Source organism: Hibiscus syriacus, unplaced genomic scaffold, assembly GCF_006381635.1.
Source record: "Hibiscus syriacus cultivar Baekdansim isolate YM2019G1 unplaced genomic scaffold, ASM638163v2 tig00001436_pilon, whole genome shotgun sequence".
Classification (NCBI taxonomy): Eukaryota; Viridiplantae; Streptophyta; class Magnoliopsida; order Malvales; family Malvaceae; genus Hibiscus; species Hibiscus syriacus.
The window spans coordinates 1-71463 of NW_024061873.1; the positions used below are offsets into that span (position 1 = coordinate 1).

The window sequence follows — 71463 nt, forward strand, 5'->3', positions numbered from 1 at the left end:
TGGTGGTTGGAAACATTTATACATTTTTCATAGAGCTAAACAAACAGATTTGGATGCATATAGTAAAGAGGGTCAATTTAAATAGAAGGGATTATTACTGCTAAATTGGTTGTGTTATATTTTGTTTTCGTGCAAGTCCTTACTTTCCAGAATTAGTGACAAAACGAGTGCATTCTGCATTTTTTTATTATTTGGTCACGGCTGGAGACATGGGCATGACGCGGTCTGACGTGACAGTTTCTAGAAGGTCAGTCAGCGACGGTTTCTAGAAGACTTTCTCCGCACGCCTTCTGGAAGATTGACGAACAGAGTTGCATTAGGAGACTAGTTTAAGTTTGAATTTAAATTTAAAACAATTATCTTTTAAGATTATTTTATTTATTTTCTTTGTTTATCTCTTAGGCTTTGAGAGGCTATAAATATCCACTTGGGGTAAACTTAAACTCATCACTCAAATTAAATTCTTCTTTTCTCTCTAGTTTTATTAAAGTTTTCTCTTTTTACTTTTCAAGTTTTTCCTTTTTTCTTTTATTTTCAAGCTTTGTTTTCAAAATGCTAAGTAACACTTTTGTCATGTTTAGCTAAACTTTTCAAAAGCCGAGAGATGTTGCGATGACTCAATTCTAACGGGATAATTGAAACGGTCCCTTAATATCTTCGAAATATCTCTCTCAATCTCTGCGCTTATTCTTTTTCAAAATCAAAACAATTTTCAAAATCAAAGATTAACTTTGGTCAAGAGGTTGTTGCGATTAAATGTGTGAGAGGAAGATTCGGCTTATAGAAAGCAATTCGACTTCCTGGGAACACACTTGGCGAGATAGTTTCGCCAAGAAGGATTTGAGATCGGAATTGACGGTTATAGAAGCAACAATCCGAGTCGGACGCCACGAACTTAAACGGTAATTGATTTACGACAATTGATGTCGTTAGAATCAATTCCCGAAGTCGGAATCAAAGATTGCCTTGGGTATTCGGTATACAAGATAGAGTCACAGAGATAGTCCTTGTAGATAAAGTAACCGACGTGAATCTCGAAGGGAAAATCTAATTCGATGATCTAAAGGAAATTGAGTCAAAGCGAAGCTTGAGGCTACTTTTACCGAATTTATTCACAATCTTCATCTTCTTATTTTTACTTTAATTACTTTTATTTATTTAATCGCTTTTATTATTTTAATATTTTTTTACCAAAATTCCCCCCATTTCTGCTGTTTCAGGCCTGGCATAAATAAATCAGACAGAAATTTATAATTTTCTAAGTTACTGTGAAATCGACCCTTACTTCTCTTTACTACGTATTTCCTTTATTTATTAATTGAGAATAAGGAATTTATTTGACATCAAAACGACGGGTGTCACTCCCCTATTCATGGCAATCTGAATTACTATATCCAACTCATATTTTAAGTATTCCTATATTCTCAAAACTAATCCAATACTTTTTTTTGTAAAAGAAAAGATCAAATGGACAGATTTGAAGTTGTAATATTAGTGAGATTCTTGAAGTAGCACAAAATAATAGGCACAAAAAACATTTTGAAGATTATGATCACAAGTGAGAAGACTGGTCCAAAGTTTGGACCATATATATCCATACAAAGCAGCACAAAATCACGGAAGATCACGTCCAACCCTAAATTTACTTACAGTTTCAGACACCAGAATGTTTACAGTTGCACTGCTTCTGCTTCTCCGGAGTACCATCTTTAAGTTTAGTTGCACTTGGTTTTACTTTTGGCGATTCTGGTTTTCTGAAGCAAGCAAGAACTATGAAAATAATGAAGTTTTAGTACATGTAACTAACTTTCATTAAAACAACGACATATAAAAAAATAAACAAAATTTACCAGAGTTTGATTCAAATGATAACTGAAACTAAAGAGCGAATTTTGAAGCATGTGATAATAAGATGTGAGGGAAGACCGTATCCAAGACTTATCATTACACTCTCAAAAAAGGAAAAGAAATATAGAAAAGGGAGTTAATTTTATTAAAATAATTATATTAATCCACAAAAAATAACAGACTAAAAGAAGAAGAAAATCACAAATTTTGATTGCAAAAACTTACAGAACTCTCGACGATGCTGTAGTAAGAGGATGAGGTTGCACAGCGGCCGCAGGAGAGGTCGCCACCCTCTGCGGTAGCTTTATCTGTTGTTATAGTTGCTGCTGCTGTTGCTGAGTAACTGTAGCAGCCGCCACATTCGAAGGTGTAGCGACACCCATACCTTGCGTCGATTGCGGGTGTTCCGGTAAAACTAAACCACCAGAAAACCCCCGCCGAAACCGGCCGTGAAATCCAGCTGCCTTGCAAGCTTCTTCGCCGGAAAACCTGCCGTATTGCATTGTAACTTTTTTGGCGGGAACCCACCTCCTTCTCTTTCCCCCATCTAATTCCAACTCCTTCGAATTTAAAAAAAAATCATAATCATATTCGAATCTTTTTTCCAATCACCCCTACACAGCGAAAGCTGAAAATCAACCGAAAAATCTCACAAATTGCCTTAATTAAACTCGAATTCAACCTCTTTCAGATCCAAATCCTAATCCACAATCTCCAAGACCTAAAATTCCAAAAGTGAACACCAAAATTTCTCCAAGCTCGATATTTCCTCCACGAAGTTCCAGAAACAAAGATTTTGATTCCGATCGTCGCATAGAGAGAGAGTCAAAGAGAAAAGCTAGAGTTTTTCTCTAAGCATCTTATATTGAAAAAAAAAAAAGAGAGAAATTTAAAAAACTGAAATTTGTTGTTGTTTCTTCTTCATCATCTTCTTCTTCCTCGGTTCTCTCCTCCCTCTCTTGCTAAGTTTTGAAATTTCAATTTTTTTCATTTGTGTGTGTTTTTATTGAATGGTGAGATTCGAACCGGATTTTGTATCCGACGGTTCACGTTGAAATAATTAATCTGACGGTTGAAATCTATAGGAGTAAGTGTTGTCAGCTGGTGAGCGTTGGATCTGATTAAACACAAAGTGTTTGGTGAAAATAATTGAAAGGTCCCTATACTATTGAAACTGATTTAAATTAGTTTTTTTAATTATATAGAGTAATTTAATCCGTGACATAAAAAATTCAAATTAGGTCAAACTTTTACATTATTAATATTTTTAAAACATTTATGATGCTGCAAATGAAATCTTTTGTTTTTATATGATTAATTTAACCAAATATTTTTTACGTTTCATTCTATTACTGTATATATAACTGCTCAAATATAAGATCTTTAAAAAGAATAACATTCTATTTAACTATTGAATTTTTTTAATTTTTTTGTGTATATTTATTTATATTAGAATTATATTAATTTAACAATTAATTTCTTTAACGAGTGATAATTGGAATAAAAAAAACGGTAAAGACTTCAACAAGATAATTCAATTCCTACAAGTTAATTTTTCAGCAAAATACACACGCAAAAACAGAGTTGAGCGATAAAACACTAATAGATACATGAGGGAATGAACAATTCCCTCCATCATTCTTCCAGTCAGTTTCGTCTCTCCACCACCATGTCACCGATTCGCAACCCTTGTCGACAACCACTGTCTCCGAATTTAACTATCACACCCTCCGCAGATCAAACTCCTGCAAACAGACATGTGCCCTCGTATTGTTCAAAATATTTGTGTCCGACACATATTCGACCATGTGTATAAAAATATAACCCTTAACATGAATGGAGCATGCCTTTCTTGGACATGAACATATCTTTAAGCAACCAAAATTGGAAAAAGAACGCACTACACTTACGCAAGGTAACAGCCGGATCTTTGGCGGCGTTTCTGTCTTGTCGCCTCTTTCTTCCTCGGAGGCTGAAGAACAGCCTTGATTGCGGTATCGAAAACGGCTTTCACATTCTGATCCAATGCATCAACAAAGATCGAGTCGTATATCTGTTAAAACATGAAGGATGTGCATTTACAAGCTATAACCATAGATGACACTGAATTCACCTGCTGAGTTTTCGAGCTGCATTCGATATAAGCCGCCGCACCGATTTGTTTCCTCAGTTCTTCACCCTGTGTAAACCATTTATGTCCATATAAATTATTTTAAATTACGGTTACGGTTGTGTTTTCGGTTACTATCGTATGATATACAGGAACCAATGTAAAGCTGATGTGAAAAAGCATACCTGAGCAGATGTTATAATATCATATCCCATTTGATCAGCAATATATGCTCGATCTCCCCGAAGATCTGATTTATATAGGAAAAAAGGCATTATTCAAGAATACTCGAAGGAACATTAAACGAATGTGATCACGAATAGCGGCCTACCTAGCTTCGTTCCGACAAGAACAATCGGAACATTTGGTGCAAAACGACGTAGTTCAGGCATCCACTGTGAACAGATTAAAATGGAGTTTTAGAGAATTGTATTAACGTTTTGTTCCTAGGAAAATGCAAAGACAACAACCTTCTTGAGAACATTTTCATAGCTTGCTCTGCTGATTAAAGAGAAAGCTAAGACAAATATGTCTGCACCTCGGTAACTCAGTGGCCTTAACCGGCTATAATCTTCTTGACCTTTTCATGGAAAATGGAGAAATCAAATCAGAAATGAAAAGAAAAAACAGATTTTTCCCTTCAACCAAACACAGAAAACAACTCAAAACAAACCTGCAGTATCCCATAAACCCAGATTAACAATGCTCCCATCTACAGCCACATTGGCACTGAAATTATCAAACACCGTCGGTATATAATCCTGAGACACAAAGGGAAAAAAGAAACCAAGATAGTAAAATAGCCCAAGAAAATGAAATGACTTCAAGGAAAAACCAAAAAAAGGAAGTTGTTCTTACAGTGGGGAACTTGTTGCTGGTGTAACAAATGAGCATACATGTTTTTCCAACAGCTCCATCTCCAACAGTGACACATTTAATGAACCTCGAAGCACTCATCTTCTCAAAATGCCCTGAAAAGTTGAAGGAGAAAGTGTGCTTTAGATGATGGGATAGCTTCTGTTGTTGTAGTTTCCAGAGGGAGCACTTTATTTATCCATCCATCCATCCCTCTCAATTTATTTCAAAAATCCAAACAGAAAATGCTTTTGAAATGCAGAAAAATGGGGGCCCAACTGTTTCTCTCAAACGGGCACCTATAGGGGATATGACTCTTAATTGTTCGCTTTCTAGCTTATATGTTCTTATCTATGCTCCAAATAAAAAAGACAAAACAACAGTTGTGGGAGAATGGTTTCTTTAATACATCCCGATTTTTAAACAGTTTTTCGAAATGAATGCGACCGTTGGATTCACTCAATTTTTTATAACACCGACCTAGGTTTACGTCCTCTTGTCTTTTTATCATGTATAAAAGGACAAGATCTCACCGTTAAATTACCTTGATCCCTGTTGACAAATATAATGTGGTGTTGTTTTACAACACATTGATAATGATTGTAACAAGTAATGGCGTGTGTAAAAAGTATTTTTTTACCTTTCTTGGTCGTCAAGTTCTCAACTTTTTACTGAAAAACAGTGGACCGTTTTATTGGGGGCTGTGAATTTTGTGTTGTTGCATTTATGTATGAAGGTAAGGTTTGTTGGACACCATTAATGGCTTAGCAAATTCTCCTCTGCATTGAAGAGATTCTGTCCTTTTCACCTACCTCTGAATTATGGTAAGAAATTGAATGTTCATTTGAAAAAAAAAATGGATTTATGATGAATTGAAAGAATTTTTTTAATAACCTATACAATAGTCCTATGAATTTCATTATATTTTGAATAAGATATTTTAATCGGTCAAACTTCTTCAACTAAACAAATTAATGAAAGCATATACATAGTAAACAAATTGAAGATTCCAACTTTTTCTTTTGGGTTAGTACACAAATGTCCCCTTAGTATATGATGTTACTTTGTTGAGTTCATTGACTATTAAAAGTTAAGAAATGTTCCATTGACTATAGGACATTACTTTGTTGAGTCTTTGTCCATAAAAAGTTACAAAATTATCACCCGACTATTCGTATGTACAAAACTCTTCATTCTTTGTTAAAAAATTGACGGCATTCTAAACTGGACATTAACATGCTCAGATTATCATCAATTTTTTTAACAAAATAAATGGATTTAGAACATATGAATAGTCGATTGACAATTTTGTAACTTTTCATAATCGAGGGACTCAACAAAATAACACCTTATAGTTGAGGGACCATTTTCTAATTTTTAATAATCAGAGGGTTCAAAAAATATTATCCTATAGTCGAGGGACCATTTGTGTATTTTTACCCTTTCCTTTTTCACAAAATATTCGTGCCCGACATTTTTTAGATATGAGCATGAAAAATAATTATTCGTATCTAACTATTATATCGAGTCTGTTAAAAAAACTATTATATCGAGTCCAAATTGCATGGTAAAAAACACCAACTTCTATTATGAATTCAATTATAACTAGTAGCCACTATTATAAATATCAAAAGATGGTATAAGATGGATAGGAATTCCAAGGCCAAGATGAGACAACTATATGCACAAAACAACTCTAAAAGAGCTTCATGAATGTCATCAACACTATATTCACCTACAACTACGGATCCAACATTTGCAGCCTTCCTTTCAGGTCCTCCATCGATAGAGCGAACCTCCCGGGACGATTACCAAGCCCGTTCTTGCTTAGGTCAACCTCAAGACCACGGAGATGGGTATATGTTGCTCAACCATCTGCTAGAAACTTTGCAGGAAAGTTTCAGCCCATGCCTTCATCACAGGGGTCTCATCCACAGCAAATTCAAAACAATACTAAAACTCAAATTACAGGACCTCGCAAATGCTACAATGCTAGAGCTAAATCTCTTCTCTAAACGGACCCAGTATGCTCCATTAACGGGTCTAGATGTTATATGATTACCATGGTCATATGAGTAACAAATAAAGAAAATAATGATATGAATATAATTGGAAGAAAAGTCGGACCAGAAGAAGAAAATTGTTTCAGGAAATAGAACTCCAATAAATTATTTTGGTGCAGCAAGGTGAAAATGAATCCCTTGTGCCAAATTTTGTCACCAAAACATTTCAATGTTGCAACAGAATAAAAAAAGGTTCGAATTGTCACAGTTTGGCATATTATTTAAAGTTTGGTTTATTTTAGAATTCAAAACAATGAAATCTAAGCTTTAACTAACAAGGACCAAAAATGCAAAAAAAAAACCCCGAATAAATAACTAAAAGAGCTTTTTCAAAGTGTACACTGAACTATTGCAGAAGTATCGCATCGCATGACATATTATTTATAAATTCATCAATCAAGATTATATTTATACCTTGGTTTCTCCATTGCTGCATTGAGCTTTTAACCTTTAGGGTAGTCTCATCCATCGGTACCTATATGGTAGCAGGGTTAGGCGATTTATCATCTATACCAGCACTGTGATTTTGCGAAAGCTGGTAAATCAGGACTGAAAACACGAAAATAGAAAAACATCATAAGACCATGTTTCATCAGGTCTTGTCTTGAAGATAAAACTACCATGGTATAGAATCATATAAGTTGTTCCAAACGAAGCATAATACCAGTTTAAGCAGTTCCGCAAGAACCCCTTAGTTTAAGGGTTGTTAGGATTGGGAAAACAATTTGGCCATGGTCAACCAACAAGGCATTGTGCTAGCAGCCTGTAAAAAATACTATAACAGGACCAGATAGTTTGGTTCTGAAGGCATACAACTTTCTTATATCTTGTTAGGTGTTTAGCATCAGCTGTAAAAACAGACCTAAAAGAGGGGGGGGGGATTGCAACATGTATCACATAGAAGACCAAGAAAATGACTGCTTGCAAAAATTATTAGTCAATAAACACATGCAGGATAATCAAATCAATATCAAGTCATTAAAGCCAATATAGAGAGGGGATTTCATACATATGATGAGTAACAATTCACATTATGTGTGACCAATAACGTCATAAGACGTACCTGAAGCAAAATGGTAAAGTGAAAATTTACTACCTGGAAATATATCTCCATTGGTAATTTTCAACCACAGCTTTTTGATTTTCTGATAACGCATGTGAGATTGCATATAATGTCTCCAACAAATTGATGCTAGAGAAATCTGCAATACCCTAAAGTAGTTCCTAGGAACATTATTAAGACTTTTGAGAAAGATTTGATTCCTTCATAGTATATCTATCAATAAGGTAAACTTCTGAACATAAACCTGTACATCTTCTTCTACCAAACAGTAACCAGTGAGGAAAATTAGCAAATTAGCTTCCGGAAAAAAAGGCTAATGACCGAACCTAGTAAATTACATAAATCCGGTCCAAGAATGGAAGGACATGGAAAAGCTCAATGTACAGGTAAGAAACAAAAAATAGCTCATCAAATGAACAAGGAACAAAATGTTTGTTTTTGCAGACTTGATCATATTGATAACAACAAGGAGGAAGATCATAAATATTTGAGTGTAAAGAATTGCAATTTCTCAATTTCTTAGATGTCTCATTATCGTAATACATAAAACCTGAAAACTTCAAGAGATTATCCCTTTTCATGTGAGATTAAATAGAAATCTTGAAATTAATATGAAGTCCATAAAGAAAAGCTCGTTCTTCTCTAAGACTAGAAAAGGCAATAGCTCCAAAAAAATTAGGAGTAGCAAAATTAAGCTTGTGAAGAATTTCATAAAAGAATAAAATATGATTAAAATAGATACTGCAACCTATATGCCTAACAAAAAATTGAACTTCCCCAAAACAAAGGACTTCCAACAAAATTCAGAAACTCCTACCTTTCAGAGAAAGTGGTAATTAGAAGTACCAGTTAGACCGAAGCACAAGTGCCAGGGTTCTGGAATTTCCATCTACTAAATAAGCAACACCTGGCTTTAAGCTAAATTTCTTACCCAGGTTAAGTTTCACATAGGATTCAATCTGATAGTGGTCCCAATTTCTGGGACCTTCAACAATGCCCCCAACACTCACACCCCAACCAAATACATCTTCTGAAGAATCAGACAAATTAACAGCCCATTGTAAAACTCTTGGATTTGCTAGTTTCATCTCAATCCAACCTCCAAGTCTTTGGTATTCATCAAGTTCTGACTCCAGCTTCAGGGCAATAGATCCATGCGGGGTGTTTGTTGTCAAAGGTGGAATAGGTGCCTCGATTACTGTATCAGAATCTTCAACATGTCTAGACAATCCAAGTGGAATCGCATGGGCTCCAAGGCGGAAATTACGACTTACCAATTTAGGCCCTCGGCGAAGGCCTAAAAGTGAGAGTTTCAATCTAATCGGAAGTTGACAAACGACTTGTCCAAAAGTACTGAAGCAATGCTCATCATTTCCCATTCTACATACCGATTGAGCCAGCGAAGCAATGATATTCGACCTTCTGACTTCCACCCCAATAGCACCTCCACTATGCTGATGCAACAGAGGTGGCCCAATTGATAAATCAGTGAGGCCTTTTTCATCCTAGACAACAAACAAAATCCATTTCAGAACAACAACTAAAAGCTCATATATCAATTATGGAATCCAACCAAGAGTGAAAAGTAAAATTCAAACAGACCAGTGGAATCTACTGAAGATTACATTAAAAAAAATATATGGTTTGCACAGTTCAACCAAAACAATTCTCAACATTATAACTTATAAGCATAAACAAAAACTAACAGTGAGCTCCTATAAGAAATCTCAATGGTATTCGGATTAGTTACCTGAAGGGAGAATTCCGAGGCAATATCCAAATCTCTAAACTGAGCTCCAAATGGAATTACCACAGCAGAAAACCAATCACCGTTATTTCCTTTATAAAACAACTTAGATAGCGTAAGTGAGGTTCCATATACATCTCCAATGTTATCTTCGATCATTTTCTGATTAGACATAAATTCAACCCCAAAGGTATCTTTTTCACCAACGGTCGTTTCAAATCGAAACTTGGAATTGACCCTAGTTCTGATTCCCGTCCGACCAACCCCGCCCCAATGTCCTTCGTCAGCATTTGACATTAACAATACGGCCGCCATGAAATCAACTTCCCCTCTCAAAAGGGTATTTGATCCTTGTAATGGATTCGCTTTCGATGCTTTGTAAAACGAAAGTAAACGTTCGACTCTGTCTTGTCGTTCTCGGAGCTTCATCAGGTCTGAAAATGATTCTCGCTGCAACCTTTTCAGGATTTCAATCTTTAAAAGAAAAACTAGAATCAATAAGAAGAAGAAGAAGAAGAGGTACCCAGAAAAGAACAGAGAAAAGGAGTATGCATTACCGGATTGCGGCGAGATGAGTAATCACGGCCTTTAATGAAGTCGTTGACGAGCTCCTTCATTTTCTCCACCCCAGAAACTATGGGATTCATTTTCTCGAAGCCTTTCTGTTGTTTTCGAGTGTTCTGGATGAAGGAACCGGTGGAAAGGGGATTTTGATTCCGTTATTTCAAAAGCGGGACCGGCCGGATTTGTTTGTGGGCTTTATTGGTTCCGTTATTTTAAAGTGGGTTTTGGATGAAGGAACCGGTTTTAAAAAGTTATTATTAATAATCTTAAATACTATGATTTTAAAATATTAATAAAATAAAATAATAATGAATACCAATTTAAAAGTAAAAGCGAATTGAAAATAAAATAATTAATCGATATATACAAAAAATATAACTTTTAATAAATTTTGGTTTCGATGTCTAAATTAATTATGGACTATGAATATTTTTACACCTCATGATAAGTTAATTATATTAATTAAAATTAATTTCAATTTTAGGTTCGAATTCTATGTATATCAAAAGTACGAGTGTTTAATATCAAATCATTAAAAGTTTTTTAATAGATATTACCTTATATTCACCTCATGTCTTCGTGTTAATAAAAAAAATATACTAATCAAAGAAGTCTTAAACTATTTTTCCTTGTGTATAAATTAATTACGAGAACAGTCTGACATTAATTATTATGGAATGAGTAATCCTTATAAAACAATTTTTAATAATTGTATGATTGAAAAAGATCTGACTCAAATCAATAGACTCAACTGGATGAATCATTTTGTTTATATTGTTTGTTTGTTTTTTTCTAATAAAAACGATGGATTATGATATAAAATATTAATTGACAATATATAAAATTATAAATTTACGTTACACCTCATATAAATAAAAAATATGTAGAGTTTCGAGCTTAAATCATCTAGTCACTTAATTTAACACACAAAATATCTACAAAATAGTTCAAAAGAAAGAAACATTGGTATAGCATCAAAAGCAATCAGCCTTTCATATTTGTTTTCTGCAGAGTGACTGCTCATGATGCTATATCTTTTTCTCCCATGAAAATCTCTCGTCTCTTTGCTCCCTACATTTCTTGAATTTGTTTAGCCTTTCTGGACAGTTCCAAAAGTCTTCGACCGAAACCCACCGCCGAACACCGGAGCCCAATAATCGGCGCCATTGTCGCTGTCGACATGAAGTGTGCATGACACAGGAACCAAACATAGACCTCTACTCCTCAGGTCCTTTGGTTCTTCATGACATTCCTATATAAATGAGAGAAAAATGAAATTTGCTATTTCCATTTTTTATTATAATGCAAGTGTGTTTTTTATAAAAGAAAATGGAAAGTATTAAGAATTTTTTTAAAATTATATAGTATTAATTTTAGTTGTCAAGAATTACGTGCTGATAAGGACCACCTTTCCACTTCATGGAGTTTTCATTCAACACCTGCACAATTTAAAAGAGCATTAGCATTTTAATTCTTTTGTCAAACTAAAGCATTTTAATTAATTAATTAATTAAAAGAGTTTATTTTAATTAAGAGTGTAGCTAAGCCATAAATCTAACAACATTGTTCTTTTGAAACCGTCTTTAATGGTTTTTTAGGGGATAAAAGTTATTGGTGGGATGGGTTGAACTTTTTATTGTCAGGCACAATTATCATTTTTTTATACGATAAAATAACACAATAAAGCTTATTACCTCTCCACTTTAACCTAATAACAAAATCATCATCATAATCATTAAGCAATTAATACCGATATAAATATATATATATTTTCATGCAGACATGCAGAGCAATTAATACCAACATATATATATATATATATATTCTCATGCAGACAAGCAGAGAAAAAAATGGAGGAATCTGAGAATCTAAGTAACACGTATATGTTCTTACAGGCTGTTGTTGCCTTATGTTTCCTTGCCCATTGCCCATGTACGGCAAGCTGAGAGCCTACAAAAAGAAGAAAAGAAAAACGAAACATCGTGAGAAAAAACAGTGTGGCGTTAATGTTGTTTATGAGTTTCGTGGTTGCCTGCAAAAGAGAAAAAGAAACAAATTTACCTCAATTTGACTATGAAGGAATCTGATGTACCCAACAGCTTCTAACAAGACAGAGGCTGTGTTAGTCTGCAAAAGACATGAAAATATATCACACCACAAACCTCCAAACTCTTTTTAATGTTTCTTTAATATGAAATACACCCTAAATGATCAAATCACTAGTTTGGTTGTAAACTGTTATTTTTCAAATATATATAATTGAAATATTATTACAAATATCTTACGTGTCCTACCAAAATTTTGGTATACTCAAACTGACTCCAGCATTCTACCCCTTCACTCGTCATTTGACTAGAGTTAGGTTTAAGGCTTGTAATCGAACTTGATTTTTAAGGTAAAATTCACACTTGATACGATTCGACCCGATATATATATATATATAATTTTATTTTGGCTTAAGGACTACTATTGTTCCTGTAGTAAACTCAATCTATTAATTTCGTTCCTATCATTTTTTATCAATTTCGCTCTCGAAGTTATTTAGGGTGTTTATCACCCTCGAAGTCTGTTTTGAATAACAGTATGTTAGTCTTTTGTGTTTATCAACACTAGTAATTTTCAAATCAACCAATATTACAAATGTTGTTTGATGATAACGTGACATGTATTAAAAAATAAATAATAAAATATTTATGAAAACAACATTCAGAAAAAATCCCCAAAAAATGACATAGTTCGTTAATCTCACTGAAATAAATAATAATTTTTTGGGAACTTGTTATAATCATTGTGTTTAATAAAATAATTTCAACTTAATCAACAGACGCAAAAGCCCCACAGTTCTGTTAGTCTAAATGGTCAGCAGACTTCAAGGGCTAAAATGAATACCTTAAACAACTTCGAGGGCTAAATTAATGAAAAAAATGATAGAGGTGAAATTAATAATTTGATTTTACTACATGGGCTAAATAAGATCTCAATTGAAAAATATACAGAGAGATAAGTATTATTGTAATTTTCTCTAAATATATAAGGGGTAATTATATTTTTATGGGTAGGTCATATTTTCAACTTAAAATCGAACAAGATTCGATCCGACCTTATCATGCAAAATATTTGTCTCGACTCGAACCTAAATTTTCATAAAGAGAACTCAATACTTGTTAGATTCGAGTCTCATCCTCATCCCTACCGGTCACTTCTTTTAAATTGTTTATTTTTCTCTAAAAAAATATTATATTACTTTTATAGTATAATACTCTTTAATAATAACTTGTTATTGTTTTATATTAAAATGTAGTTATTTAATTATTTTTGACATCCGATTGACTCGTTTAATTAGATGATATCACATAAATTAAATTAATAGATTCTTTAAATATAAAAATAATTTTCTTAAATATTTCAAATCAAGATTAAAAATAACAGAATATACAACTTTTAATAATTAAATTATTACTATACTAATTATATATTATTCATGTGATTCAATTTTAACGATAAAGTATGATGTTTGCAATATATTTAAACTGAACGACCAAAAATAATAGAATATACAACTTTTAATAATTAAATTATTACTATACTAATTATATATTATTCATGTGATTCAATTTTAACGATAAAGTATGATGTTTGCAATATATTAAACTGAACGGCTAAAATATAATTTCTCAAACTTCATTGAATAACCCTAATTAAAAATACCTTCCCAAATGGAGAAACGAGCTGGTGAAGCGCTGTGATTCTGTCCCCTAATTTCTCCTTCCTCGCCTGTTAATACATATATAAAGTTGATTAATGATTTGATTTTCCCGTATAGAGAGAGAAAGAGATAAAGCAAGGCCAAAGGAATCATCATCTCCGAAGAAATAGACAAGCGAACAAGGACAAAATTTGTACCAGCCGACCAATGAGAGTGTGTGCTTGTTTTCTGGTTCAAGGGTATCTTGTATGAGTGTGCGTGCAATTTATGTTTATGTGAAGAATATGACAGAGATGGAAAAGAAAGAGAAATTTTACTGGGTTTTGTTTTCTGTACATTACCTTGAAGGTAGATTGACTTGCAGAAGGTTGAACCCTAGCTTTCTTCATCGCCCCACCGGCTGCACTGCTATTGCACTGATAACATCGACGAATACGAAAGACCATGAATTTTATATGGCTTGAAACAGATCTGGAAACTCTCTTTTTTTTCTTTTTTCTTTTTTGTTTCTTTGTTCCACTTACCTCAGAAGATCGCTCTGGGAGTGTTTGCCTTGCATCAGCTTGATTGCCGGAAAATTCCAACATATTATTACTGCTGAAACTCGTTACACATGACTTGGGGGATGATGATGATGAAGCAGCAGCCATTATTGGATGAGACCAAGCAGCTGGTTCATTTGCCTTATTCTGCTGCTGCTGCTGCTGATGATGATGATGATGAAAATCTTCATTTGCATGTCCGAACACATAGCTGCTTGCACTTGCTGGGTTTTCTTGCTTCACATAGTGCATCGCTTGTAATTGTTCTTCACCCATTAATTCACCTCTAGAAATAAACCACAAGTAACACAAAATAAGACGATGGAAAAACATGCATCATCTATGTATAATATCACACACACACACTCACAAAGTAGTGGATCAAAGTGAGAGAGAGTTTACAAGAGTAGTTGGCTCCATGACTGAGGAAGCTCGTGGTTATCATGCCAAGAAGGGATATGAAGTGAAGAAGAAGTGGGTCTGAATTGAGGGAAGAAAGTAGTCGGAAAGGGTGGTTGTTGTAGACGAAGCGGCTGCGGCGGCAGCGGTGGGCGCATGGTGTTGATGTTCCACCAGTTAGAGTTTCCGTTCGTCATCATCTGCTGCACTGGTGAGCTCTGCAACACTCCTCGGTTCATGGCGTTTCACTCCCCAATGAAACAACTAATGACGACAATAACGACGGTGGAGGAGGAGTTATCACTTAAAAGCTCTCTCTTTGTCTCTTTGTTCTTCGTTTTTTCTTACTCTTTTAATCGAAAACCCTGAAAGAAGTGTTTGAAGATGAAATTTAAGATGTCTTGCAGACTTTGGTTTAAGTAGAGGGGAAGAGAGAAGAAACCCAAAAGCTCTGTTCCTTCTGAAAATTTCTGAATCAATGGAGGTTTTGAGAACCTTTGGTTTCCTTTCTCTCTTTTATGTTTCTTGCTTTTTTTCCCTGCTTGTGCTTTAACTCAAAGTGACATAGAAAAAGAAAAAAAAAACCTGAAACGATTCTCAATTATTAATTATTAAAATATAAAGAAAAATTATGTGACACATTATGCATAAATCTTTTTTTATAAAATAAATATAAAATATAACTAAAAGTAATTATAATTTATAAAATATTAACAAAATAATATTCTCGGACAATTGGCAGAAACATACTGAGAGAGTATGTAAAAATATTCAATCAATCACTCACTATAAAATAATTAGTAAAATATTTCTTTTTTAAGTAAATTTAGTAAGATAAGACATCATATTTTTAAATAAGGTCATAAATTTAAATTTTGTAATTGTGAATAGAACAAATTTTATTAGGAGTTGCCTTAACTCTATAGTACTAGATCTAAATTAATCGTCAATAAATGAGATATAATAATTAATTAAAAAAATCCAACTAAAATAGTAAAATACAGATCGCAATGTACATTCTCACACCAGCCTACTTTATTTTATTAATTCCTTTTCTTTTTGTCTTCTTTCATAGTATGATCTAGAGAAAAATAATTCACACTTTGCTTTTTATACCTCAAACAAAAATATATATTATATTTATGCTTTATATAAAAAAATAATGAGTGGTTATTTCTGCATTAGCTTTTCCTTTTCTAGTCTCCATGTGTGGAAAGTAAGTTCGCTATATATATAGAGAACAAGTTTCAAAGGGTAAAGGCAAGCATAATATTATGTAATACAAATATAAAATAACATGAATTTTAGACAAAATTATAAATATTTATATATATATATATATATATATATAGTTTCAATATTACTAAATCACGATAAAGTAAATATATAATTAATTGTTAATTTAATGTCGGCTGATATTTTTAGATGAGATCTTCTAGTTTAAACTTCTTAAAAGAGTTTAAGTTTAAATAACAACGTGTTTGAGTTTATGGTGGAAATTTTATGATTTATTTTATTTAAAAGGTAGTAAAATCATTATTTATATATTTAAAGATTATTATAAAAATATCGTATGAAGTCTTCCTATACTATAGAGTGAGATCGAATGAGGGATGAGTGATAAAATAATTTGATCGACCAAAAATTTGATCCAATATATATTCATGTTAAATCTCGTCTTTTACAAATATCTTATTCTATGTTGATCATTTTCCAATTACAAATTTTTAACATAAATTACTTATAAATGTTTATCAAAATATTTTTTTAAATAAGTTACTCATGTCGTCAATTTTGAAATTATAATTTGTTAAATTAAAAATAATATAGATATATGATTTTACGTGTGAAAGTATTTGTTTATTTTCTGTTTTTGGATCACTCATTCATGAGTTGGAAATTTATTCAATTATAGTGATATATGACAATCATGGTGATTGGATTTTTCGTTACGCATTTCAAATAAAATATTAGTAATAATTGTTGGTTTGGTGAAATAATACAACAAATTTGTCAAGATGAAACTTGACGTTTTAGAAGTTATCAGGAGAAACTCAATAATCCAAGTTCAAGACTTGGGGGTCAACTTGTCGGCTCAATCCATTGGCTTAAAATTAAAGTGTTTGAAATTAGATTTTGTATGGGTGAGGTCGTTAGACTTTACTAATGATTATTATTATATGTGTCAATGAAGATAAGAGTATATTGATGTTATAATGATTAATTATTAATGAAATTAATTTAAGTAATATATTTAGTTTAATAACTAAACGACATCCTTTTTAAGAGGGTTAAAGGTTGAATTTTTCTATCCCAAACATATGCATTTTTTTTAAATTTTATCTTATTCATAAGATGGAAATGCATATAAAATTAATATAAAAATATCACTAGATATCATTTAATATAATTGTTAAAAAATAACGATAAATAATTAAAATAAAAATTCAAAGTTGGATATAAATTAAAAGATAAATGAAAAATAGAAAAAAAGTTGACACGAACCAATTTATCATAGTGGATAAAATAAACGTTAATATTCTTAGATATCACGAGTTCGAACACCAACGACTGTAAAAATAAATAAACACTAATGATAGAGAGTATTTGCACTAAATATTACTTTGTATAATAGTTTAATAAAAGAAATAAAACTCAAAAGTTGGGCCTACATCGGTAATTATTTCACTTTCGCTTTTCGTTTTTAAAATTGTAATTTTCTTTTGATTTTTTAAAAGAAAAATAGGCCAAAAATTGATGGTTTATATGATGGTGTAATCCTTACATCACCATGAGTCCAACCCGTCTGGGGTTGGGTTGCTTACTTTCTTTTTCAACCATGAATTATCACCCCTGGTTAACATTCAACCTCTTCATGAGTTAAGTCATATTGTGTTATGGGTTATTACCTTCTTTTAAAGAAAATATTTGATAGGATGTATAATCAATAATTAATGTATGATTTTGTACCGGGTGAGTTTATAAAATTTTAGAGATAAAAATAAATTATCAATAAAAATATATAAATTATATAAAAATTTAAAATTTTTAAGGTATAATGTCCCGACAACCCTTCATCGATCCATCTCTAATATAACACATCATTTTTAAATTTTATTATTTTCATTCCTTTTCATTTGAAATTAATATTTATCACCTCTTTAAGAGACAACACATATATTGTCTTCGTTAGTTGAAGTATTTATAGTTATGTGATATTTTTAACAATCCTTTACAAAGCATAAGAAGTAAAATTTTTGAACCTATCAAGTCATTTCAGTGGTAAAAGAGAAGATTAATTTTGTTAAAAGTCATGGATTCGAACAATTACGTCTGCAAGATATGTGTATGATGTCAATAAATTAAGAAAATTTTAAACATATACTATCTTATAATTACCCAAAAGTATTATAAATAAATAAATAAAATATTGACATTAAAACAATATTTTGATTATTTAAGATTTGATTGATTGTTTAATGGATGATATTAAAAAAATTTATTGAAAAAAAATTAAAGATCCATTAATAAAAAATATTTCATTTTGAATTTTTAATCATTTAATTAACGATTTTCTTATCATTTCTTATTTTTGTCTTTTATAATAAACAAAAGATAAAGGTAAAATTAATAAATACGGAAAATGTTAATAGATTTGTTGCCATTATGTCTGTACGTTTGAATCAATTACTAACACTTGTTTTTGTTCTTAAGACGAGCTTGTAATATTGTTTATTCAACGAAGAAAGGAGAAGAAAGTAATTGACCCAATAAAATGTGGGGCATGAGCAAATTGGTCATAGCCCGAGGCTTCTTTGAATTGAAAACCCAACTTTAACATTGGACTATAAAGCCCAAATCCTCAAGCGAACATTGTTGGCGCCAATTATGACATTTATGGTAGACGATCCCATCTAATTTTTAAACTTTAAAACATTTTATTTTTAAATATTTAATTTAATTTAATAAATTTATTCTGATAATAAACAATTTGATATTGTTTAAATATATTTCAAGTTTGAAATCACGTGTGTTAAAAATATTTATTGAAAGATTCACCTATTAAAATGAATTAAACGATACATATCGGATTAATCAAAATAAAATCTTAAAAATTCGTGAGAGTAAAAATAAATTTTCAAGATTTAATATGCGAAAAAAATCAAATAACGGAATTGAGAAAAATTGTTATCAAAGGAAATGTTGTCAATGGCCGGCAATTTAGCTAAATTCCCCTTTCCATCACCAGAACAGAAAGAGCAAAAGCCTTTTAAAAGCCCATCATTCCTACTTCCAAAAAAGCCTGGAATTCCGGTATATCCCTAACATAGTAGGGGATTGCTACTTTGCTTGGCTTACTAAAGGGGAAAAGCAGCAGCACCAGGAATGATTTGCTAATCTTCTTGTCTCTACTTTTATTTGTTAAAAAGGGGATTCCACTAAAGCAAAAACAAATGAAGCTTAAACAACTAGAAAGCCTTTTAGGCGATCTTCAACAATTCTCAAACCCAAAGGTCTTTCTCTTGCCGTTGAAAAAAGCCCAGAATTTGTTAACTATGGTGGTAGTTATTGAATCAGTTCGTCGTGGTTTATCTGTTTAATTTAATGCAGGTGGAGCTCGAACAGTACCCAACTGGACCTCATATCGCTTCTCGCTTGCTTTACACTGTATGGACTAATTTTTCTCTTCTGGGTCTTCATTTTCTCGGGCTAATGGCTAACAGGTCATTGAGATTTTCTCTTTGTTTATTTTTTCCTTTTAGGCTGAGAATTCGTTTGAGGATATTAGCAACAAGGTGGTGGCAGATTTTGGTTGTGGATGTGGCACTCTAGGCGCTGCTGCTGCTCTCTTGGGTGCTGAGTAAGTAAACCCATTTTCTCTGTCTTTGTTGATTCCTTGACCTGAGCGCAGGTTTCTGGCATTGATATGGGTTTTCTTGTTGCTTTGAAATAGGCAGGTTATTGGCATTGATATTGATTCTCAATCTCTTGAAATAGCTTCTATGAATGCTGAAGATCTTGAGGTGCTTTCCCCTTTTTGTTGATTTTGATGTAATAGTATTAAGTCCAGAGCTTTTTATTGGCCTGAGTCAATTATTGTAACACCTGTTTATCCTTTACCTTTTTATCGTGCATCTTGCTTTTAATATCTGCTAGTTAATTTCGTTGTTTACTAACTTTACTTCATGATTTACGTGCTTCTTGATGTCTTTCTTGCGTTGCTTTCCTGATTGAACTGCAGTTGGACATAGATTTTGTTCATTGTGACATCAGTGGTCTAGGATGGAGAGGTAACAGTTCCTTCCCTTCCCTTTCCTCTCTGCCCCTCTGTGTCTTCGGAGATGAAAACATAATCGCTATTTTTTTTATTTTTCCCGGAAAAGTTACTGGTCATTCTGATACTGATACAGACAACCTATCCTCTTTAGGCGATGGAATCAATGGTTAGTTGCAGACAATGGTTTTCACTGGCACAGTGGAATATTTTGGGTGATTGAATATATGGCAACTGTATATAGCTAGTCATTTTCATATGCATATATTTATAGCGACATGGCTGATTAGATCTATGATAATTCAACTTGTTTCTTCTCTGGCTTCAATATATATTTATGCGGAAGATGCTCTATAAATTGAATGTATATGTTACTTTCTGGCCACAATGTCATGTTTACTGAATTAATTGAGAGAAACATAGTACAAACGTTTAAGTTTAAAATAATACACATGTTTAAATGGATGTTCTAGTGACTATTTGTTAATCTTAAGTTGTGATTTTTGTCTTCGTCTTATGGTTTCACTCCGTTTTTAGGTCAAATTGTTGATACTGTTGTGATGAATCCTCCATTTGGAACTCGAAAGAAGGGTGTTGACATGGATTTTCTATTTGTGGCATTGAAGGTTGAACTGTTGATCGATTCAAATAAAAAAAAATCAATCCATCTTTTTTTTCTTCCAGTGCTTATATGACTGATAGGCGTATTATTCATATCTTGTATGTGCCAGGTAGCTTCTCGAGCTGTTTATTCCTTGCATAAGACCTCGACAAGAGATGTAAGTAATTTGCTTTGAAATTTCTCCTAGTCGAATAGAAATCTATTAGGAATGCTTGCTGTGTCCTTGATTTAAAGTGTCGGATTCAAAGCTAAAATAACAAATTCTCTATTTATTAACGTTGACAAACATACGTTGTCCGGCATGGCATGTATTAGAAAGTCTAGCCTTATCATGGAGAAAGTAGTAGTTTGCTCTTATCTTTACTTGTTGGTTATGTTTATACCATCAAAGCTGTCTTTTCTACTAACATTTAACAACATTATTTATCTGGTTCGAATATCTAATCGAGTTGTCTCATGTCGTCTGTTTCATTTATGCAAAGAAATTTCAGTTGCATGTTATCTTTGCATCAGGATTATACTGTGTCTAAGAATTGCAATAATTTTTTTTCTTTTCTTTACTCTAGTATATCAAAAGGACCGCCTCAAGGGACTTAAATGCTAGCAGCGCTGAGGTCTTGTGCGAGGTCAGTAAAAGAAGCTTCACAATTTACTGACATTTCGATTTTAAACCACAAAATGTTTGTCATTGCTTTGCCGAGTTGCTTTTGTTTAATCGAATATTTACCTTACTCTTATATTTTCTTATCCCAATCCCACTCCCCCGTTTCATCTCCAGCTCCGTTTTGACGTTCCGCAACTATACAAATTTCACAAGAAAAAGGAGGTGGATATCGCCGTGGATCTATGGCGATTCGTTCCCAGACGGAGTCGTGGGAAGGACGATTAACTTTGGAAGTGCAGTTTAGGACCATGCTTGAAGAATAACTTGTTTATTTCTAGTATGTTAATTTAAGACACTCGGTTAAATTTCTATATATCAGTTTCCTAGTAGTGTTCTTAAACATGCAATATCCCCCTTGTTCTTAAATTTTAAAACATTTATTAAATTTATATATTCTTAAAATATTTAAACTCAAATTATATCTAAATATCTGATTTTGTCGCACCGACTGACAACATTTTATGTGAAAATATATGTTCTTGAAGATTGTTTAACAAATGATAAAAAGGGTGGAACGGTAAAAGATTTGTTAATAAATTAATTAATTTGGTGCTCGAATCTTAATGAAAAAGGTAATTTTTCGATTAACTCGTGTTTCCATTTTACAAAAATAAATTGGAGAAGATACGATTCTCATACAAATGAATGCCGCTAATATAGAAAACTTGGCTTAAACACATAAAAAAATAATCTGATTATCTTGTCCAAAATTAGTTCCTACCTCCATTACTCGAAATGCTTCCCACTGTTGTCAATGGAAGTTCCTATGTTTCCTGATCTCATGCTTCAGTTTCCATTTTAGTATTTCCCGTTGTCTCTCCAAGCATAAACCGAACAAACCTTCCAACTTTTATGTTCTCTCCAAGTGCTGCAACAATTTGCGTTACCAAGTCTTTAACCAACAGGTTGTCGTTCTTGATGAAGGGCTGTTCCAAAAGGGAGACCTCTTTGATACCGCACTTGCCAAGCCTTTCTTGCGGAGAAACTCCTGAGCTTTAACAATGTCCCCTCCAGCCTCCGAGAGTGCTTTCTTGCATCATTCCTGCTCCCGTTTCCTCACGGAGCTGCTTTACTAGTGCTGGTGATATAGTTGCTGCTGTTCATGCATATGAATCAAAAACAGAGGGACACATGATGAATGTCAAAAATATAAATATCATGAATGTTTAAACACAAACGCAATTGAAATTGAATGTCGCATTTGACGTGGAATGATATTTTCTTAGAAGTGCTAGATTTTGGGGGTTTCTTATCATTAAGTAGTTATCTCTCCCATCTTTTTAGGTATACACCCATGTTGAAAAGCACAGGCAAACAACACATTTTTTCAGCTTTAAACTAAATATAAACCTTCAGTCACATTTTCATCGTGTATAGAGCCATTTGAATCAGTAATCTCGTTGTTCTTTTGAGGTTCAGAGTTTGCCTCATCGATTTCTGAAGTAGGACCGTCACCCTTCGAAACTGGTGTCTCTATATGCACTTCCTCCTTGGTACCCTCGGATTGATTCTCTTCCTCTTCAACTGCTTCACTTCCTGAAGACAATCTTATCATCGGCCGATTCTTGTGATGGATCAAGGCTTGCATTGTTTTCCACTGTATATGCACAAAATCAGCAATAAGATATAGTAATAAATCGTATCCCCAAGTTCTCTTAACTATTTTTTTCCTAAAAGAACCATTGTTTAGTTAGAAACGACACCTTTATAGCATAAGACAGGTCATCGTTATGAATTTCTCATAAAATAGGTTTGATACCAGTGTAATGATTATCTTACCTTCAGCATCTTTTGTATCAGCAACATTTGGTTGTACATCTGTGCTAGCAACACTGCCCTTTTCATCTGGAATAACTTCAACTCCATCTCGAACAGATGCAGCAGAGGGAGTCCTATCCTCAGCAAGAGGTGTTTTGGCTTGTTCATCGGGAATACTTATGGTTTCATCATCTTCAACTGACGCAGCACCCAGAGTTTTATTCTCAGCTACGGGTGCTTCCGCTTCTACATCATCTTTTGCTGTAGAATCTTCATCAACTGAATTTTCAGAGGTCACTTGATCAACTACTTCTCCAGATGATCCAGCTGTTTCATTGCTTTCCACCACATCCACTAATGAAACTTCTGCACTACTTTCCAGAGACAAAGCTTCAACACTTGTCTTTTTCCTTCTCTGTGGTTTCTTCATCCTTGATTACAATATCAGCTACTGTATCTGTTTCCTTTTCAACCGTTTCATCCGCTGCAGTAGAGACAGTGGTTGTCTCCTCATCAACCGCTGCTGGTTGAACCTCTATTTTCTCCGACTTTTCTCTCTGATCCAAAAATGCAGCAATCTCCTTATTCTGACGAAAAGCCAGCAATAAAGGGATTTGTTGCAGCATACACCACACCTTGGCTAACCTGTGAGTCCAACTTGTGATCATCTCCTTCTTTCTTCATCGTCAAAGTTACCGATCCCCTTGTGATGCGCAAAACACAAACTTTGACTTCTTGGCCAATTTGCAGCGATGAGTTCCCCATCATGCTCGTAAGTCCGTCATCCGCTTCTTCTTCGTGGGGCAAGAATCCTTCTTCTCCCTCAGGAAGAGATATGAATGAGCCAGACCTAGTTAAATTCTTCATTGTGCCATCCTACTCTTGTACCTTGACAAATTTCGAGCTTTTCACATCCCTTTTTTGGCTGGACCTTGAAGTATTCTTCCTCGGAGGCCTTTCCCTATCAGTAGTGGTAGGGCCATCTTTGCGCTTACCAGCATCATCGTTTTCACGCATGGAAAGAGATATCCTCCCACTCTCAGTGTTTACTTCAACTAACCTCACCTTCACCTCTTGTCCAACAGAAACAACACTTGCAACATCCTTAACAAAGCTATCGCTCAACTGGGAAACATGCACCAGTCCTTCCGTGAAAGCTCCAACGTCAAGAAAAGCACTAATTGGTTGGATTGATCTTACTTTCCCAGTAAACATTGCACCAGGAATAAGCTCCTCATTCTTTACAGGAGGCATCTCACTTTTTCTCACAGGTCTAGTTCGTTTGGATTGAGCTGGAGCAGGTGTAGAACCAGGTGGGCTAGTTGATTGTTCGCTTGTTTCAACTGAATCCAATTGTGTTTCGGATCCTCCATCAGAAACTTCTGTCACAGAAGAATCAGATTCCTCCACTGCAACATCAGTCCCTGAGGCTGATAAATGAATCCCCACTTTTCCATGTAAGGCACGCTCTATTCTGTAGTTTCGAAATGAACAAACAAAGGTTGATAGAGGTAGGACGAATCTTGGTGAGGGTAAAGCATATCGCGTGTTTTTCCTCGATGAACTGCATCTTGTTAAACTAGTGTTCTTCCTTACTGTCCAGGCAGCACCAGGAATGAATGTAATGTTGCTAGCAGAACATGGGATCACAGGAGTCATGTTGACTTGAATGTAAATGTTAAACGTACAGTCTAAGCTAAAATAAGAGTTTCATCTGTATCTTCTCCTGCAAGAACATGAATGATGGGCTCAAAAACGTAAACTTCCTGAGTTTGTGATAAGCCATGAGATGTCCAAGCAACAGTTATGCTAAAACCAATGTGGCTAATATCTTCTATAAATCTGTCAAGCCGATAGGTATTATTCCATCGATTAAATCTGTCAAGCAATGTTCAAATAAGTGCATGAAACGGCAAGCATACTCGATCTAGCTGACAAATATGCCTTTTTAAGCTGTTTCACAAACCGTTAAGTGCTCAATATTTCAGGCAGATTTGATTAACAAGTACAGCCAAAGTAAAAGAATTCAAAACTGTTCGCCATCAATCGTCTGGCTGTTCTAGCAGCTGTGGAAAACCTTTTATCTTCAAATTGAGGTAATAAAATCAACTACAAACAAAAAGAAATTCAATAATTCCTTTTCTTCTCTCCTATTTTAAAGGGGATTTCAAAGCAAAGAAAAAATATCCAAATTATATAACATTGAGCATTTGAACAACATTCTATGAACTAACCGTTCTTATATAGGTGCATTAAGAACCAATAAGACACTTGGATGAAAACTAACCAAATTCTAGCTTAATGCCATAGTTCCCTCCCAATTAAATAAACAAGCAGAGCAGATTTCATTTCCAGAACACCATAAAAATTCAAACTTTGATATGATTCCTGCTGAACTGAACCGAAACAAGGAAAATTAACAACCCAGAATTAATAAGCGGAAGAAAAATGAAAAAGTAAGCCTTAATGAAATCATTCATCGCATTTGTTTCTCACCTCTAATGATTCAGTGTTAACTGATTAAGTAAAACAGTGGTCACTGATTTAATGCTGACTGATTTTAAATGATTCAGAGTCATTATCAAATAACATTTTACATCTAATTCATACATAACCTCATAATCATTCAACATTTGAATCTTTCGGCACTTAATCATTCTGGACTAAACAAACAACCTTAAGTTAAAAACAGTGATCCATTAGCTTATAATCAAGCAAAAATTATACCTTTTTGAGAGATAAAGCTGTCTGGGAATAAGTTTCAGGACGAACTAAGAAGTAAGAACGCATGGTGTTGTTTTGGTAATATTGATAGAGGCTCTTCCTCATGAGAAGTAGAACGAAATGTGGCTTTAAATCCTTATCTATGGTTTTTCTTCATGGATATATATAAATATATATGAAGTACGATGATGATTATGGGCTCATCTTGCCTACAAGCTTTACTCTCAGCCTTTAGTTTTTGATCGGTTTAGTCGTTGTGATGGACTTACATTGGTTTGGACAAAAGACGAAAACCCGTAGTACTTCGTGAATATAACATAACTTAGTACATCGTGGTCAGCCCAACATGATTAATCTATGGTTACGGTGCAGCTACAGATGATTATGGGCTAAGTCAAGTTTTTATTCCAATCGAACTTGAATGGATTTAGATTTAGAGAAGTTCCACCTAACTTGAAATCTAATTAGATTTTTTTGATAAAAATTTGTATTAGACTTGACATAAATAAATATATAAAAATTCTTATTTTTATTAGATAAAATAAATATTTAATTAAAAACATAGAAAGTGGGTATTATAGTAATTATTCTTAAATATATAAAAGTAAATTATAGTATTATTCTCGAGTCGGATAAAATTCTTTTTACTCTAAACTTGAACTCAATCTAACTTTATTCTTAAACAAAAATGAGTTGATCTGATATGAATCCAAATTTTATAAAATCTACAATCAATTCGAGTTAAAACTCATCAGGTTGATGTCAAATCTCTGGGTGCAGCTCACAAAATTGATCATCTTCCATTGGCATCAATGATCTTCTTAGAATATGACAACATGTATACATGCATACACATGTGAAGATAGTTGCTGCTGTCACTTTCTTGACTTATTATTTTTGTGCGAACGACAAAATTCAAAACCCATTTCTGCTACCTAACTTCTTTATATAATAAACTATGTATGATGTGGTAAAGAGCTCCATTATGAAAAGTATTCTATATCATATGTAATATGTTAATCGGCAACATGCATGCGTGCAAACAAGGTGGCTAGCTAGCTAGCTAAAATACAAGCTTTTAGGTTTAGGCAACATAAACAGAAACCAAATTTCATAATCATTCATTCATTCATCGTCAAGTAATATTCCCATCCGTAGGAGTCATGACCTTGTACCTTTCGTAATACTGCCATCCACATCATATATCATATACGGTTGATTTTAGGATATTATATATATATATATATATATAACAAAATCATAATTTTGAAAATTATAAAAATTAAAATAAATTTGATTATATTAACCAATCATTTTCTTTTATAATTATTAAAGAACATCATTAAATATTAAAAACAAGATCATATAAGAAAATAATTAAAAAATTAAAAAAAAATAGCATGGTCTATTTAGACTTGTTACAAGCATCTGGTTATATAAGAATTAATTTAAAGATTCAAATCAATGATAATTTAATAAAATAATTAAAGAGACGTAGTCAATTTCAATAATAAAAGTATATATATAAAAGTTAGTTGGACTGATATCAACATTTAAAAATATTGTTGATTTATCTAGAAAGACATAGTGTATTTTAAAGAGAAATTAACATATAAAACTAGTTGGACTGACATCTGCATTTGAAAATGTTGTATCGAAACTACCAAATAATAGTGTATGAATCATTTCAAGATCTTCCATAATAAAGCCCCTTTTTTTCAATTTCATAAGCCATTAAAATGTTGTTATACATTTTTTTTATCGTACCCTAAAATTTATGAATTGGTATTTCATTTTTTTGTTATAAAATCTAATACTTTCAAGGTTTAAATTTAAAGCACCATAAGTGTATAATCTAATTTATTATTAAAATTTAAATCGTGTAAGAGAATTACACATAAGAAAGTAACAAGTGTTGAATATTTAAGCAGCACCTTTCATCATGTGGTAAAGGATCTTTCCTTGAAGTTTCCATTTCCTCTTAAGCAATTTCTTTTTTCCAGTTGCATTACTTTATTATTAAAAGGGGTGCAATAAGATCTTACACCTAAGCTAAACATGGATTTAATGATATTTTTTAAAACTAATTTCCTCCTTGGCTCAGCTCCCTGCTCAACTGGTTAAAGAGATCTAGGTATCTTCAAAGTTTGTATTATAAACTCAATCATGCAAGGTTTCTATTTAATTAATTAAAGTATGAGATCTTGGTCACTATCTTGAGGCTGTAAGCTGTACAGTTGGTTGAATATAATATAGTTTACTACACATGCAAAATTTTGGGTATATTTATAATTTATGCAGACTTTGGAGGTGTTGGATGTGTATTTGTGTGTATAGCGATATATGAAGGAAACAATGGAATCTTACAAATATATATTATATGATATGGTCTGGATGAGATAGGCAACTCATTTAATCTCCAGGGTTGTACAAATGAAGGTTAATCTTCTAAAACACTTGAATAAGACTTTAATATTTTTGCATCTATTTATATAAAGATTTAAAATTTTAAAATAATCAAATAAAGGTTTAGTCATATTTTTTTAATAAAGACCCTCATCTGAACATATTATACCCTTATTTAACCTTTTTAAAAAATTAAACCTGTATTTCAATAGATTGTTATTTCAATAGATTTAGAAAAATTACACCCTTATTTAACCTTTTTAAAAAATTAAAACTGTGTTTAAACATTTAAACTAACATTAAAGACATTCTTGTTATACGGAGATATGAGCTAAATTGTATATCAATGTTAAAAAATGTCACAGTCAAGAGCATGGAATTATAATATTTTAAAAGTGTAAAGTTAAATCATCAATAAAATATATAAAAATTATATAAAAATTTAAAAACATTCCATCGTACTCTAGCTCTCCATGTCACTTTATAATTTTATAATTTTTATTGATCTTGATTTTTCGAATGATATAAACATAAGCTTATTTATTATTATATGTTATATTATATATATATGTGTTAGACTCTGCGATTTCCTAGGGATTATATTTGGTTTGCAAATCGTGTGAAGTAATTGCAACCTGTCTGTAAGGCTGTCGCATGTGCCTCAAATCTATTGCAGATATCTTCTCTACGCATCTCTCCACTACACTTTGTCCTTTTTTTTTATTATTTTTACTATAATAATAATTATTATTATTCATAGCTAATCATTTCACACCAAATCAACACACATAATAAATCGGGTCAAATCTAATTTTTGATCGATTCCGTAATTATAACTTTTTTTATCTGATAATTTAATTTTTTAAGATCCAAAATTTGATCTTTAATCTAAATATAATTTTTTTATTTGACAAATAAGAAAATACATGAAAAAAATATAAAGAGAAAAATATTATAATAATTATCTTTAAATATATAAATTTAAATTATATTATTATTTCAAGTCGGATCAAACATTTTTACCTTAAATCCAAACCGAATCTCATTCTTAAAAAAGGCTTATCTTGAATTCAATTTTTAAAAAAATTAATCCTAAAAATATCAGGCTATGATTCATCAAATTTAAGTCAAATTATCATTCCTACACATAAGTCTCACTTTTATTTGTTTATTTTTTAATCCTTTTTTAAGAATTAAGAATTATTAAGTGCATCATACTATTATTATCTAATTTATCATTATTAATTGTTAATTTTTATTAAATTACATGCCACTTGAGTTAATGTTTAATTAACTTACTAAAATATAATTATTTCCTGATTTTGTATTAGCTACAAATCTCATATAGGCTGGCAGCTTTAGGCTAAACAATTTAGCCTATAGAAATATTTTATATAATTTTTATTATGATCAATGATTGTTAACATTTGACTAGTTGGTGTTTGGGAGAATATTCGTGACTCAGCAGTGAACGATTACACGTGGCAAAATCGAGTGAATCCATGGCAAGTGGGAAGTCACATTGTTTAAATAATAAAAAATAATTTTGTATTTCTTTTCTTCGAATCATATGATTCATGACATGGAAGTAAATATTGCCCGGACATGTCATCCCCGTTATTAAATTTTTAGTTCATAATAAATTCGTTCTTTAAAAAAAATCATCTACAATAATTTTAAAATTTTATATTCGAACAATAATGATCTTTAAGGCTTATTATTATAATTTAAAAGGGTGAGATAAAATTTATATTAAGTATTTATAATTTTATTTGGATTTTAAACTTTAATTTTACAGATATAATTGATATATTGAGATAAAATCAGTTTAAGATTTTTCATAATAAAATGATTAATTTTTAAACAACTTGATTACATCCTCAAGCTATAACCCTCATTTTAAATTAATATTAAACTTTTAGATGTTTAAAATTCATTCTCAAAGTATCAGTATATGCTAAGTAAGTAGTTTGTTTGTACAATTGTTACAAAAATTATATGATAATATTGTGTGAAATAAATGATAATTAATGTTGAATTTAAATAAAATAATTTTTAACTTTGAGTTATAAAAAGAATCATTGAAATTTGATAAAATAAAAATAAAAATAAAAATTAAAGAGCATTTTAATACTATTCTAAGTAATAATCTAAGAGGACATGATACAATATTAATTATCGTTTGTGTCAGATCATATTATTGCATAATATACATCAATATTTACATGACAATTAATACTTTCATAAAGATTGTATTAATAAGAGGGATGATTAGTATGTACTGATTATTTGATGATGAAATTAAAACATTTAAAAATTTACGAATCAATTTAGAATGAGAGTTAATTTAAAGAAAAATTAAAATATTTAAAAATTTGATGATTAATTTAGAAAAAGAGTTAGGGAACATATTATAAAATAAACTCTAATTAAATATAAAATCTAAAATTCCAAAACTGTGGGGGTCTTCTATAAGATCAAATAATAAATGGATACGTGGACTGAAAAGGGAGCCAAAAGGTCTTGAAAGTTGTGATGAAATGTGAACTATTATTATAAAAACCCTATTTTCATAATGATTGATGCTTAACTAAACTCATTATATTATATTAAATAAAAGAAAGCTTTTGCCTGCAGCATTTACCTCACAATGCCATGGTTTAGGGTAAAATAAAAAAAAGTTCACATGTCCTCTATAAGAATGACCCACAAATCATGCATTAAACAGTTCAAATTATATTTAGCATTTATTAATCAAATACATTATGTTTCTACCTTACTTAGACATAATTCTATCAAATTAAAGGCTATTCTTTAATAATAATTTAACAGAAAGTCAATTAATAACATTAATGATTATTTCAAAAAAAGCAATAAGAGATTAAATGTCAAAACTTCAAAGAATACAGGGACCGATTAAAGAATTATACCATAAGAAGGTAATATAATGAGTCGGAAGTGCATTAAAATCTATGTATATACAGATATACAATCTCATCTCTGATAAATCTGTACAAAATCTGATCCAGCGATGCAATAATTACTTGGGTTACAAAAAGCTTAAAAATGGGCTGCCGTGGATACACCCTTTGATTCCTCTCAGTCTCTCTCTTTGCTGCAAAACACACCGAGCTTTGGATTTGCAAAGCTCAAAAAACTATCCCTTCTGATCTGATCAACTAACTTGAATCTCTTCGTTGTCACCGTCGTCTTCGTTTCTCCGTCGAAGTGAAGAGTAGGTAGCAGTTATTTCGGAGAACTAAACATGGAGAGGGGAGGTGGTTCATCGTCTTCGAGGAAAGGCAAGAAGGGTAATTCGGACAGGCAGGCTAAGCAATCCCAGAGAGGGCTGGGTGTTGCTCAATTGGAGAAGATCAGATTACATGGACAAGTGGCTTCTTCTTCCTACCAGCAGCTCCCTCGTTACCCTGCAAATTTCAACCAGGTGATTAATTCTTCTGTTTTTTTTCCAGCGATTGAAATGATTGGAGTTTGAGGAGAAATGGTTTTTCTTTTTTGGGTGATACTGTACGTGCAGGTAGATGATATGAGAGTGCAAGCAAGGTATTCATCAATGGCATCATCGTCATCTTTTTCTTATTCATCATCTTCCTCAGCACCTTCTTATGGTTTCCAGTACCCAAACATGATGGTAAGTGAACCAGCTACCATCAAATCCATTTTTAATTCAACACACACACACAAAAAAGTGATGGGCCATTCACTACCAAAAGCTTAGTCTTGTCAATGGATCCTTTGTTATTTGCTCATAATTTTACTTCTAGGTACTGCTAACCCTAGTTTACTAGTCGCAAGAACTCATCGGCATTATCAAACATGAATAAATATGTTATATGGATCCCTGGGTCCCGGTATAAGCATCAGATACAGATTTTATTAATATTCTTTTATGTATTTAAAGTATCTTTAGAAGTCACTGAGTATTGAAACAAATACTTTACTTACAAATGAAGAGTACGAGTAATATAGCATTGCAGTGAAATAAATCAAGTATCTGTCAAATTTACTTGAAATATTATTACAGATGGGGCTCGGCGAATATGATCAAAGAGCAAACTTCAGCTATGGTGATTCCCAACCTAGTACTACAGCAAGGTGCATATACATGTATATATTTCACAGATCAAAGGCTTTGTTTCTTTGGTTATAATTTCTTAATGTTTCAAATCATTTTTGCAACAGTTGGAACCCCAGCAGTGGCATCCTCGAGAGCCAACATTTTACACAACCGAACATGACCAGACAACTCCTAAACCCACATGTTGAGGTTTGTTATATGTACACATGAAACATCCTAGTTCCATGGCATGTCAAGATTCTGCTTCTTTTTCATTGATTTTTGTCTGTTTTTTCTTATAGGATTCACATTCGAGGAGCAAGATCCATAGGAGCAAGTCATTGGGGTCGAGCAGTCAAAATTCCGAATCAAGTGACACGCAAGAGCTCGATTTGGAGCTGAGACTGTCTTTGTAATCAGTAATTTTTCGTCGGCCAACTTGATTGAAAGTGTTATGCTATTCCTAGATATTGTAAGTTCAAGATAAGTGGTTTGATTCTTGCAATTCATCATATATATACATACAAGTTGATCATGGAAGTTGTTTGAAATTTTCATTTGAAAGGAAGCTTTGTTGGAAATAAAACACTCACACAAACAACTTTTATTGAAACTCAAACAAATATTACAAGAGTACTCTCACTCAAAAAACAAGAACTACAACTCACTCTTATAAGACTTTGCTTCTTCACTCACTTAGAAGCTCTTAATTTTTCTTTATGCTTAAAACTAAAATGGGAAGGGGTATTTATACTACTCAAGAACAATCCTACACCACACAAATAAACTAATTTAAACCATTACAAATTCAACAAATATCTAACTCTCACCTAACTAAATTGATGTAAGCAATGACATCATTAATTAAATGATGTAAGCAATGACATCTTTAATTAAATGATGTAAGTAATGACATCAATTTAGTTTGGGTTTGGGTTTAGGCTCCCATAATGGATCAAGTTTATGATCCAACACCCTCCCTTAAACTTGATCTCGTGACCCCTAGTAGGTTCCTTAATCTTAAGAAGTCTTCGCTGGTCAGTGGCTTGGTAAAAATATCAGCAACTTGATCTTGTGACTTCACATATTCAACTTCCACATCTTTTCTTGCAACACACTCCCTTATATAGTGGTAGCGAATATCAATGTGCTTGCTTCGATCATGGAATACTGGATTCTTCGCTAAGGCAATGGCTGACTTGTTGTCGACACAAACCTTGGTAGGCTCTTCTTGTATCAAACCAATCTCCTTCAATAGATTTCTAAGCCAAATTGCATGACAAACACATGAGGTAGCAGCAACATATTCCGCTTCACAAGTGGACAATGTGACAATCGGTTGTTTCTTTGACATCCATGTGAATGCAATATCTCCCATGAAAAATACGAATCCAGTAGTGCTCCTTCGATTATCTATGTCTCCACCCCAATCACTGTCGCTATATCCAACAAGCTTGTAATCATTAGAAACTGAATAGAACAAACCAAAGTCAATTGTACCTTTCAGATAGCGAAGAATTCTCTTTGCAGCTTTAAAATGGGTGGTTGTTGGGGATTCCATGTAGCGACTAACCAATCCAACTGCGTGAAGAATATCGGGTCTCGTGCAAGTTAGATAGCGTAGACTTCCTACCAAACTTTTGAAGAATGTTGGATCTACACTTTCGCCTTCTTCATGTTTGGTCATCTTGATCCCGTATTCTGCCGGTGTGCTTATTGGCTTACAGTTCTCCATCTTGAACTTCTTCAGTATCTCCTTTGCATAGCTTTCCTGTGAAATGAAAATTCCATCATTTTGTTGCTTAACTTCAATGCCAAGGTAGTACGCCATGAGCCCCATGTCTGTCATCTCGAATTCTTTCATCATCACATCCTTGAATTCATTAAACATGCTTGGGTTGCTTCCAGTGAAGATCAAATCGTCCACGTAGAGGCACACAATCAAAATATCTTCATCTTTGATCTTGATATATAGAGCATGCTCGTAGGGACATTTGTTGAAGCCATTCTCTTGGAAGTACTTGTCGATTCGGCTATTCCATGCCCTTGGTGCTTGTTTTAGCCCGTAAAGAGCCTTCTTCAACTTCAACACCTTGTCTTCATGCCCTTTGACTTCATAGCCTGATGGTTGCTGAATGTAAAGTTCCTCTTCAAGAACTCCATTTAGGAAGGCGGACTTTACATCCATCTGTTGTATCTTCCACTTGTTTTGAGCTGCCAAAGAAATGATTAGTCTGATAGTCTCCAATCGAGCAACAGGAGCAAATACCTCATCATAGTCAATTCCAGCCTTTTGACTATAGCCTTTAGCAACTAGCCTCGCCTTGTGCCTTTCAATATCTCCTTTGGCATTTTGCTTTGTTTTGTACACCCATTTGACACCTATCGCCTTATGTCCCTTGGGAAGTAAGGTAAGTTCCCATGTGTCATTCTTCTCGATGGCCTTGATTTCTTCGTCCATCGCATCTCTCCATTTCTTTTCTTGTACCGCTTCTTGAAAGCTCACTGGTTCACAATCGGCAAACAAACAAAATAATGTAAGATTATCTTGTCGTTCAGTTACCTCATAGAGATCTCTAAGGCTTCTTGTGCGTTGCACAACTCTTTCACTTTGACTCCCACTTGACGATGATGAAGGTGATGAGTCTCCTTGAGTGGTTGATGTTGGTGAAGTGGGTGGAGTTGCAAGCTCTTGTTGAGATTCATCTAGTTGCTCCCTCATTGTCTGCTCATCTTCTTCAAACTGAGGAAAGAAATTGAAGTCATCTGTATGAGAGTTAAAATCCCATTCTCCTTCTTCGTTGAAGACAACATCTCGACTAATCACAAACTTCTTATTGTCTGGATTGTATAACTTGTAGCCCTTCGAATTAGCATCATAGCCGATGAAGATAAAACTCTCGCTTTTATCATCAAGCTTCGTTCTTCTCTCGTCTGGTACGTGAACATGGGCTATACTTCCAAAGGTTCTCAAGTGGGAAATGCCAGGCTTTCTTCCACTCCATGCCTCTTGCGGTGTCTTTCCCCATACACTTCTTGTTGGAGATCGATTTGACAAGTAGACTGCACACGATACTGCTTCCGCCCAAAATTCTTTGGGTAGTTTCTTGCTTTTGAGCATGCTTCGTGCCATGTCGAGGATTGTTCTATTCTTTCTTTCTACCACACCATTTTGCTGGGGGGATCTAGGAACTGTCATTGGTCGACGAATTCCATTTGCTTCACAGAACTCTTGAAACTCCCTGGAAGTAAATTCTCCACCTCGATCGGATCTCATGGCTTTGATCTTTCTACCGCTTTCTCTCTCCACTGCTGCTTTGAACTTCTTGAAGACTTCAAAAACTTCTGACTTCTGTTTCAAGAAATATACCCAGGTTTTTCTTGAAAAATCATCAATGAAGAGAAGAAAATAGTTATTGTTACCGAGAGAGCTTGGCTTGATCGGTCCACACACATCGGTATGGATGAGCTCAAGTGGCTTCTTAGCTCTTGTCTCTGACTCCTTTGGAAAGCTTTTCCTGAATTGTTTCCCGACTAGACACCCTTCACAGAGCTTGTCAGGATGGTTGATGTGAGGTAGTCCTTTCACCATCTCCTTCTTAGATAATAGCTCTAGACCTCCAAAATTGAGATGCCCAAATCGAAGATGCCAAAGCCATGATGCATCTTTGTAGCAAGCTTTCAGGCACTTTGCAACATCATTTTGTATGTTGATCAAGAACATTCTATTCTTTGACATCGACACTTTAGCAATGAAGTTATTCTTATCATCTTTTATAGAAAGATTATAATTATTCATATGAATATCATAACCTTTCTCTACCAGTTGCCCTAAACTTAAAATGTTACTTTTCATATTGGGCACATAGTAGACATTTGAAATAAATTGATGTCTCCCATCTTTCAAACGGATAAGAATGTTACCTCTCCCTTTCACTGCTATTGTGGAATCATCTCCAAACGAAACATTTCCACTTACTGACTCGTCTAGCTCCACAAACATGTCTTTCCTTCCACACATATGATTGCTTGCACCACTGTCAAGATACCAGGAATTTGCTTGGCCACCATTAGTTTCCTTTCGTGCTAGAAGAAGAGTTTCTTTGCCATCTGTCTTTTCCTCCACGTAATTGGCCTTCTCCTCAATTTTGTTGTTGGGAGCTCTACATTCTGAAGCATAATGCCCAAATTTTTGACAATTATAACATCGAATTTGAGATTTGTCATACTTTGAGTTTGGATTAATTCTTCCACGGCCTCGTGTTGAGCTTTCTCCTTTCTCATAGTTATTGTTGGAATTGTTATTGTTGTAATTCCAGCCTCGTCCACGACCTCGACTTCCACCTCGTCCATGGCCTCTACCTCTGCCTTGGCCACGTTGGTTTCTATCATTGCGTTGGCTCTCATGCATATCCTTGAGTTGCAGCTTGAGGAGTTGCTCAGTAAACTCATGCTTCTTTTTATGCTTCTCTTCGTATGCTTGCAATGATCCTTGGAGCTGTTTGATCTTCATTTCTTCCAAGTCTTTAGTTTCTTCAATCGTCACGACGATGTGCTCAAATTTGGGATCCAACGAACGGAGTATCTTCTCTATTATCCTCACATCGTCTAACTTTTCACCATTTCTTTTTAATTGATTAGAAACAGCTACTACTCTTGAGAAATAATCTGAAATAGACTCAGATGCTTTCATGTTTAAGGATTCGAATTCACCTCTTAATGTTTGGAGACGAACCTTCTTCACTTGCTCGGATCCTTTATAAGAGGTTTGCAGCTTCTTCCACGCTTCCTTGCTAGAGCTTGCACTTGAAATCTTTTCAAAACCATCATCATCTAATGCTTGATAGATGAGGTAGAGAGCCTTCTTGTCTCTCTTTCTTGAATCCTTCAAAGTTGTCTTTTGATCTGGTGTAAGAGTAGCAAAAGCATCATCATCCGCAGGCTCGTTATAGCCTTTCTCTATGATATCCCACACATCTTGTGATCCAAGAAGTGTCTTCATTTTGATACTCCAATTGTCGTAGTTGTTGTTGTTGAGTGTCGGAACTTGGAATGGTGTCATACCATTTGCCATATCTCTCAATATAATGAGATTTTGTAAAATCCGATTGCACGGATGAATCCGGAACGATGAAAAAAAAACTTTGGAGGGACTTGGACAACTCGGTCAAGGGCTCCAACTCGGCTGACTCGGCTCAACTCGGTGAGTCAACTCGATTTTCTGGCAGCAGTCTTCCGACGATGCGTGGCGGTGCGTCAGAACTCAGATTGAGAAAATTCTGGCGGCGTCGTATTCCTCTCGTCGAGACCTTCGATCTTTCCAACTCGCTCTGATACCACTTTGTTGGAAATAAAACACTCACACAAACAACTTTTATTGAAACTCAAACAAATATTACAAGAGTACTCTCACTCAAAAACAAGAACTACAACTCACTCTTATAAGACTTTGCTTCTTCACTCACTTAGAAGCTCTTAATTTTTCTTTATGCTTAAAACTAAAATGGGAAGGGGTATTTATACTACTCAAGAACAATCCTACACCACACAAATAAACTAATTTAAACCATTACAAATTCAACAAATATCTAACTCTCACCTAACTAAATTGATGTAAGCAATGACATCATTAATTAAATGATGTAAGCAATGACATCTTTAATTAAATGATGTAAGTAATGACATCAATTTAGTTTGGGTTTGGGTTTAGGCTCCCATAATGGATCAAGTTTATGATCCAACAAGCTTATGTAAGAAAAAGGTAAATTTGAATAGTGGTAACAGAATTTTGGGTTTGATCCTTCATATGAATTTCGAGTTTGATTTTAATATTTTTCATTTTTTTGTTAAAAAATACAAATACATAAACTCACTTGTGAAAGCAATAATATTAAATCTGCTACAATTATTATATTAAACTGATTGGCTCCAATCTTAATTAATAATCAATTTGTAGTGATTAGTTTTTTGTCTGTCCATTACAAGTGAGTTTGACATGTTTTGCCTCTTTTTTTCACTGTACATAAAGTGTCCAACTTTTTATTTTAAATATGTTAATCAAAAGAATGTATAACCAGTCATCAATATGACCAAGAAGTTTGTTTAAAATATTACCCGCGGGTAATATAAAAACTATGATTTCAACCCAAAAAATCACCCTCCCAAGTTTGTTTAGAATTTAAGGTTTATAGTTAAAGATTAAGAGTTGAAGTTTAAGTGTAAAAAGGTCATGAAGAGATTCGGATTTAAGTAATTACGTGATATGTGTACATTATCAATAATTAAAAAAAATTATAAACAAATATCACATTATAATGACTGCATACTATCAAAAAATATATTAATTTTCTTTCAAATAAATTAATATCTAATGAACCATAACACCAATTCAGTCAAACAAACAACCTAATAGAAATTTATTTTTCAATCTCATTTCAACTTAGAGGAAACAATGTAACTAGCCTGACAGAAAGAGTGGTTACTTGGAATCAATATGCAAAATCGCCATTGATTGAACAAATTGCAAGGATTAATTTTGAGAGTAAACTCAGGGCCATTTAATCTACGTATATGGCGAACAAGACACCCACCTGATTATCTAAGAGCAGTTTGTTCTTAAATTATGCATACTTTTTTTCAAGTTTTCCTCTATATCAGCAGTCAAAACTCATGTTGGGAATCAATAGCTAATACAATACCTATAAAAAGGAAGTGAAAGAAGATCAATAGCCAACACAAAGCCACCCGCAGGGGATTCGAAATACAAGAAATAAAACATATGGCGACGGAACCACGTCGAGGATTTTCTGGGGAGGCCTGTGTATTGTCGTCCCTCTCCTTTTCGTTTCCATCAACTGTCTTCCCGCAGACAAACCACCGAACATAAGGAATAAAGGCATTGCTGAAAATATTGTTAGTGCTGAGACTAATTTTAAGGGAATCTGGGAGCTGTTTTCTCCAAATTCCGGTGTGTCGGCCATACACTTGATATTGCTCCCCACGACGAACAGCGCGTTGATGTTGGATTCCATCATCTTTAAGACATCGAGATTGAAGTTTCAGGACCCGCATTGCCAAAACGTCGTTATACCCAATGGTCCCGTTGAGGAACATTGCTTTGCGCATTCGGTTCTCATGGATTTTGAAACAGCAAAGGTTAAGCCACTCAAGGTACATTTTTAGCCATCCTGATGCATGCTTTATTTTACCAATTGATACTTTTAGATATCCAATCTCTATAATTAACATATTTTCTTAATTAACAGTTGAAGTATGATACTTGGCGTTCATCCGGTGCCCTTGACGTGAAGGGACGGTTAGTAAGCACTGGTGGGTATAATAATGGCTCCGACACAGTCAGAAGTCTCGATATATGTCCCAGCTGTGAATGGAAAGAATACCCCGGCACACTTGGAAATGGAACATGGTACTCATTTTTAATAAAAAGCCTCGAATGATAAATTATGGATTTTTTAAAACACTTAAATATATAGGTATTTGTTTTTGTCACTTTTGATTGAAGGTATGCCACACAAGTAACTTTAGCCGACGGTAGATTCATGGTGTTCGGGGGTCGTGATTTCCCGACATACGAATTCGTTCCACCAGAAGGCCAACGCAAATCCAAAAACCAAGTAAACGATTTCAAGTTCCTTCGAGAAACTCACGATCCCGTCGAGAACAATTTGTACCCTTTTGTCTATCTCCACACAGATGGAAACCTCTTTATCTTCGCAAACAACCTTTCGGTCCTCCTCGATCCGAAGATTAACTTGATTGTCCACGTGTTCCCAGTCCTCCCCAACGGTGCTCGAAGCTATCCTGCATCGGGATGTTCTTGTATGCTTCCGATCACGCTTCAACCCGACGAGAAACGTTCCGTCATCCAGGCCGAAGACTTGGTATGCGGAGGCGCGGCGCATGACGCTTTTACATTGACGGATTTGAATCGACCCAAAGTGTTTCCCCCGGCGACCAAGGACTGTGGTCTCATAGATATCAGCGAAATGCAGAAAGCTAACTGGAAGATCCTGCAAATGCCGTCGCCTCGTATTTTGGGCGACGCCATGGTTCTTCCGACGGGAAATGTGCTTCTCGTCAACGGCACCAAGAGTGACTCCGCTGGGTGGGATGATGCGAGGGACCCGAATATGGTCCCCGTTTTGTTTAGTGTCTCCAGTTCCAAGTTTATAGAACTTAATCCTTCGACTATTCCACGTATGTACCACTCATCGTCGGCGGTTCTCCCCGACGGGAAAATCCTCATCGCCGGAAGCAACACGAACGACGGATACTTAGATGTCGCCCTCTTCCCCACTGAGACCCGTGTCGAAAAATTCTCGCCGCATTACTTTGATCCAGCATTGGACCCTTTCCGAACTGAGATTTTGTTCTACAAGTCGGCTAAGAAGCTCACTTATGGAAATCAATTCGAGGTGCGAGTCTTTGGTGGCGACCAGAACCTTGACATGCAGAAGCTTCAAGTGAATATTTACCATACGCCATTTACGACACACGGTATCTCCATGGATCAAAGGATGATTAGACTGGGAATTTACGGAGTGAAAAAGACGTTGCCGCAAAGGACGCCTCCGTCATTACTCTTCAAACACCACCCAACGGAAACATCGCTCCGCCCGGTTATTACATGCTCTTCGTGGTTCATAATGGGGTGTCTTGCCGCCGTGCAATGTGGGTTCAAGTGAACAAGGGAGCTTCGGTCAGCAAAGACTTGTAAATATGTCTCAACTCTCAACACTGATATGCAAATTTGCCTGTAATTCCTTTTTATTGTTTTCTTCAACACATTCTTTTTGACTTCTATTGTAGCGTACTTTTGTCTTTATTTATTTATTGTAATTAAAGCAATGAAAAATATTTTTTTATGCAAATATAGCTACTAATTTTATTAAAATTAAAAATATTTAAAATCATAATAATGGTTGTAAATTAGACATTTAATCATAATATCTTCCTATAATCAATGATACAATAAATTAGTTATTTGAGATCATTCAATGAATATATAAGAAAAATGTTAAAACTTATTCAAAAGACAAAGATGCAAATAAATATAATTGTGTTGACAAACAAACCACAACATGAGATTAAACTATTAAAAGACCACCGACAATTGCAAATCGAAATCGAGCATCATGAGAAAACTATCTATGAACGTAATTCGTGTATTCAAGTTCAATCCGAGGGTTTAAAGTAGAGAAGATCAACAATATAACAATAAACATCATCAAATTCAACCCTAAAAAACAACTTAAAATGTGTCATAAAGAAAAATGAAAAACGCACCATAAAGACATAGAACAAACATGTCATAAAAACATAATTATTAGAAACTAAAAAAAGTAAATATGTGATATAATAAAGTAAATAAGAAACAAAGAATACACGCGGTCGGTGACTAGCACCAAGACTAGTGTCATCGTTTGTCAAACAAAATAAAAAAAAGATACAACCTTTAGGATTTAGAGAGAAAAAGAAGAATCGACTAACACTAAATATGTTTGATATTTAATGAAAAATAATTTTATTAATTAATACTCTTATTGTTAACATTTATTTTTTAATAGAAGCGGCTAGTCTTATTAAAAAGTGAATATTCAAAATTACATTAAGAGAGTACAACTATCATCGTAAACTATATACATAATTTGGACATTTTCTTATAACGTTGAACTAGTCACTTTAAATCATATAAGAACTCACATGAAAAAATTTAAAAACCTAACCAATTGACTCGAATAAAAAATAGATACAAGCAAATATGTCTGCATCAGTAAACGAACCACAAGAGGAGATTAAGTTATTAAAAGACCACCGAGAACCACAAATCATAGCCGAACATCTTGAGAGACTATCTACGATCGCAATTGCGTATCCAAATTAAATCTGATGGTTCATAACATGGAAGATCAGCTAGATTATAAATAAGTGTCATCTTGATCAGTCGTGACTCGTCAAATCCAACATGAGGAAACATAAAATAAAAAGAACAACCAAACAACATAAAAAGAAGATAAAAAATGTGCCACAAAGGTAGAAATGTGGCATAAAGACAAAGATAAACGTACCACAAAGATAAAATATTTTTCTTAAAAAAGTAAAAAAAAACAGAAAGAGAAAGAGAAGAGAATCGACCGTCGAAAATCAACATCAAAATCGGTGCCTCGCTGGCCAAACAAAATCAAAGAATAACAAAATTGATATGATTTATAGAAAATGGTATAAAAAAGGGGAGCATATAGGGTTACAATCATAACTATTGTTTCTTTGTTCAAAGCATAAATCTCTTTATTATTATTGTTAACGTTTATTGTGATGATTTTAAATAGGTCTATATATTTACTATTTTTTTGTAGTTTTATTAAAAATAGAAAATATTGAAATTATAATAAAAAGTTTACAACTAGATTAAACTCATGTATATATACATATAAATTTATTAACATATATACTAGATTTTTTTAATAATCTTAGGGTGATTACAAAGTAGTATTTATTTAGAAAGTTTTCTTTGCCAATGACAACACACACATATGCAGTTGCTTGAACCACCCATGACCTATAGGGAGAACAACATCCTCTTTAACCACTGAGGCCACTTGATAAGGATAAAATAGTATATGCTAAATTTTAACCTAATTCGATTCAAAATGATCAATTTTTCCTTATTGAAATTTAGTTTTAAGGTCAAATCAAGTTGGGTTTTTTTTATTAAGCTTCTTGGAATTTGACTTGAATTTAAAGTGACACAAATTAATTAATATATATAAATTTGTTAAAGTAATAAATGTGGTTTAATTAAAAGTATAAAACCTTTATTAAAGTATATTTATACTTTATATAGTTTTCAAGTGTCGATCCCTATAAATAGATACTAATGATAAAGGAAAGATATCAATTTTCTTCCTCCACAATCCTATTGTATTTTCTTTATTCATATTAGTGAAACTTTTCTCATCTTGTGTGATTTTTCCTTTTTAGGTTTTCAATGTAAATCTTGATGTTCTTTATTTTTTATTGTATTTATTTGTTTGTCAATAATCACTCCGGTATTATAACAAAGCTTAATCAAGTTGAGTCATATTTGAATTTAAGGAGAACCTAACTTTTTTTTAAGAACAATGAGAACCTAAATTAGAATAATTACAAAAGTATCTCTTTAATTTTTTATATTACTGGTTAAACTTTGATAAAACCATATATACAAATTAGGATACCAGATGCTATAATTATGCCATTAAATTAAAAATAATTTAATTTTATATTAGTAAATAAATTAATAATTTTTAATTATTCTTTTATTTTTATTAAAACAAATTATATTAAAATTTATATGTTTTCTTTAATCAGATAGAATCAGATCAGAAACAAGTTTTCAATTAAATTTTTGATCAAATTTTGAAATATTAAAAATATAAAACTAGAATCGGGTTGTGATAAATTTTATTGGTTTAATGTCAAATCAATCAAAAACTTCACTCAATATAATCACTAATCACATTTGTCGACACTTGTTTTCACCTGAACTATTATTATTATTACTACTATTTTAGTATTATTAATATTATTATTTTTTAATATAGGCCAACTACAACAACCCAAAATTGGGCCCGAAATACAACAGTCCCGATCGGGCCAAAAAAATACAACCCGACCTAAGACCTAACAAGTTAGGGGTTTTAAACCCTAACTCTATTCTTCACCCCGATTGGCCACCCACTACAGCTACCAGCACCATGCCCTGCCATCTGCTGCCTCTGTTACACTCCACGCCTCCACCAACTCACCATGCCCTGCCATGTCTAAAGAAAAATCAACAAGCAAGCTAAAATACTAATCCACACGCAAAGATTTCTTTTGTAATGATTTCATAGCAAAAACAGAGACAAGATATATGTAAATTGGGGTTATAAAACCCCAAACGATTATAAAAAGGTTTTCCTCTATGGTTCATTTTCCAGTTTTGAAAAAGCAATAAAAGCCGAAAGTTTCGAAGGTATTTTTTGGTGTTTTTATTTTTTTAGCTTTCGACAATAAAAAAGAAGAAAAAAAGAGGATAGTTACCTTCGGCCAAGCATGTCATCGGCATTCAAAGGGTCAACATATTTTGGAATGGGCTAGATCTAACAACGGACTGCGAAGATCCGGGCGGTGGAAGCCGAGAGGTTATCAGCTTATTTTGTGGCATTGGGGGCCGTTTTTCATAAAACCAAGCCTAGATCTATGACCACCGCATCAAGTACGTCGTTGGTGGCGCGACGACCAGCGACGTGATGGTTTCTAGAGAGAGGGAGAGCTTCTCTCTCTAAAATTTTAAAAATGAAAGAAAAAAAGGAAAAATGTTGTATTTATAGAAAACTTTAGGCAGAAATTACACTTAGGTCCCCCTAAGTTATGCGTGTTTTTGCAAAATGGTCATCTGTAGGGACCTGATATTTATAATTTACCTGTTTCTTATGCATGTTATATATTTTTTGTTTAATTTATGTTTAGTCCCCCTAGTTTAGCCATGTTTTTGCATGTTAGTCACATGTATGAATTGTTTCAGTAATTTATCCATTTTTATACATTCTATATATTATTAGGTTTATTTTCTGTTTAGTCCCTATATGTTCAGTGTGTTTTTACATTTTGGTCATGTGTAGTGACTTTTTTTTTTTTTAAATTACTTAGGGTATGATTTAGTAATTTCCCCTTTTATTTCGAATGTATATTTTATGCTAGAAAAAATGGAATATTTAGGAAATATCCCATGTAGTTTCTGCATGTTTGTATTTCCAACCCAAATATTTTTTATTTATTTTAATTTGGTCATACAATTTTAATTTATTTTAATTTAGCCCAACGTTTTATTTATTTTCATATTTTTTTAATTTTAACACTCAATATTAAAAATGCTCATTTTAGTCACTTTTATACTTTATTTTATTTTAATTTTGATATGTTGGTTGTATTGTTTATGTTTTAGTCATGTTTGTATTTTATTTTAATTTTTGCATGTTGCTTGCATATTAGTTCATTTTAGTCCTTAATTAATTTTGCATGTTACCCTCATAAGCATCATTTGACTCGAATCGAAATAAATTGACTAAGGGTAATATTAGTTTATTTTAATATTGTCGTAAAGTGACTGTCGTAACGTATAAGAAAGTTACTTTCGATAATTTTAAAACGAAGTATATCCCATTTAGTGACACAAACTAAGTCGAATTTATTTTAAAATTGGGGGATTGGGAAAAAGATCATGTTCTTTTAATTAAATTTATCGAGAAAAGTCTGTTAGATCGAATCTAAGGTCTCGTCTCAAGATATTTAAATAATTGAACATCCTTATTCTCATTAAATATTGGTAAATTAATTAATTACTTTTATTTGCTTGACATGTCTTTATTTGCTTTATTTTTGCATGTGTTTTCCGTTAGGTTTTTCAAAATAATAACACTTATATCGATATTGAGAATAATAATATCTTTCTATTTCGGTTGGAGTAATGAATGATTGTTTTAAGGCATGAAAGGTCCTTATTTCTCGAATGGAAATAATTAGACAATATCGATTTCTCTCTTAAAAATTATTTTGGGTGTTATTATTTTGAATTAATAATGAAATTTAGAATGAAATTTTAATATTTCTTTATTTAAATTGGAGTAAGAATCGATTTCTCTAAGGTATGAGAGATCGGTTCTTCTAGATAGGAAATAATTAAATATTATCATATTTCGTCCAAAAATTCAAAGAATATTGTTTTTAGGGGATCTTAAATTAAATTAGACTTGAACTTGTAAATCTCATTGCAAAGACAATTAATTAATCGACTAAGTACAAATATAGGGCGCTGCGGGGGTGATAATCCTTCCTTGAACATAACCGACTCTCGAACTCGAATTTTGGTAACACAGACCGCAAGTTTGTTATTTTAATTAAAATTAATATTTTATTAAAAAAGAAAATACGTTTTGGGTGTCCAATAACACCATAATCAAAGATTGGTGGTAACTCTTCGAACCATGCTTTATCAATAACCAGTCATCAAAAATCATTTCGAAACGAGACCCTTTTTTTCCCCATACAGGAAAAAACTATTTCAATAGCTTGGCGACTCTGCCGGGGACATTTTTAAAGAGACCATTAGTCGACTAATTAATTGTCTTTGCAAATAAAAATTATAAGTTCGCTCTAATTTGATTTTTGATCCCTTATGTGGTTTGAATAAATTTTTCACTTGTAATTTAATTAACCACTAAATAGTTGTTCTGATATGTTTGCTAATGTTTTCAGAGTAAATAATTGTTAAGGGCTTTGAGTTTTCTGTTTGATGTTGCTTGTTTTGTTTTCACTTTTCGTCACACACTGCACAAATGGATTTGTATAACATGAGCTAAAACCCACTCCGTCCTATTTAAGTAGGAGTGAAAAAATACTCCCTTTTGTAGTTTTCACCTTCGTACAAGATAGTGGATCACTCATGGGGCTCACACCTTATGGTCCTCATGATGGTTTTCACCTCTGTATGGACATAAGGAGGTATGTCTCCTCGAATTGAACTCGATCTGAAAGCCTGTATGGGTTAGGATTGAGGGTTCGATAACCCAATGGGGCACCGATAAGGAAAATTCGAGGACCTCTTACTTTAGAACCGAACCCAATATGTAATAAACTTAAAACCAAGATAGAACCTTACCTAGATCATAAGAATCACATGAGGAGAGTACCTTACCCAGATCATAAGAACCTTACCCAAATACTCATTCTTTCAAGAAGAAATTGCTCCTGATGACTGACGTAAGTGAAGACTGGGTCGTAAGAGGCATCAAAAAGAAGGGAGACAACGAGTGCATTAACTGGACTGCTCTGAGAGAAGTGATTGACCACCATCCCAACAAAGAAAAAGATTGATTTGTTTGCTATGTGTGTTTATGGGCTAGTCATATTTCTAAAGGTTTTGGGGCACATTGATGTATCAATGGTAGACCTGTTCGAGAGACTGGACAAATACGTGGATCCCGTTCCAGCGATATTGATAGAAACATTCCGTTCTCTAAAATCTTACATACGAGAATGAGAAGAACGCTTCATAGGGTGTGCATCGTTGTTACTAGTATGAATCCTTAGTAACTTCAAAAACATCGAGAGGGCACCCGGTCGAGTCTTCTTATTAGGATTTTCACATCTAAATGATTTTCTTTCCCGAGAATGGCCTGGGGGTTTCACTGAAGAGAAGTGGATGATCATTTTCAAAGATATTAGAGATAGTGATATTTTGTGGTGTGTTTCGTAAAACGTTTCCTCAAACATACTGTATATGTGTGGAAAAATAGATTGGGTTTTGTTGCCATGCATATGAGGTTCTGTAGGGTATGCTCCATTACTAGTTTCCAAGAAGTATGGGTCGAGACAGTTCATTCTATCATGGTGGAAGATGAAATGGAGAAGAGGTTTATGGATGAAATAGAATTAGGGCTCATGGAATTAGAAAATATGAAATTAGGGATTTGAGAGAAATATGAAACAAATAAAAACTTAACTGATGGGGACGTGGTTTTAGAGCAGGCCAAGGGAGAGACCCGAAAGACTTCAGCTATTGAAGGATCCAATAAGTTGATAGACAACCCACATGTGAAGCCCAAGAAGCAATCTGTTAAAGTAATCTAGCAGGAAGCAAACGATTATGCTACAACACAAATGCAATGTCACTTGTAAACAAATAATTGGATATTGTTATTAGATATATGCAACTGAATTATAATTGAGAATTATGTTGAGATTTTAATGCAATTCTTCATCTTCAAACTTTCTTCATTTTCTGAAATCCCAAATTCTATTATTTTTTTACCAAATTGTGACAATTGGTATCAGAGCCAAGTTAATTGACCCAAAAATCGAGAATTTTTTTTGGATGCCTAAGAAAAATACCAAAATAGCTGAAACAAATCCGATTGAAACAACAGAAAATGTACCTGCAGAGATGCAAGAGGAAGTGTCGAGATGATGGCTAGCTTAATGTGATAAATGGGAGGAACTTTTAGCTACTCTAAAAGCTCAATCTATAGAGAATAAAAGTTATCTTCAGTAGATTATTCAAATGATAGCAAAAAGTACAGTAGAGGGTGATCAACTTTGTAACACCCCAACCCGTATCTGACCGGGATCCGAGTCCGAGATGTCACATTGACTTTTCAAACTTTGACACTTAAAGAAAATCATGAAAATTTTAAACTTTCATTAAAAGAAAAGATGTTAATTCACACAAGTTGGACCAAAATAAACAAAATCAATTATAGCATTAGTAATTCACAATTTCGTTACATGCTAACATATTATATACAACCAAATATCTACACTTAACTACAATTCTGATTTGATCTGTAGAAATGGGAGTCTTACCTGTCTTGCTCCTCTTCACTTCTCATCTCGCTTTTCAGAACCTACGTGTGAAACACTCACACGCTAAGTCGATGACTTAGTGAGGCAAATAAACATATAATGTAAACTATAACTTGTAATCATGCATGAATAATTACTACTATTATATCATACCGCTCATATCCTTATTCATGTAACAAATACACTACATACATACATACATGTCATTATTATTCATATCTCTTATTCTCTTATTCATATAATCTCTCATGTTCATATCACATATCTTAACATGTACTCACTTATATCATGTAACATATACAATCAAACAACTATATCATCATCTTCATTTTTATCACTATCATATATTCCTTTTATCATATGATCTTATAATTACCATTTGTACAATCATATATCACATATAACATTTCACAAGGAAACAAACATATCATCATATCAAGTTTATTTATTTTATCTCTTTATTAGCCCATGTACACATGTAAGAACTAAAGATATACGAGTACATAGAGGTTGTGCACTATGCTGTCACCACAGCTCGTATAATTCCCTCAAGGGACACTAAATATTTGTCCCGAAGGACCACTATGTCTCGAAAGACCGTTGATTGTTCCGAAGAACCACTATGTCCCGAAGGACCACTGTTTATCCCTCGAATCTTGGCATGCAAACTATAGCCCTAGCTCTCATATCACATAACATGGGCATTATATTTTATACCATTACACATCTTCACATAGTCACATAGCTTTTCACATAACATTTCCATTTGCACATGTAATTACTTAACTTATTTTCACATAGCTCATGTTCCATATTCATATCTCATAAGCACGTAGCTCATATTACTTATATTCACAAATACATTCACATCACTAATTCATATAAGCTCATGTATTCACATGGGTCATTTCTCATAGCATATCACATAGCTTCACAACTCATCTCATATAATTTTATGTATATACCCTTATATTAATACCATATAACTTATCTTACCAATTTGCATAATCCCTTACAACATACAAAATTTATACTAATTCCATATATTTACTTAATTCAACCTCACATATTTTATTATCTAAACCTATATTCACATATGATTTCCTATATAATTCTTATATAACTACTATTAAATGTTAGTATAATAACTTATGCCAGTGTTTCTTAGTTACATCTGATTCTCATCTTCTATCATATATATACATCAATGTTACTCAACTTATTTCAGTCTTCATTTAATCACATGAGTCCATCATATTAGTTACATAAAATCTAACTTACATAATTTATACTTGGTTAACATATTTCACTTAAATCATTGCCTTACAATATACTATATGTCATATAGTTCCCTTCCACTTATAACATTCCCTAGAGTTTGTGTACACTTATTATATATTTTACCCATGGTTTTTATATCTTCTCCTAGTCATATAGACCCATAATTCCTCATTACCTAACATATATTACATGTCCATATAATTCTGGGTATTTATACCACCAAGTGTATACCACTTTCTCTTGTTATTACTTAAATCTTTATTATCTACATAGTTCATGATCATATAACCTATATCATCTTCTTATCTAATCACATGAATTAAATATATATTTATATATATATATAGTTCCATCATCTTTCCTTAAGCTTATTTATCATCTAATGATCGAAACCCAACTTAAATTTCAGCTAATAATCAACTATTATGAAATCTTACCTTTGCAAGTTGGAGTCCATGGTTGGGAGAAGTAAGAAGAAAACTCTGGAGAAATCTCTCATTTCCCCACGTGGCTCTCTTATCATATAAGAGGGAAAAATATATTTCATGCTAAATGACCAAATTTGCCATTTGATTCCTTTAATAATTACCAAAACCTTCAGGAAATATTTATGAATAACTCATTAAACTATTCAAATATCATACTTTAATCACCATATTATGAAGTTTTACAATTTAGTCACTAACCCATAGTTTGGGATGTTACAAATCTCTCCTCCTTTTAAGAAAATTCGTCCTCGAATTTTCATTGCTCATATTAATAAAAACATATCTTCTAATGTTCTTATGTTGCCTCATTTACTTAATCTTTCCTTCCTTTAGTTCTTCAATTACATTTTCCCTTATATATATTCATCTACTGTCACTTATCAGATAAGCAGTAACCAATAACCTCAATTTATTTGTCATTTCTCTCCTTCTATTATGTGTTTTCCTTGACCTTTCTAAAATCCATATAATATCACTCATTATATAGACAATACCCTATATTCTCATCACTCCATATCATAAATCCATCTATTTCTTCATTAATTTATAATTACTTTATAACAATACAAAACTTATATTCCATCATCATTTGACCAAACACAACTTTAAATCTTCTTCAATTGTGATTCAATATATACTTTATAGAATCAAACAGTCTTTTCACATTACCTTGCACACTTTTCTTATTTCTATATCGAATTTATCATCTACACTTCCATATAACATTTATCTTACTTAACCCTTTAATTTCCTTTTTCACTTACTTTCTTTATCACTTTACTCCTCCATAAATCAAAATCTCCTTGTAACATAGATCATATCTTTTCTTCAGGCTCTCATACTCTTTTCATATCACTTATACTTATCCATGATTACCAATTTTCATCACATCTTCGCAATTCAATAATCTTCCTTTATTTATATAAAACCTATTCCTTTTTCATCTCTTGTACTAATAATTTCTTCCTTAATCTTTTACAAATACTTATTTCCTTGTCTACATCATATCTATATGATCAGAATATAACCAAATCCAGATTCACCTCATACTTGATTAACTTAACTGATCAAATCCACAACTCTTCTCATATGCCATGCAATTTCTTTGTTCACATTCAACATTTTAACTTCTTCTATCTTATAAACTAATAACCGATGTACTTATTTCTTAAACTCTTCCGAAACAATATTCACATCAATGAATCTTTCATTATTCCCATAACAACATTTGTTTACCATACTTTAGCTCAACCACATAGTAACTAAATTACTTAATCTAAATTATCCACTTAGAATAGTGGGGATCTTCTAACATTATTCGGTTGTATATTTAAATTTCTGAACACAGTCACCCCGATCATATACCTTCTTTTCCGTCGAAGTTTTCCTTAAAGGTATCTTACTCAACTTTTCAAACTCAGACTTTTACTCACACACGTACTATTCCTCTGTTTCAAAATCAAACGTTGTAACTTTCTTTTCTTATAAACTGATCACCGATATATATTCATTCTTAAACTTTTCTATTACTCTTTATCTCTTTTTAAACATGTAAATCCTTATCTTTTTCACTACATCATATTTACATACTCAAGATATACAACTATATCCAATACATTTTCATCACAAAATCTTTTTAGCCAACGCTAACTCTTTCCTTCTAGATTACAAACCCTTATCATATCCACGCTCATGCTTATACACAATACTATCCCTTTGTTTTAAATTCATAACTCTGATTTCATTCATCTTATAAACGTATCACTGATGCATTTATTCTTGAACTCTTCTACAATTCTAACCCCATCATTTGATCTTTTAACGTTTTTATGGTGACATTTGTCCACCATACTCTAGCTTGCCCACGTAGTAATGAAACTACTCAATTTAACTTCTCCACTTTAGAGAAATGAAAACCTTATAGCATTATTTTTATATAATTTAACCAAATGTCTGTAACAACAGAACCTTCATCAAATTCAACCTTGAACTCGTGTTCTCTTAACAATTTTAACTACTTCTATACATTCATTCAACATAATGAAACCCATTATTTAATCTTATATAGGCATTCCCTAAGGTGTTCGCTATTCGCCCTGCCTGGCCATGGCAGTGAATTGCTATTACCTTCAGGTCTATCGCCTTTCACTTCACTTTGAAAGCTCTCATGATCATATATATAATTTAATATAACGATTTAACTCTATTAACAGGATAGTACACTCCTTACACTATCAGATCAGAAATTTTTTTCTACTTTGTGTTGGCATGTATACTTTTTAAAACACTTTTGACTTTGTTTTAAGCCTAGAATCTGCTTAACCGTAGCTCTGATACCATTAAATGTAACACCCCCAACCCGTATCTGACCCGGATCTGAGTCCGAGATGTCACGTTGACTTTTCAAACTTTGACTCTTAAAGAAAATCATGACAATTTTAAACTTTCATTAAAATAAAAGATGTTAATTCACACAAGTTGGACCAAAATAAACAAAATCCATCAGAGCATTAGTAATTCACAATTTCGTTACATGCCAACACACTATATACAACCAAATATCTACACTTAACTACAATTCTAATTTGATCTGGGGAAAAGAGAGTCTGACCTGTCTTGCTCCTCTCGCTTTTCAGAACCTACGTATGAAACACTCACACGCTAAGTCGATGACTTAGTGAGGCAAATAAACATATAATATAAACTATAACTTGTAATCATGCATGAATAATTACTACTATTATATCATACACTCATATCCTTATTCATGTAACAAATACACTACATACATACATACATACATACATACATACATACATACATACATACATACATACATACATACATACATACATACATACATACATACATACATACATACATACATACATACATACATACATACATACATACATACATACATACATACATACATACATACATACATACATACATACATACATACATACATACATACATACATACATACATACATGTCATTATCATTCATATCTCTTATTCTCTTGTTCATATAATCTTTCATGTTCATATCATATATCTTAACATGAACTCACTTATATCATGTAACATATACAATCAAGCAACTATATCATCATTTTCATTTTTATCACTATCATAGATTCCTTTATCATATGATCTTATAATTATAATTTGTACAATCATATATCACACATAACATTTCACAAGGAAACAACATATCACCAAATCAAGTTTATTTATATTATCTCTTTATTAGCCCATGTACACATGTGAGAACTAAAGATATGCGAGTACATAGAGGTTGTGCACTATGCTATCACCACAGCTCGTATAATTCCCTCAAGGGACACTGAATATTTGTCCCGAAGGACCACTATGTCTCAAAGAACCACTGATTGTTCCGAAGAACCACTATTTCCCAAAGGACCACTGTTTATCCCTCGACTCTTGGCATGCCAACTATACCCCTAGTTCTCATATCACATAACATGGGCATTATCTTTTATACCATTACACATATTCACATAACCACATAGCTTTTCACATAACATTTCCATTTGAACATGTAATTACTTAACTTATTTTCACATAGCTCATGTTCCATATTCATATCTCATAAGCACGTAGCTCATATTACTTATATTCACATATACATTCACATCACTAATTCATATAAGCTCATGTATTCACATAGGTCATTTCTCATAGCATATCACATAGCTTCACAACTCATCTCATATAATTTTATGCATATACCCTTATATCAATACCATATAACTTATTTTACCGATTTGCATAATCCCGTACAACATACAAAATTTATACTAATTCCATATATTTACTTAATTCAACCTCACATATTTTATTATCTAAACCTATATTCACATATGATTTTCTATATAATTCTTATATAATTACTATTAAATGTTAGTACAATAACTTATGCCAGTGTTTCTTAGTTATATCTGATTCTCATTTTCTATCACATATATACATCACTGTTACTCAACTTATTTCAGTCTTCATTTAACCACATGAGTCCATCATATTAGTTACATAGAATCTAACTTACATAACTTATACTTGGTTAGCATATTTCACATAAATCATTGCCTTACAATATACTATATGTCATATAGTTCCCTTCCACTTATAACATTCTCTAGAGTTTGTGTACACTTATTATATATTTTACCCATGGTTCTTATATCTTCTCCTAGTCATATAGACCCATAATTCCTCATTACCTAACCTATATTACATGTCCATATAATTCTGGGTATTTATACCACCAAGTGTATACCACTGTTTCTTGTTATTACTTAAATTTTTATTATCTACATAGTTCATTATCATATAACCTATATCATCTTCTTATCTAATCACATGAATTAGATATATATATATATATATATATATATATATATATATATTCATATGATTTACTACTCTAACATATATCCATACATATCATAACATATAACTCATATACTTATACCAACCACATGCTTATATTCATTAATTCATGCATTATAATATAGGAAATAGACTTAACACAAGTCTTATTTCCATGAATCACCATATGCAATACACTATGCACTCACCTTATCCTTGCTTTGGTTCGATCCTAATTCTTCGATTGTTCCGAAACAGGATTACGCTCTAAACCTACATAGTAATACATTTATACGTATCAGTATACTAATTGATATCGTCTAAACTATCACTTCTTGGGCTAAAAGAAAGACTATTTTCATCTTTTAATGAAGGTAGCATCGATGCACTCTACAGTGTATCAATGCATTCCTTAATGTGTGCATCGATGCACTACCTGTGCATCGGTACACCATTTACATTTGATGTTTTCTTCTTAAAGGGGTGCATCGATGCACTCCTTATGCATCGATGCACTAATTACATTTGATGTTTATTTATTTGAGAGTGTATCGGTACCAATTGAAGATGTACCGATACACACAACCCAGAAATGTCATTTTAAACATGAAAATCCCTTCATTTTCCTCTCAACACTTCATATTTTACCTTTTTTAATATTCCTAACTTTCATACACATATTTACACTTATTTCTTCTTAATAATCAATTCTTTAACCTCCCAATCATATCCTTTATATGGCATTCAAGAATCATACGCAAATATCAACATGTTTCAAATCTCATTCTAACACTTCATATTCCTTATTTAGATTGATGACAAGTCAAAAATAAACTTCCAATTCTAATTATCAACTCTATATCAAGATTTCATTCAAGAACTCATAATCTTTAATCTCTCCTAATTCCATCATCTTTTGATTTTAAGATAACTTAAGCTTTTCTTAAGCTTAGTTATCGTCTAATGATCGAAACCAAACTTAAATTTTAGCTAATAATCAACTATTAAGAAATCTTACCTTTGCAAGTTGGAGTCCATGGCTAGGAGAAGTAAGAAGAAAACTCTGGAGAAATCTCTCTTTTCCCCACGTGGTTCCCTTATCTTATAAGAGGGAAAAATATCTTTCATGCTAAATGACCAATTTTACCCTTTTATTCCTTTAATAATTACCAAAACCTTCAGGAAATATTTCTGAATAACTCATTGAACTATTCAAATATCCTACTTTAATCACAACATTCTAAAGTTTTACAATTTAGCCACTAACCTATAGTTTGGGATATTACAAACTTACTCCAACAAACAACAAGAAATGAGTTGAATTTCCTGCATAAAAATAGAAGGTAAGAAACCTTTTGAGGTTACTGTGATTAATGAGCATGAAAAATACTCTTTTAAACCTAGAGAACCAGATATTTTAACATCTAAACCTGTTGATAAGCTATCTAAACCTACTCTGCCAACTATTCCATCTTTGAGAATGGTTAATAATGGAGATGACTCAGGGGAGAACTCTAGTGCTATTCTGCTAATGTTGGTGCTTCTGTTTCATTTTCTAGACCACAAATTAAACTTCAGTTCTTTGATAGTTTAAATCCTTGGAGTTGGTTACAAAAATATCAAAAAATTCAGAATATTTGTTTTTTCTGAATCTCAACAGATTGAAATAGCTTCTATTTATTTGACTGGAAAGGCTGAAACGTGGTTTGATTGGTACCTTATGCACAAACATAAGGTCACTTGGCATTAGTTTGAAGTTGATTTGTGCCACAGATTTGGCCGCAATACCTATATTGATGCGGTGGATGAGTTCAACAAATTAACTCAAAGAGGTACCGTTGAAGAGTATCAGGAACATTTTGATGAATTAATGCCTTTCATCATGCAACAAAATCCTCATCTTGGGGAAAATTATTTCATTTCTAGCTTCATTAGTGGCTTAAAGGATGAATTGAAGCATAGAGTTTGAGTGCATGAACCAAAATCTTTGGCTTCCACATTTAAACAAGTAAACTTCATGAACTTGCTGGTGAAATTGAAAGTAAAAAGTTTCGAACTACTATTCATAATTTCTACAGTTCAAACCAAAATTCCATAGTGAAGAATTTACCTTCCTCAAATCTTCCTAAGCCCAGTGCTACAATTAACAATACTAAACAGTGTCTTTTAGATTATCGAAGAGCTAACAATCTCTGTTTTAAATATGGAGAAAAAATTACTCCGGGGCACCAATGTAAACTGAAGTAGTTGAATTGTATGAATGAAGGTGAATTTTTTGAAGATTTTGAAGAGGAGATATTCATGAGACTGAATTACCAGAATATGTTACTCAAATTACAGGATCCAAAGATTTCAAAATTTCTATGAATGCTTTAAATGGACAAACTAGTTTTTCCACTTTGAGAATTCAGGGGACTGTAAAAGGGAGACCCTTAAATATCTTGATTGACAGTGGAAGCAGAAATAGTTTTGTAACTGCTGGTTGGGCTAAGAAAGGAGAAGAGGTTATTTATATTAGACCTTTTTCAATCACTATAGCAAATGGGGAAAAACTTTACAGCACACTCACCAGTAAACAACTCCAATGGAAAATGCAAGGACACCTCTTTGAACATGATTGGATGCAAAAGTACATCCCATTTTGTTGGATTTTAATGAATTGACATTGATATTCCAAAAGGATGGATAACAAATTCTATTACAGGGAGAGAAAAGAATGACAACCATTAAGCTACTTTCTGAGAATAAATTATAAAAAATGGTTGCTAAAGATATTGCTTTTGCTGGTGAATTCTATTTGATGATTACATAAGAAATCAGTTTTCAATTTCAGCAGAATTACAACCAATTTTACAACAGTATACAAATATATTTGCTGAACCTGAGGGTATGTCACCTGAAAGAGGTCAAGACCATGCAATTATACTTAAAGAGGGAGCTCAACCTGTCAATCTACGTCCATATAGATTTCCTCACCATCAAAAAGCATAAGTTGAAAGACAGATTAAGGAGATGTTAGCCTCTTCCATTATACAAACAAGTAAGAGTCCTTTTGCCTCTCCTTGTTTTTTAGTTAGGAACAAAGATGGTTCATGGATGCTTTGTATTGATTATAGACAATTAAATTTCATGACTGTTAAAAATAAATTTCCTATACCAGTGGTAGAGGATCTTTTGGATGAATTGGCTGGATCTCAATATTTTCTAAAATTGATCTTATATCAGGGTATTGGTAGATTCAAATACGACCTAATGATATTGAGAAGACTGCTTTTCAAACTCACCATGGACACTTTGAGTTCAAAGTCATGCCATTTGGATTGACAAATGCTCCAGCGACCTTTCAAACACTTATGAATGAAGTTTTTGGACCATATTTGAGGAAATTTGTCATAGTATATTTCGATGACATTCTCATATACAGTAAGTCTATGGCATAACACAAGACACATTTAAAAATTGTTTTGGAGACTTTGCAATAGTACCAATTGTTTGCTAAACGAAGTAAGTGTTTTTTGGACAAACTCAGGTGGAATATTTGGGCTATATAATTTCATCTCAAAGTGTGACTACTGATTTTACAAAGATAAATGCTATGAGGATTTGGAAGTTGCCTATAAATTTGAAGTCTCTTAGAGGATTTTTGGGTCTCACAGGCTATTACAAGAAGTTTACATAAAATTATGGAATGATTAGTAGGCCGTTGACTGATATGCTCAAAAAGAACAATTTTACATGGACACCTGAGTCTAAGGCAGCTTTTGAAACACTTAAAGTAGCCATGTCTCATGCCTTTGTTCTTGTCTTTCTTGATTTTAGTAAACCATTCTGTTTGGAAACAGATGCGAGTTCTACTGGTATTGGAGTTGTTTTATCTCAAGATGGACGCCCTATAGCTTATTTAAGTAAGACCTTAAGTCCTAAACATTCTGATATGTCTGTCTATAAAAGAGAATATCTAGTTATTCTTATGACAGTCACTAAATGGAGACAGTACTTTGAAGGAGTTCCATTTGTCATCAAAATAGATCATGAAGCACTTAAACATGTTTTAGAACAAAGGCTGACTACTTCTATCCAAGAGAAATGACTTACAAAACTTTTGGGGTTAGATTATAAAATTCTTTATAGAAAGGGAAGAAGTAATTTGGCTGTAGATGCTTTATCTAGAAAAAAATGAAGTTGAATTACAACAGCTGTCTGTCACAGCTATTATTCCATAGTGGGTTCAAGACCTTGAAAAAAGTTATATAGAGGATGACTTTGCAAAGGCTAAAATTACAGAATTAAGTGTTTGCACAGATGCTAACAGCCAATGAACTTTTACTCAGGGAGTTTTAAGATTCAACAAGAAGGTTTATGTGGGTGAAACTGGAGGATTGAGGCAATAAATCTTGACCCTTTTGCATGCATCTCCTTTGGGAGGACATTCAGGAATTTAGGCTACTGTTTATAGGGTTCAACTTTATTTTTATTGGCTAAAGTTAAAAAATAGATCAAAGACTTTATTTCCCAGTGTGAAGTCTGCCATATGACTAAAGTTGACCATTCTCATAAGGCTCTACAACCACTACCAATTCCACACCATGCTTGGGATATTATTTCTATTGATTTCATTGAAGGATTGCCACCTTCAAAGAAATTTACTTGCATTTGGGTGATTGTGGACATGTTTACAAAATATGGCCATTTCATTCATTTAAAACATTACTACATAGTATCTGATTTGGCAAAGCTCTATTTAGCTCAGATTTATAAACTACATGGTCATCCCAAGTCCATTGTGTCAGATATAGACAAGTTATTAACAAGTGTTTTTTTAGAAAGAATTTATGAAACAAGTTGGCATAGAAACTCACTTCAGCACTGCCTATCATCTGGAAACGGATGGCCAAACTAAAAAAGTAAATCAGTGTGTTGAACAATACTTGAGGAGTATATGTTTCCTTAAACCTACTATATGGGTTGATTGGTTACCACAAGCAGAATTGTAGTACAATACCAACTATCACACTGTTTTAGGTATTACCCCATTTGAAGCTATGTATGGTTATAAACCTCAAGTTTTATCTTGGGCTGGTCAGTCAATGGTGCATACAATACAAGAGTTATTAGAGAAGAGAAATACCATGAACAAAATTTACAAGATCAGCTACAGAAAGCCCAAATACGAATGAAAGCATATGCAGACAAAAAGTGCACATATAAGGAATTTCAGGTGGGAGATAGTGTTTACCTTAAACTTCAGCCGTATCAGCAAACGTCCTTAGCTTTTCGAAATAACCTCAAATTGGATACTCGATTTTTTGGTCCCTATACAGTGATTCAACGAGTGGGATCAGTAGCATAGAAATTAAAACTATCAGATCATTCGAAAGTCCACCATGTTTTCCATGTTAGTCTCTTAAAGAAGAATGTACCTCACTTGATCCTCCGGAGATTGATGCTGAAGGCCAATTAAAGGTATATCCAACCGGTGTCTTGTCCAAAATAATTGTGAAGCATAATAATTAGGAAGTTACCCAATTCCTGATTCAGTGGAAGAACTTAGGAAAGGAAGATACCACATGGGAGGACTACACTGTTTTGCGAACGCAGTTTCCAGACTTTGATCATTGGGGTCAAAGATCGTCTGAAGAGGGGAGTATTGTCATGGTGGCAGGCAAAATGGAGAAGAGTTTTGGGGACGAAATGGAATTAGGGCTCGTGAAATTGGAAATCGAAAATTAGGGATTTGAGTGAAAGAGAAAACAAATAAAAACTTAACTGATGGGGACGTGGTTTTGGAGCAGGCCAAGGGAGAGACCCGAATGACTTCAGCTGTTGAAGGATCCAGTAAGTTGATAGGTATCCCACCCGTGAAGCCCAATAAGTAGTCTGTTGAAGGAATCTAGTAAGAAGCAAACGGTTATGCTACAAGACAAATGCAATGACACTTGTAAACAAATAATTGGATATTACTATTAGATATATGTAACAGAATTATGCTGAGATTTTAATACAATTCTTCATCTTCAAACTTTCTTCATTTTCTGAAATCCCCAATTCTATTATTTTCTTCACCGAATTGAGACACATTTCTAAAACTTAGGATTTATCCGGGTCTGAATTTGTGTTCAAAGGAGAGCAGTACAAGAATAAAGTCAAAAGGGTTACCAATGCATGTAAGCATACTTATAGAGTAAATCTCTTTACCTTTGACTTAAGGTTGTAGCAAGAGTACAAGGAGTGGAGAAGGAACAAAGTTAATGTAATATCTGAATGGTTAATCATGAAAATACTCAGCTTATGGAAGAACATCTTAGAGTGGTACCATCTCCGCTAAAACAAGCTAGGCTTGATTTTGAGGCCAAAAAGAAATAGTGGAATGAGATGTTACAGAGATTGGAGGAAGAGACATACCAGAAAAGCTTAGAAATCGATATCCAAAAAGGTTGAGCTGACCGAATCGAAAAAGTAGAAAAGCAACTCAAATAAGAGAGTCATAGAGGAAATTCAAATGCTAGTAAAGAAGGCTAAAAAGAACATAAAGAAAAAGAAGATGATACCTCTCTTTTCGATTCCAAGCTCATATTTAGTCTTATAACCCTTTCTCTTCGAAGTGGCCTCCTAACGCCTATTGTTCTAAATACTTATTTACGTCCAAATTGGAAATGTGTCAAAATCTACGGAAAGTTTTGAGATCATGAGATCAAAAGTTCAAAACCTCATAATGGAATGGTTGTTATGCTTTGAAGATGAAAAACCTAAGCTCCTCGGAATATCAAAACTTGTCGATGAAGGGAGATTTGCAAACCAATATCTCTCCCAAGACTTTAGTAAAAAGTTAAACTTCAAAACGAACATCTCGATAATTAGTCACAGGGTCTTCAAGATGGTCATAATAATGACAAGGATAAAGTGATGTCAAAAGAGCTTCTACTCAATTTTCCTTTATTTTCGTACGACAAGTTATATCCCAAGTTTCTTTAAGCTCAACTGATTACTCCACGTCTAGTTATGCCTCTACTGCCCCCTTATCCGAGTTGGTATAATGAGAATGTTTCTTGTGAATATCATGCTAGAGCCGATGACACTCCATTGAGAATTATGGTAACTTCAAACGAAAAGTCCAAGAAATTTTGGATTATGGAGTTATAGAGATGAATGTTAACAATCAGTCAGATAGTTGGGAGTCAACCTCTAGAATGGAGTTAATGAGATTGAAACAAATGAAGTGCATACAGAAGATGACATGAAGAAATAAAAGAGCAAAATCAAAGAAAGCGAGGTATGTGAGGTAGAGCTAAAGGATTCAACTCTCGAGACTTATCTGACACTAAAAAATGAGAAAGAATTAGGAAATAACGAGAAATAAATTAAAAGAGAAGTAATTCGAGACTGGCCGTAAAAGATATCTTGGAAAAATACGACCCTCAAGGTTTTTCAAGTGCCCATTTCTGACTTACTATTCCCTTTAATAAAGAGTTAGTACCTCACTCTAAGGCCTTTAAGAATGAAGACTAGCCCATCTACTTATGGCTATGACCCAGATAGTGCTTGCAATTTTCATCTGAGGGTATTAGGCCATCACACTGACAAATCCATATCAGTGATGGAAGAGATAGAAAAGCTCGTTGACAAAGGAGTCATGACAAGACAAATAATCGAGAGATGGGGAGCAAGTGAGGGTAAAGACCCTAATCTAATTGAACACCCACTATTCTAAAATAAATAGGGCATTCTGGCTGAACAAGTGAAGGTCATTCTCTACCACAATCACACCTTATGTTTGCAGCATCTTGTTGGAACTTATTTTTTTGTACTTTATCAGTCTTTTTTGTAAGGATATTTAAATGAATTTATGCTACATTAAAGATGGTGAGCATTGAATCAAATTTGCAATCTTGATGTTCTTTGAATATCAACTGAATTAAAAATTGTTTAAATGAATAAAGTTAGGGATCTTTGACAAAGTGACAAGATTGAAAACTGATAAAATAAGGACCCTTGACCTTACCCTAGAGGGTACACTCGAACACCATACTCTTTTCCTGCAGGGACCAAGCTAGCCTACTCTTCGTATGAAGAGACAATTAAGGGTTTGGCATTCAAGTATATAAGTATGTGGACAAAATGGGGCATCTTGCACATGAGATTGCAAAGCTGATTGGATTATACTTTTGTTGATGACGTTCAATGATGATCATGATCTTCATAGATGAAATAGTCGAGTAGATGAATCTAGTTTAGGTCAATTGCTTGAAAATTGAACTCTATTTGATGATATTTTCTAACTTTTAACAATACTTGGATTATAACAAGTTCTTCTTGATAAGTTTAAGAAATTGAATCTGTATACCCAGAATGTAATTATATATGTATACAATAAAGATTGAGTTATCCCTCTAGAGTAATTGGTTAAACGCCTCGGCTTTATGGATAGATTTAGCTAGCCCGATAAAGGATATTATAAATATATATACAATAAAGCTAAATTCAGCTATCCAAACAATGACCAATTAGATCGAATTTACTAAATAAGGAGTTTCAGTTAGGATGAACTAAGGGAGTTAAAGAACACATGTTATAGTCAATTTCACACGAGCACTCAGGAATTTCATTTTTAGACCGATATTTCTGCACTGCCTTTGTTAGAAGAGTCTACAAAGCTTGAACAAATGGAAGATTTCAAAGAATTGAAATATAAGTGTTCTAAAAGATTTAGCAATTGATTATGCTAGTTGTGACATTTTGTTTGCACCCAATTAAATATCAAGCCAGAAACAAGGGGCATGTATAACATTTCAAAGAGCATGGACAAGAAAAAGGAATTGATGGCTGAAACCTTAGAAAATAGGAAGCTAACCTAAAATTAACCCATCAATTTTGACACTTGTCAAAGAGCTATAACTTTAAAATTATTAAAGAGCTATTGATTCTTTTGATATTATGTGAACTCATGTTTATGATTTGATTCGATTGTGAGACTGAATTAAGGGGCAATATATTACAAAATTATTTCGTTCTTTGATTTCTAAAATAAAAGAAAGGAGAAAAATATTTTCAAACAGGGCAGTCTCAAATGCAAAAGGTCCTTGAAACAAGTGAGGCCCATTCTACCTATATTAGAGAAAAAGAATAAGTGATGCCAGAATAATGAAGCATTCTACAATCTTGAAAGCAAATGATCTGAGAGATCATAATGACTGAAGGATAAAACTTGTAACACTTCCTCGTGACGTTGTCGGTAACCCATCCAGAAGCAGATGATCACCTTATTTGAAAGGGGCACATATCCTAGCTCATGGCAAAATGAAAGAGTGAGACCAGTCAATGATGAAATTTTGGCACTCAAATAGGGATGGGTAATGAAAATACCCACTTTGGGGAATGATCAAAAACCCAGATCATGTTGAGATAACAAGGTTTAGACCAAGAAAACAATGAGGATGAGTCTCACAACTTGAAGTGTCAGGGGCAGACCGTGAATTTGAATAGAGTTTACCTCGTAAAGAAAACCAGTTGAGCATCAACTAACTGTAGAGTTCCAAAAAAAACAAATTTGAAAGCGTAATTGAGCCAAAGACGAAAGGGGAATTAAGATCATATTACTGACCGTAATAAGAATTCGAGAGAGAAAATACTTCCTCCGAAATAAAGACAGAAAATAAAGACCACAAGATGATTGGGTAGATCTTCAGAAGTTGTAAGCTTAAAATTATGAGTTGTTACATCGATATCTGAGTAAACCCTAGAGAAGAGTGATCAAGATGAAGAAGACCGGTTCCCCACTTTAGAGTCAAAATAAAGTTGAATCAGCATTTAGGCATGCCTGAGAACATCATTTGCATAAAAGGAAAATGCATTACATTGCATTCACATTTCACACATAAATTTATGGTTTTTACAGATCTTTCATTGAAAAGAGAAGATTCATGGTATTAAAATTCCAACAAGTGGAAGATAGAATTCAAACCTCAAATATAGAGAATCATGTCATGGTGGGCCCAATCGACAGAGGAAATATAACTTTGAAGTGGGGCATGTTACCCGACAATTAAGTCTTTTATAAGTGAAAAAATGATAAAAGTTTCGCATTTAAATCTAAAAATGGAAATTGTTGGAAAGCAAGAAAAGTTTCTTACCTAGTAAACTATTTCCAAAGTTGGTAAGTCCTTCAGCCAATCAATAAGTTTTTCGAGCATGATGCTTAAATCATTTGGGTCATATGTAAGTCTTTCAAGCAAGATGATAAGCCCTTCAAGCCATCCATAATACCTTTTGGCATGATGTTTTCACATGTCTCCTGAAAAATGAGAAATGTTTCTCATTTAAATCTAAAAATTAAAATTTTTGAAAAGTAAGAAAAGTTTCTTACCTAATAAACTATTTTCAAAGTCAGTAAGTCATTCGGTCCATCAGTAAGTCTTTCGAGCATAATGCTTAAACCCTTCGGGTCATCTGTAAGTTTTTCGAGCAAGATGATAAATTCTTCTGGCCATCCATAAGACATTCGGGCGAGATTTTTACATGTTTTTCAAAAACAAAAAAAAAGTTTCTCAGTTAAATCTGAAAATTGATTTTTTTAAAAAGTAAGAAAAGTTTCTTACCTAGTAAACTATTCTCAAATTTGGTAAGTCTTTCGACCCATCAGTAAGTCTTTCGAGCATGATGTTTAAATCATTCGGATCATCTATAAGACTCTCGAGCAAGATGATAAGTCCTTCGGGTCATCCATAAGTTCTTCGGGCATGATGCTTTCGCATGATTTTCCGAAAATGAGAAAACAATTTCCAAAGTTTCTCATTTAAATATTTTCTGAAAAATGAAATTTTTGAAAAAGTAACCGATTCAGAGTCCCAAAAAGCGAGAGATTCAACTGACACTCAAGTCGAGACAAACTCCTATATTCAGTGGTTGCGAGACAAGTTTCAACAAGAAAAATTGATTTTCAAAGATTATCTTGAAATCCAAATCTTCAAGTATGATTTTTCAAATTTTCAAACATATACTAAATAGTGGCAATGTTTTATTTACAAATTTGATATTCTCGAATATAAGAGAAGAGAATCAAACCGATTCAATTTTCCCTGAAGAATACTGGAATGAATCAATGTCTCCGGATCAGATTTTCCCTCAAAAAGAAGTGAAACAAATCTATCTCTTTCAAAGATTTGATATTCCCTCAGTAAAAGTAGAAAATGTTATTTTTAGCACGAAATCCCTTCATAATCCCCTCAACACTACATAATTCACCTCCTTTTATATCCATAACTTGCATACACTTAAACTAATTATTATCCATGCAATACCTCTAAAACTTAGAAATCCAATCCTCCATATAGAATTTAAGAATCTCACTCAAATTCCAACATGTTCTGAATCTAATTCTGATACTTCATATCCTTTAATTCCACTAATGACAAGTCAAATTTAGTCTTAAAATCTAATTAATACCTTTCTGTCAAGATTTCACTTATTCACCTCATTTCTTTAATCCTTCCTAACTCCACCATCTTTTGATTTTAAGATAACCTAAGCTTTCTTTAAGCTTAGTTATCATCTAATGATCAATAAGAAACCTTAAATTCATCAAGAATTTGATTAACAAGAAAACTCACCTTTAGCTTGGCTTCACGGTGGATAAGAAGAATGAAGAAGAAGAGAAATCTGGAAACTTTGGTCTTCCCCACTAACTTCCACGTGGGTATAAAATATCATCAACTAATATTTAATTATTTCCCTTGTTAAAAGACTTATTTACCCATTTAGTTCCTCATTCTTTGCTAATTGATCATACACAAAACATTTCAATCAATTCTTTAAATTGTTCAATTTATCCAATTTGCTCACTGAATTTTTAAATCTCACAATTTAATCACTAACCCGGTATGGAGGATGTTACAAATCTCCATGCCTCAAGAAAATTCGTCCTCGAATTTTCATTGCATAAACAGATGAGTGTATTGAATTCACATATCCTCTTCACGTTCCCACGTTGCTTTTTCTACTTTGTGATTTCTCCAAAGAACTTTGACCAACAGAACCGTTTTATTCCTCAATTATTTGACTTCGTGAGCCAATATTTGTATTGGTTCCTCTTCATAGGTCAAATCAGGTTGAACTTCTACTTGTTCTAGTGCAACGATGTGAGAGGGATCAGACCTATAACTTCGAAACATGGACACATGGAAAACATTATGGATTTTCTTCATTTCTGGTGGCAAAGATAACTGATATGCCACTGGTCCTATTCTTTTAACAACTTCATATGGCCCGATGAATCTAGGACTTAGTTTTTCTTTCCGACTAAATCGTAATACTTTTTTCCATGGTGATACATTCAGAAACACTTTATCCCCAACTTCAAATTCAATCTCCTTTTTTTAAGGTCAGAATATGACTTTTGCCGATCAAATGCCACTTTAGGTTATGTTGAATTTCCGAACTTTCTCTTCCATATCTTGAATCAAATATGGAGTACATTTCTATCTTTGAGCTCATACCAGTTTAATGGCGTACGATATTTCCTCCCATATAACGCCTTATAGGGTGCCATTTTAATACTGAACATATAACTATTGTTGTAAGCGAACTCCGCCAGTGGTAAATATTTCTCCCACGACCTTTTAAAATCAATGACACATGCTCGTAACATATCTTCCAATATTTGAATAGTTCTTTCCGATTTTCCGTCTGTCTGGGGTGAAAGGCGGTAATAAAGTTTAAGCGAGTCCCCAACGCTCCATACAAGGATTTACAAAATCTCGAGGTGAATTGAGGGTCTCGATCAGAAACTATAGAAACAGACACTCCATGCAATCTAATAATTTTTCTAACATACATTTCCGAATACTTTTCCATAGAGAAATCTGTTATGACAGGAAGGAAATATGCTGAATTGGTCAATCAACCAACAATTACCCAAATTGAATCTCTTTTGTTTGGAGTCAGGGGTAACCCCGAAACAAAATCCATCGTTATATTTTCCAACTTCCATTGTGGAATGGAAAGTGTTTGCAATAATCCAAAAAGAACTTGATGTTCGGCTTTGACTTGCTGACATGTTAAGCACTTGGACACAAATTTAGTAATGCTTCGTTTCATCCCTGACCACCAATACCGATCTTTTAAATCCATATATATCTTGGTTCCACCCGGGTGCATCGTCAATGGACTGCAATGAGCCTATGTCAATAAATCTTTCTTCAACTCTTCATCGTCTGGTATCATAATTCTTTCTTTATAATACAATTTCCCATCAGACATCACCTCAAAATCCTTAATTTCTTTATTCTTTACTTGCTCTATTCTTTTCAAACATATTTCATCTTGGCTTTGCAATTCTCCTATTCGGTCCAACCATATTGGTTTAAGTTTTAATTCAGTACATAGACCACCTTCTTCGGTCAAAGATAACCTTGCATCCATAGCTCGTAAAGCTGTAAACGTCTCTCTACTCAAAGCATCTGCTACCACGTTAGCCTTTCTGGGATGATAATCAATTATTATATCATAATCTCTCAAAAACTCAACCCATCTCCTTAGTCTCAAATTAAGCTCTTTTTGATTCATCAGGTATTTCAAGCTCTTATGATCCGTATACAAGTAACATCGTTCTCCATACAGATAATGACGCCAAATCTTGAGAGCGAACACCACTGCAGCCATTTCTAAATCATGGATGGGTTAATTCTTTTCATGTGGTTTTAACTATCTCGATGCATACGCTACCACCTTCCATTCTTGCATTAATACACACCCCAACCCATTGTGGGACGCGTCACTGTATACGACAAAATTCTTGCCAGATTCTGGTTGAACCAATACAAGAGTTTCTGTCATAATTCTCTTTAAAGCTTCAAAACTTTCTTGGCATTCAAAGTCCAAATAACGGTATGTTCTTTCTCATCAGCTTCGTTAAAGGTACACTATCATCGAAAAATTCTTAACGAATCTTCGATAATAACCGGCAAGTCCAAGGAAACTTCAGACTTCTGATATATTCTTTGGAACTTTCTAGTCCATTATAGCTTTTATCTTTTGAGGGTCCACTCTAATCCCATCGACAGAGATCACATGCCCCAAAAATTTTACTTTATTTAGCCAAAATTCACATTTGGACAATTTAGCATAAAGTTTCTTATCCCTAAGAATTTGCAAAACTATCCTCAGATGTGTACTATGCTCTTTAATGGATTTCGAGTACACCAATATGTCATTAATAAAGGCAACTATAAACTGGTCCATATAGGGTTGAAAAATCATGTTCATGAGATCCATGAAAGCAGCAGGTGCATTCGTTACTCCAAATGGCATTACGATGAATTCATAATGATCATATCTCATTCTGAAAGTCGTATATAGAATATCTTTCTCCTGAATCTTCAATTGGTGATAACCAGAACATAAGTCAATCTTCGAAAATATTAAAGCCCCCTTTAGCTGATCAAACAAGTCATCAATGCGCGGGAGGGGATACTTATTCTTAATAGTTACTTTATTGAGTTATCGATAGTCAATGCATAGACGCATTGAACCATCATTCTTCTTAACAAATAACACCGGAGCTTCCCAAGGTGACACACTTGGTCGAATAAATCCCTTCTCTAATAACTCTTGCATTTGATTCTTTATCTCTTGTAATTCTTTCGTAGACATCCGATAAGGTGTCATTGCAATTGGAGAAGTTCCCGACATTACTTCAATTTGAAATTCTACCTCTCTATCTGGAGGTAATCCTGGCAGCTCAGCAGGGAAAACATCAGGGAATTCTCGAACTATTGAAATCTCATCTAATCTTTATCTTTAGCTCTTGTATCTATCACATTTGCAAGAAAACCTTGACATCCTTGTAGCAATAGCTTCTTAGCAGACATTACTGATATTACATTTGCTAAAGGATTAAACATTTCACTTATCACACTTACTTCTATTCCTCCTGGACTCTTCAGGGTTACCTTTTTCGATCTGTAATTAATATCTCCATAGTAACGAAACAACCAATCCATTCCCAAAATCACTTCAAACTCGTCAAAGGGTAGTTTTATTAGATTAGCAAGGAATTTAATTCCTTGAATCTTTATGGGACACCATTTACAGACTTTGTTCACCCGAGCACTATGCCCTAAAGGATTAGTTACTATAATCTCATTACTCGTAGCTTCTAAGGGGATCCTCAATTCCTTTACTAATTTACTTATAATGTAGGAATAATTAGAACCCGGATCAATCAGTACCAATACTAATTTATCATACAACTGAAAGTTAGCTACTATAATATCAGGATCATCACGATCTTCACTTGTCTTTAAATTGTATACCCGTGCGATTGGCCGAACTTCAGGTTGGGCAGAGGATTCAGACTGGTTCCTTCCTCTACCTATTCCCTGACCTCTCTGTGAGACAAAACCAACTCTCTCAGATGGTGCAGAATCTCCAATCATTAACGGATAATCTTGGATAAAATGTCGGCATCTCCACATCGAAAACAAGCTCCGGAAGCCATCTAGCATGTCCCAAAATAGTTATTTCTACAATACTAACATGTGTTGTTTGACCCTGATTAGATATCCCAACACCAGATCCCATGATTGTGCTGTCTAGGCCTCACCTGACTTGCTCCCTAGAAGACGATGCAACTGATTTGATCTAACTTGTGATCGAAATCCTAAGTCTCTTCCTCTTTTGTTGGTGCTGAGCTAGAAGAAGCACCCGTCCTCTTTGATGTCTGAACTCTTAAATCCCTGAATCTCTCATTATGAGCTCTTCAAGAGCTTTGGCACGATTAACCACCTCTTGGAATGAGGACAAATTCAATACTAACAATATCTCTTTCAATCTAGGGCCTAAGCCCTCCACAAACCATTCACAAGCATCTTTTTCAGTAGGCACAAGCTCATATGCAAACCGACTCAACTTGTTGAACTCGTATTCATACTCATATACAGAGCGGTTCATTTGTTTGAAGTTCATAAACTCTGTTTCATTTGCCGAAGAACTGATCTCCATATACATTTTTAAAATTTTTTAAGAACAAAGACCAAGTCAACTGGTCACTTGACATCCTCATAGTGACGTTCGTCCATCATATCCTTGCTTGACCCCTTAGTAAAGAGACAACTCCATCTAACTTCTCCACTTCATAGCAGTGGAGACCATCCAACATGATTTTCAAATCATTTAACCAAAGATCCGCCGCAACCAGACCTTCTTCAGATTCTCCTTAAATTCGGGAGCTCCCAAACTTCTCAACTCTTTTGTTATTCATTATTTGAGTTAGTGGGGGGTAGGAGGTTGAAGACGCGTTAGAATAGCATCCAACATCCTGAAGAAAGTGTCTTGGTCTTGTACAGGCACTCCCTGAGATGTCTGTCATTCACCTTGCCTGGCCATGGCAGATGAATTACTGCTTTCAGCATGCCTATCTTCTCCCGCTTCACTTCGGGAGTTATTATGTCCGGACATCTAAAAATAAACACATTGTTCT

General features: G+C 33.4%; 5 protein-coding genes and 2 pseudogenes across 8 annotated transcripts; 3 read left to right on the forward strand and 4 right to left on the reverse strand.

The window, feature by feature from the left end:
• Nucleotides 1–3386: 3386 nt before the first annotated feature.
• LOC120126592 (rac-like GTP-binding protein ARAC7) lies at nt 3387–4995 on the reverse strand. Its single transcript, XM_039144757.1, has 8 exons — nt 4817–4995; nt 4632–4719; nt 4429–4538; nt 4290–4353; nt 4144–4208; nt 3962–4027; nt 3759–3865; nt 3387–3593 (listed from the first exon to the last, which is right to left on the reverse strand). Exons 1-8 carry the CDS (start codon nt 4913–4915, stop codon nt 3563–3565), a joined length of 630 nt encoding a protein of 209 aa, XP_039000688.1. The 5' UTR covers nt 4916–4995; the 3' UTR covers nt 3387–3562.
• A 3628-nt stretch (nt 4996–8623) lies between these two features.
• Nucleotides 8624–10398, reverse strand: LOC120126614. The gene is made up of 3 exons (XM_039144767.1): nt 10244–10398; nt 9690–10160; nt 8624–9444 (listed from the first exon to the last, which is right to left on the reverse strand). The coding sequence occupies exons 1-3, from the start codon at nt 10331–10333 to the stop codon at nt 8776–8778; spliced, it is 1230 nt and encodes a 409-aa protein (XP_039000698.1). The 5' UTR covers nt 10334–10398; the 3' UTR covers nt 8624–8775.
• A 741-nt stretch (nt 10399–11139) lies between these two features.
• LOC120126639 (transcription factor bHLH68-like) lies at nt 11140–15455 on the reverse strand. 3 transcript variants are annotated; one of them, XM_039144782.1, is made up of 9 exons: nt 14901–15455; nt 14764–14784; nt 14481–14724; nt 14298–14372; nt 13959–14024; nt 12312–12377; nt 12144–12200; nt 11642–11689; nt 11140–11502 (listed from the first exon to the last, which is right to left on the reverse strand). In XM_039144782.1, the coding sequence occupies exons 1-9, from the start codon at nt 15134–15136 to the stop codon at nt 11341–11343; spliced, it is 975 nt and encodes a 324-aa protein (XP_039000713.1). In that variant the 5' UTR covers nt 15137–15455; the 3' UTR covers nt 11140–11340. The 3 variants fall into 3 exon arrangements, with proteins under 3 accessions (XP_039000713.1, XP_039000710.1, XP_039000716.1); XM_039144779.1 differs by having other exon boundaries at nt 14481–14784; nt 14901–15454; XM_039144785.1 differs by having other exon boundaries at nt 11363–11502; nt 11659–11689; nt 14481–14784.
• A 3788-nt stretch (nt 15456–19243) lies between these two features.
• LOC120126658 (rRNA N6-adenosine-methyltransferase METTL5-like) lies at nt 19244–21798 on the forward strand. Of its 2 annotated transcripts, none has more exons than XR_005516475.1 (9): nt 19244–19411; nt 19509–19565; nt 19661–19758; nt 19852–19921; nt 20140–20188; nt 20710–20798; nt 20904–20951; nt 21361–21504; nt 21546–21798. XR_005516475.1 is itself a non-coding variant. In XM_039144792.1 (9 exons), exons 1-9 carry the CDS (start codon nt 19352–19354, stop codon nt 21681–21683), a joined length of 642 nt encoding a protein of 213 aa, XP_039000723.1. In that variant the 5' UTR covers nt 19244–19351; the 3' UTR covers nt 21684–21798. The 2 variants fall into 2 exon arrangements, 1 of the variants encoding a protein (XP_039000723.1); XM_039144792.1 differs by having other exon boundaries at nt 21361–21420; nt 21573–21798.
• Nucleotides 21799–22412: 614 nt separating this feature from the next.
• Nucleotides 22413–26036, reverse strand: LOC120126626 (annotated as a pseudogene).
• A 5331-nt stretch (nt 26037–31367) lies between these two features.
• LOC120126670 (protein SPEAR3-like) lies at nt 31368–32985 on the forward strand. Its single transcript, XM_039144797.1, has 5 exons — nt 31368–31791; nt 31885–31998; nt 32392–32462; nt 32550–32634; nt 32727–32985. Exons 1-5 carry the CDS (start codon nt 31612–31614, stop codon nt 32838–32840), a joined length of 564 nt encoding a protein of 187 aa, XP_039000728.1. The 5' UTR covers nt 31368–31611; the 3' UTR covers nt 32841–32985.
• A 6573-nt stretch (nt 32986–39558) lies between these two features.
• LOC120126603 lies at nt 39559–41161 on the forward strand (annotated as a pseudogene).
• Nucleotides 41162–71463: the final 30302 nt, after the last annotated feature.

Bases quoted from the DNA above. Each gene is read 5' to 3' on its own strand.
- LOC120126592 (XM_039144757.1), bottom strand. From the start codon at position 4,915: ATGAGTGCTTCGAGGTTCATTAAATGTGTCACTGTTGGAGATGGAGCT. The intron at 4,354-4,428 runs GTTGTTGTCTTT...ATCTGTTCACAG, and splicing joins ATGAAAATGTTCTCAAGAAG to TGGATGCCTGAACTACGTCG. The intron at 4,028-4,143 runs GTATGCTTTTTC...TGGTTTACACAG, and splicing joins ATATTATAACATCTGCTCAG to GGTGAAGAACTGAGGAAACA.
- LOC120126614 (XM_039144767.1), bottom strand. From the start codon at position 10,333: ATGAATCCCATAGTTTCTGGGGTGGAGAAAATGAAGGAGCTCGTCAAC. The intron at 10,161-10,243 runs GTAATGCATACT...TTTCTTTTAAAG, and splicing joins ACTCATCTCGCCGCAATCCG to ATTGAAATCCTGAAAAGGTT. The intron at 9,445-9,689 runs GTAACTAATCCG...TTTGTTGTCTAG, and splicing joins CCTCGGAATTCTCCCTTCAG to GATGAAAAAGGCCTCACTGA.
- LOC120126639 (XM_039144779.1), bottom strand. From the start codon at position 15,136: ATGAACCGAGGAGTGTTGCAGAGCTCACCAGTGCAGCAGATGATGACG. The intron at 14,025-14,297 runs GTAATGTACAGA...ATGTATTAACAG, and splicing joins CAAGTCAATCTACCTTCAAG to GCGAGGAAGGAGAAATTAGG. The intron at 12,378-13,958 runs GTATTTTTAATT...TGTCTTTTGCAG, and splicing joins TCGTTTCTCCATTTGGGAAG to ACTAACACAGCCTCTGTCTT.
- LOC120126658 (XM_039144792.1), top strand. From the start codon at position 19,352: ATGAAGCTTAAACAACTAGAAAGCCTTTTAGGCGATCTTCAACAATTC. The intron at 19,566-19,660 runs GTATGGACTAAT...TTTTCCTTTTAG, and splicing joins CTTCTCGCTTGCTTTACACT to GCTGAGAATTCGTTTGAGGA. The intron at 19,922-20,139 runs GTGCTTTCCCCT...ATTGAACTGCAG, and splicing joins TGAATGCTGAAGATCTTGAG to TTGGACATAGATTTTGTTCA.
- LOC120126670 (XM_039144797.1), top strand. From the start codon at position 31,612: ATGGAGAGGGGAGGTGGTTCATCGTCTTCGAGGAAAGGCAAGAAGGGT. The intron at 32,463-32,549 runs GTGCATATACAT...TTTTTGCAACAG, and splicing joins CAACCTAGTACTACAGCAAG to TTGGAACCCCAGCAGTGGCA. The intron at 32,635-32,726 runs GTTTGTTATATG...TTTTTCTTATAG, and splicing joins TCCTAAACCCACATGTTGAG to GATTCACATTCGAGGAGCAA.